The sequence below is a fragment of the Lissotriton vulgaris genome, unplaced genomic scaffold (genome assembly GCF_964263255.1).
Source record: "Lissotriton vulgaris unplaced genomic scaffold, aLisVul1.2 SCAFFOLD_1180, whole genome shotgun sequence".
Lineage (NCBI taxonomy): Eukaryota > Metazoa > Chordata > Amphibia > Caudata > Salamandridae > Lissotriton > Lissotriton vulgaris.
The window spans coordinates 434,496-506,584 of NW_028246207.1; the positions used below are offsets into that span (position 1 = coordinate 434,496).

At 46.5% G+C, this 72,089-nt stretch overlaps 1 pseudogene; it reads right to left on the reverse strand.

Moving 5' to 3' along the window:
• Window positions 1-15,616: 15,616 nt before the first annotated feature.
• On the reverse strand, window positions 15,617-54,440 carry LOC147666048 (uncharacterized; annotated as a pseudogene).
• Window positions 54,441-72,089: the final 17,649 nt, after the last annotated feature.

A 72,089-nucleotide genomic window follows, 5' to 3' on the forward strand; every position in this document is an offset into this window, starting at 1 on the left:
AGGTACAGTTATCATGTTATGAGACCGGGCACGTAGCAGTGTGATAGATGATGAAGTGTGGGAGACAGATGCACAGTTGTATGGGTTTCAGTATGCTAGTAACTTTGTATAATTCTGCAGTACTTTATATTATATAGTCTGCTTTGCTGCCTATTTTACTGGGTTGATCGGTCTAAGATTGTGTGCATAGTTTTGGTTCTGAGCTCACATGGTTGGGGGGGAGACAGAAGTGGAGAGGTCTATTAGGATGACCGTTTTTATCATCCCATATCTGAGTCTTTGTGAATTGTAAAGAAGTGATCATATTATATAGATATTTGGGACCTGCAGTGATGGACTATGTTAAAGTCCTTCAAATTGTCCAGCAGTGTGTGATAGATCTCTTTAGTTATTCCATTCCTGTTCATTTGGCGATTTCTGTGCTGGCTGTACAGGGCTGATGATGGGCCGATCCTTTGGAAAGTAGGATCTGCTTTCATGGTTTCCCCACCTTTTGCTGGTGTTAGAATGTTTTTTTGACTAGTCTGACTGGGATCCTGCTCATCAGGACCACAGTTACTGTGATTCCTCCCTAAATTTGACTTGGTAAGTTCTTCTGTACTTCCACGTTTGGCTACTGGTGCACCTCTGTAAGTCCCTAGCATATGGTACTAAGGTACCCAGGGCTTAGGTACACCAGGGGTTTTCCATGGGTTGCAACATGTATTGTTCCACCCATGAGAGACCACTCAAACTGTGAATACTGGCCTGCTATTGTAGCCTGTGTAACCTCGTTTTCTTATATCTGAGGTCACTACACTTAAAATGTATAAGTCAACATTGCCCTAAGGCAGGCTTTTCAATCCTGAAGGCAGGGTGCTGGGTTATAAGTGTGAGGGTGCCCCTGCATGAGCAGGGCACCCCCTACAAAGTCGATTCTTAAGGCTTTGGAAGTGCAGTCAGCCATTTTGATACATATGTGTCACTACATGATGGTTAACTTTATAGGGGCTGTGCCGAACCTGGGTATGTTTGGTAGCAAAAATGTTGGAATCATACCTCAACAACATTACTAGTGTTCGAGGTATGATTCCATGTAATGGGGGGCTTCTCCAGGAAGCCCCCAGTATTCCCGGTAACAGCCTTCCAGGGTCTTCCAACAAGCTAGTGCTACTGCCGACTCCAGACACGATTTTGCCTTCCTGCTGCTGCATTGAGCTCTAGCAGGGAAAGGTTGAACAACAGGTTTCCTGTCACAGGGAGGTGTAACCACCTCTCAGACAGGACTTAGTGCATTGGGTTGAGGTGAGGGTGCTTGCCTGTGCCACCAGACTGCTTTGAAGGGCACATTTGGTGTGGTCCTTCCATACTCCAGTTGGAACCAGTTCTGGAAGCCCTTGGCTTCCACTTTAGCACAAAACTGTACAAAGGACAAAGGAATATTCTCCCCACTGTCCAGCCCCTCCTCAGGGAGGAACCCCTGAGGCGTCCTAACCCCTTTCTTAGGATATAAAAGGGCTTTCCTGTGGATGGATCCTCAGATTAGTCATGGGACAAGACTCAAGCCTGAAACAATGTCAATCTTCGACCGTCTGGACACTTGGAGCTCGCTAGAATTCGTCTAAAACCTAGACTATGGGACCTAACGGGGTTCAGGTCGAGTTTCTGAAGGCGACAGCCTCTTTAACCATACTACATCTGAAAGCTATGTATGAAGAGAGCTTAGAATGGGGCCAGCTGCCCATTGACCAACGCCTGGCTACCATAGTGGTTATCTATAAACAAGGAAAACCGAGTGACGATTGTAGCTCATATTAGCTGATCTCATTGATAAACGTTGAGACAAAGGTATTAGCGAAAGTCCTGGCAAATAGATTAGCGACGGTCATCACTTCTTTAGTCCTTCCAGGCCAGTCTGGCTTTATGCCGGGGCATAACACTCTCAATTTATACAAGGGTATACAACTTCATGGCTAGACGGCCACACATAGAGGAAGACGCGGCAATACTATCCCTTGATGCCTCTATGGCGTTTGACTCCATAGAATGGCCATATTCATTCGAGGTGTTGCAAAGGGTTTTACTTCCCGGACATTCGAGCTTCGTAGAGGCACGAGGCAGGGATGCCGGCTGTACCCGCTGATCTTTTCCCTTATACTGGAGCCGCCCACAGATTGGATACATAGAGATGTGATGGTGCGTGGCCTGTGCTGGGCGGATGAAGTGGAAGACCGTATTTCGCTTTATGCGGATGATATCCTTCTGTACTTGGCATACCCGTACAGGTAGATCAGCCTTGTCCTTGATATATTAACAAACTTTGGTAGATACTCAGGGTTTGCTATAAACTGCCGTAAATCGGTCCTTTTTATGCTGAGAGGAGAGGTACCACTTCTCGCAACAGACTGTGCGATAACGATAGCCACTGACGGTTTTTGATATTTAGGGGTCTTTGTAACCTCAGATCCCACCTGCTCTTATGACTCAAATTTGGCTCCGCCTCTGGCCAGATTACATGCAGATGTTAAACACTGGAGGACCCTACCTTTGATGCTTGTAGGGAGAGCAGCGCTTTTTAAGATGCTGGCACTTCCTCGCTTCCTTTACGTTCTACACAACTGCCCTTATAAAGTTCCAGACTCCTATTTTAAGGCGGTTGAGGGTAAGATCACCACGCTGTTATGGGATGGGAAAGCCCCTAGGATTGCTAGACAGAAACTGACAAAAAGTTGGTATGATGGGGAATAACCCTCCCAGACCTACATCGCTACTACTGGGCGGCGCATTTGGTGACTGTCAATTACTGGCTATACTACACCCCGGATGACCCAGCATATGCTCTAGATAGGTACCAGACCTTCCGCTCCGTTTTTTTGGGCGCCTTGTATACCACAGATAAGAAAAACAAAAGGAAGTTCTTCGGGCCGATTAAGCATACGCTTGACATTTGGCGCATAGTCTTGTCACAACTGGGATGGGCGGACACCTTATCGCTGGCCATGCCACTTTGGTTCGTTCAGAAGTTGGGGAGACTGGGATATCAGCCCGGGTTTGATAAATGGGACCTCATTGGACTGTCCACAGTAGGGGATTTGGTTAAAAGGGGGGGATTTTGACTTTTGCGGAGCTCCAAGACAAATACCAGTTGGCTCAGGGAGAGTTTTACCGATATCTCCAAATTAGACATGCGTTACAGACAGCCTTTCCAACATTTAATAATATACCGGAATCCTCCCCACTTGAGGACCGCCTGCTTGACGGACATCTTAGTTGGAAGGCGATTTCCTTAACCTATTAAAAATTAAGTAACAACCTTCCAGACGCCTTCTTAAAGCTTAGGGAGCACTGGTAGGATGATGTAGGCCCTATAGAAGACGATGAATGGCAGTCAGCCCTGATGTCCCCCCCGTGAGGCGGCCATCACTCAGAGATTCCACCTGATCCAACTGAGAATAATTCACGGCTCATACATAACCAGGAAAGTATTGGCAAAAATAGGCGCTAAACCGGATGACAGGTGTGGAAGGGGGTGTGGCCAGCAAGCCACGTTTTACCACACACTATGGACGTGCCCAAAAGTACGCCCTCTATGGGAGGGAGCCACAACACATATGCCCAATGTAATAGGGAAGGAAGTAACTCTCACCCCATGAAAAGGACTACTAAATATCTGGAAGGCCACTGATCTAACGGAAATCGAATAACAGTTCACTACACTGGGTTACACAATGGTGAAGAGAGAGGTGGCTAGGGGTTGGGGAGATAGAGCCCCGCCTCGTGTTACCCTATGGGGCAAGGAAATGGACCGGTGCATGCTAGCGGAGCCAGAGGTCTTTATGGCAAAGGGGTGCCCTAAGAAATGGGACAGGAAGCGGTCCCACTGGAACAGACATACGGGAGATATATGTGTGTCACCCACAGTAGAAATGGAAATGCCCAGGCAGGAAAGCTTGGTGAGAGATATACCCTGAAAGCTACTGTCTGAAGGTGAATTGTAATTTGCTGATGTTATCTGCAATGTGTCGTTCAATCATGTACTGTATTAATGTGATTTTCTTAATAACCAATAAAAAATAATAAAAATATATAATAAAACCTAGACTGCATCACGGAAGACTCCTGATGCTGCTGGTCTTGCGGTTCTGCAAGTTTTTTTTCGTCGTCTGTATCTGTGCTTCTTCCAGGATCTTCAGCAGACCTATGGGCATCAAGGACACCTGAAGTAATCTACCTTGGAGCGAAGAAGTCACTCCTGTGCATCTGCAGGCACTGCAATGAAGCGGACGGTCTGCTTCTCCTGACATCCAACTGACTTCAAAAGACTTATCAATGCAGGTGGTAGTTCTGCAACTCCCTTGAAGCCTGACCTGTCGTTTCTGCAATTTGGAGGACAGAATCCCTTGTCAGAACCGCTGGGACCAAACCCTGATGCACCGCATAGACTTGCTGTTGCCAAAGCATGTTGGCTGTGCACTCCAGAGATCTTCGGGCTACAAGGAGCTCCAGCCTCCAGAAGTTGTTCAAGCCAAGTTCAGCTTACTCACCACATTTGCTGCACCAAAGGCCTTCATTTTTGGTGAGCTGCTCGAGGCCCTCTTGCAACTCCTGTGTCTTCTGTCTGTGGGTCCTCTTGATGGTCCTCTCCTGCTTGGGTCTTGCTCTGACTCCCCTGCATTTGGTTAGTTCCTTGGACCTTGCTGGTCCCAACGTTGCTCCTTCATCGTTTTCCATGTCTGTTGCTGCTGCCAAGGCTTGTTGGTGCTCTGGCCAGACACTGACACCCTGGTTTTCGACTTCTGACGTGCAACAGCTCGTGAATGTCTTCCTCGGCATCGCCTGGTCCTCACAACTGCAGATACAAGGTCACCGTCATCACTCCTGCATCTTCCATCATCGGTGGGCATTGCTTTTCCGTGTCTCCTGGTAACCTACGAGTGTCATAGACTCTGTCCCCTCTGCTTGGAGTTTTTTTTCTTCAAGAATCCACCCTTGGGTTCCACTGGAATCTTGCACAGCCTTCGCCAGCAGCATCTTTACTAAAATCCTCCATTGTGATCTACAGCGGTTTTCTGGGCCACTTCGCACCTTTGCACCCGGCTGCCCTGGTATAAGTATCCTGGTTCCTGGGGTATCCACGGGTGGGATGACTCTCCAACATTTCGTCTTCCACTGGGTTTTTTCAGGGTCCACTGGCAAGGGACTAAACAAGGAAGGAAAGCAGCCAGGGAATTCAAAGCAGCACTGCCTAATGTAGTCACAACAATAGACAGAAACCAGGCAATGCTCACCTCAATGATCAGCTGCACATTCCACTGGGAAGGGTCCTTCTTCAAAACTGCAGCCGCAACCTTCCTGTTGACTTCTATTGAATACGCAGCTCGGTTTCCACTCTGCACACAGCCTCCCTGGGGTTCCTATGTACTTACCTTGGGTGGTTCCTTGTATCCCCAGCTCTTCTTTGTCTCCTGGTCCAAGTCCTACCTTCGGTCACAACACACTTTCCACTTTCTTAGTAAATGGTTTGGTCTTCCCCTGGAGACTACTGTGTATTGTGCTTACTTACCTCTTGCAATTTAAGTATTCTTGTGTATTTGTGTTGATATCTCAGGGTAGGAGATATACCAATGTGATAGTGAGTGTTGTGTAATAAATAGACATTTTTATAACTACACTTTGCGTTTTTGTTTCCTTTAAACGATACTACATAATTAGATCTGGAAAAAAAAGCTGCTTAACACTCCTTCTGGACTAAGCCTGGTGGTTGCTCTCCACAGCCACCACTTAGAGAGCTTTCTAATGTTGCTTAAGACCTCTTAAATCACCATAAGGGTTGTCTGGATTAGTGCACGGTGCTTCTCTTAAATAAATGTGCATCATTTGCTAGGCCAGCCTCCTACACACCCTGACAGCAGATATCTCTTATTTGGATTTAAGTGATATGAGTTACAACTTGTTGCTAGCCTCGGTGTATTATAATTTTGGAATTATTGTGGGCCATAATTGTTATATATGGTAGTAAATAACTACAAAGCCACAGTGAAGCATAGATTAGCCCCCTTCTTAGCTTGCCTGCATATAAAAAACAGATTGCTGGCTGAGTTGTTGACACTTTGTGGGTTGCAAGCTAAGAATTGTGCTTGAGGGTGCAACTGTTATCTGGGCTCTCTTGCCTGGATGTGGCTGGTACAGGTATCTAGCAAATAGCCATGTTTTCTACTGTCTTCGAAGTGTGTATGCTCACAGTGCTTCTAATGCTGGTGGTAGTGAGTTCCAGAGCTTCTCAGTTTGTACTGAGCATGCAGTGTCTCTTACAGATTGCTTATGGTAAGGTGGTGTGATGACAAGTGGTGCAAGCCTGGAGAGCAGTGTACTGTTTAATTTATATTGCCTGAGGTCACCGTCATCACTCCTGCATCTTCCAATGGAGGTATAGTAGTAATTTTCCTTGGGAGGCTCCGTGGACAATAAAGAGTGCCTTGAACAATGGCCTTCTAGCTATAAATATCCAGAGGTGCGACTGCAGGACTAAAGTCATTCGTTCTCTTTGGTGACGACGGTGTAGAAGCCTTTTGGCAGCATTTTGGGAGAGTTGTATTCTGTGTATAATGAGTCTGAGTGCACCAAAGGTTAGGCCCTTGGCATAGTCAGGCTTGGAGATTGCTAGTGTGAGGATGGCTTGCAGGTATGGGAAGATGTGACATAGTGGTTTCATTGCATAGAAGGTACTCAGCAAGACGTTAGCATGCGGTATCAGGGATAGGTCTGACTCCATTGTAACTCTTAGATTTCTAACTTCTCTTGATGTTGTTAGAGGAGCTTCAAGTTCCTTATGCCAAATGGCAGGAGGCTGATAATTTTGCCATTGTCCTCATGTTAATCTCTGTCTTTGTGGTATTAAGCTTTGAATGGTTATTCATCAACCATCTGTTTATAGCCCAAACGCAGTCACTGAGCTGTGAATTGTAAAGGTCTTTGTACGTATGTGTTCATGAGAGCAGGACACATCATATTTTCCCTGGGTGTTGTCTTGAGGCTAAATGGAAGTGACTTGAACTGGTATGGTGGTCTGTCTACCATGAAGAAATATTTGATGCTTTCAATGGATCAGCAGATGCAAATATGCATTCTCTGGAACATGGGTCTCCAACATTTCCTATAATAAAAGCTACTCCTGATCAACGAAAATGATCCAGAGCTACTAATGCAGTCTTAATCCAATCAGACACAACCATAATAGGGGGCATGCATTGCAGAATTATAGTTTGAAATATATTGAGATAAATAGATGTGGAGAAAAGAATGTAAATAAAATGTATACTTAACTATCTATACTTACCGTAATGATGTTGTGGTTGCCAACATACTGGGTATAATATTTTGAGACAAGGATATTTAACAATTAAAATTGTGCTAGAACACTGACCACCCCAATGCTTAAGATGGGACTGCCAATATCAATGTTGCATAGCTGCCAAGGTTTCAGATTGCCATGAGTGACATTTTAAAAATTTTAGTGAAATTATGAGTGACATTTTGAGGGGCGTGGCTTGGGCGCCGATGGCGATGGTCGCCTGAGAGCTCGGCTCCGGGACTGAGCCCGTGATTATCCTGTAAATCGGAGGCTGCGGGGCACCCCGCCCCCAGCATTTTGCTGATCGGCCCGACAGAGACCTGCCGGGGCCCTTGGCGGAGTCCGAACGAGCGGTGACCCGGCGAAAATCGGAGTTTGTGGAACTGCGGAGCGCGACCCAACATGGCGCCCGGACTTCATTGTCCCCTCGGCCGGGTCCATTAGACTGATGGAACATCACTAGCAGCGACGTGACCCCTACTCTGCCATCTCCCAGAGTTGTGAGGGACTGGACATCGGTCAGTTCGGCCCTTTCAACGAGGATCGCACTCGGACGGGCAAATGCCCCTGCTATAGTGGGTCACGCACGAGGGTGCCTGGAGATCCCGACGGGGACCCCACTCCCTATACCGCACTTGGCTACTTTTTCCTGGCCGACCCACTTCCATGGGAGGCGCAACCCTCTGGCGCCGCAGATCATCCGGAGGAGCCGGTGACCTTCACTCCGGGACTTTATCGGCCGCACGGGCCTGCCCGACTTGGCGACGATTGTCTCAGCCTACTCCTCGGTGTCCTCAGACGGCGCGGTGGTGGCACGAACCGAAGCCGAGGAGACCCAGCAGGCCCTGGAGACGGGGTTTCCCAGCACTCGACCTGAGGACCAGCGACCGGGAAAGTCATAGCCGGCGCTTGCACTCGGAGAAGTCTACTCCTGGACCCGCACGGAGTGCTCCCGGCGACATGGGGAAACCTAGGGGAGCCAAGGGGGCTACCCCAGCCGCCTCAGACTCAGAGTCCCAGGACAAGGAGGAACGTGGCAACCCGGAGAGTTCTGGCGGTGCACAGATGCAGCAGCAATTTGACCGCGTCTTGGAGGCGATTGCGACCACGCGCTCGGCCCTCCAGCAGGACATTGCCCAGGTGGCGACAAGCCTCGGCCTCCTTAGAGCGGATCATGGCAAAATCTCGGACAAGGTCAAGGAAGTGGAGAGCTCGGTGAAAACCTTGGAGCCGGCGCAGCGAACCTTGGCTGCGACTATGAAGGATGCCCTGTCCCGGATTACGGCCCTGGAGCAGAGAGCGGAGGATGCGGAAGGCCGCAACAGGAGGAATAACATTCGGGTGGTGGGCCTGCCGGAAAAGATTGAGGATGGCGACATGGTGGCATACTTGGAAGCCTGGCTCCGAGACACGGTGGCCCCAGAGGGTCTCTCCCCTTTCTACACCCTGGAACGCGCCCACAGAGTCCCAGCGAGGCCACCACAACAGGGTCGGGCCCCGCGACCGGTGGTGGCAAGGTTGTTGCATTTTCGGGACAGAGACCTCATCCTCAATGCCGCCAGACACAATGGTCCATTCAAAGTGGGGAACAGCCAGGTGAACATCTTCCCGGACTACACTTATGACACTCAACGTAGACGGTTTTCCTTTCTGGCGGTCAAGCGCGAGCTCAGGAGCGAGGGCATTCAGTACTCGCTCCTATTTCCTGCGAGGCTCCGCATAATTGTTGATGACAAGACTCAATTCTTTGATACCCCGGAGGATGTCTGCAACTGGCTCGAACTCTACAGAGCGGGGAAAGATGGCTTCGGCTCCTCATCACAGCAGGCGGCAGAGCCGGAGCAGAGACGACGGTCCAAAAGAATCCGGAGTCGCCGTGGCCGCTCAGGCGGACCCTCGACTTCAGAGACATCAACGGAGCGGAAGGGAGTGCTAGAGGTGTTGTCTGCGCTGTCCGGCTCACACGACGATGCCATTGAGGAGGAAGCGGACCCTGGCGACGAGGGGGTGCCAACGGACTCCGAGGAATCGGTGACTGATAGCGTCCATACGCCGGTGATCACACCGAAATCGGTGGAGGACCTTCTAGATGGACAGGGGTAACGGGGTGAGCTACTTCCTTTTGGGAGGGGGCCCGGCACGGGGGTGGTGGGTGCCGACACTTGATGCTGATTCCCGGGGGAGTGGGGGTGGGGTGCCTTGTTTTTGCCCCGAGCATGTTTGGCACTGTTTTGGGCACGTCTTAGTCCTGGTGGCCTGAGCGTCGAGGGCCCACTGCCTCCGCCCGGCCCGCACCTGGCCCTTAAGGCCTTCCTACGGTGGCGACCGCAGGATTAGTAGGGGATAGTGGGTTTTTGGAGGGTACAGTTTGGATGGGAACTAGATGGTGCTATTTGGGTCCTGTTCTGGGGGGGGCGGATGGGGGTTTGGTTCATGGTTGGGTTGTTAAGTTCTGGTTGGGGAAAATGGCCGCCATCAGTGCTGGATTGATCGATGTCCTTTCGTTGTTGGGACCCAGGTGGGGAGACTTTGCGAGAACGATCTGGGACAATGGTTAATGTTGCTAATCTCAAATGTGTTACTTGGAACGTGCGGGGGCTTCATACCATGTCTAGGCGGCACAAAGTCCACGCTTATTTAGTGCGTAGGGGGGTACAAATGGCGCTGCTGCAGGAAACACATCTGAACAAGGCGGAAGGGGCGGCGCTACAGCGTAGATGGAGAGGGCAGGTCTTTTGCACATCGTACTCCGCGTATGCCAGAGGGGCGCTGATTTGGGTTAGAGCTGGGGTCCCCTTCCAGGTCACGAAAACAGTGATTGATCCAGAAAGGCGATATGTGGCCATTTCGGGCACTCTGGGAGGGAGGGACCTAAACGTTTGCTGTTTGTACGCTCCTAATGTGGACCAGACTGCCTTCCTTTCCAGGTTATCGGGCTCGTTGGCCCACTTCTTCTCTGGGCCCCTTCTGCTCGGTGGAGATTTCAACTCGGTAGTAGATGTAGACACTGACCGATCGCATCCACCCCTCCCTGATTCTCCGGTTCGCCGCGTGGCTAAGGGTCGTAGGGACTGGCAGACTCATTGGGGTTTAACGGATATCTGGAGGGCGCAGCACCCCACAACTAGGGACTATTCCTACTTCTCGAGCCTCCATGAGCTGCATGTTAGACTGGACGGGTTTCTTGGCTCGCCAGAACTAGTTTCGGCAGCGGTCCGGTCTGAATATTTGACCAGGACCATATCAGATCATAACCCCCTCCTGCTGGACCTTCGTTGGTTCCCCGGGGTGCCTGCGGTGCCCACCTGGAAGTTAAGGCCCGAGATCCTTGAGGACAGTGTTTTCAGGGCGGACTTGGGCGATAGGATCTCGGAGTACTTTGCGTCCAACGGTGGCACTGCGAGCTCGAGAGCGCTAGAGTGGGACGCTTTTAAGGTGGTGGTGAGGGGATACTGTATTTCTAAAAAGGTCGGCATGAGGCGAATTATCCTCGCCGACCTAGATGCAGCGGACCGGAAACTCCGTGAGCTGGAACTCCGCCGCCCCGGACACCCTGAATTGCAGATACGCGCAGCGGAGGCGAAGGAGGCGGTGGCGGCGGAGGTCGAACGGCTTCGCTGTTTTGACTACAAGGCCTATACGGTTCGTTCCATCGCGGAGGGAGATAGGTCGAGCGCACTGCTGGCATGGCTGGCCAACCCTACGCGCCAGTCCTCACTGACGACGTCCATGCGCAAAGCAGACGGGACTGTGGTGTGCACTCAGCCTGAGATTCTGAGTTGCTACCGGCAATATTACGAAAGTCTATACCGCAGTCGCTCTACCCGAGACCCTGATGCGCTTAATCATTATCTGCAGCCTCTGGAGCTCCGAACAGTGGAGCAGGACGTGGCGAAAGCCCTGGGGTCCGACATAGAATTGGGAGAGATCCGTAGCGCCATTAAACAAATGGCGAGGAACAAGACCCCGGGCCCAGACGGCCTTCCGGTGGAGTTCTACGCAGCTTATGCTGATCTCCTAGCCCCCAGGTTATTGATAGTCTACAGAGAGGCGAAGAGGCTTGGGCGACTCCCGGGCTCGATGTGCGAGGCCTTAATGGTTCCCCTCCTCAAGCCCGGAAGGGACTCATCCGATCCGGGGTCTTACCGTCCCTTATCAATGCTGACGGTTGACTATAAAATACTGAGCAGCATCTTGGCCTCGAGACTGCTGGGACACATGAGTTCCTTGGTACATGAGGACCAGGCTGGATTCATCCCCAGACGTAACACGACCATGAACATCCGCAGGTTGTTCCGCTTGCTGGGAGAGCCGCTTGTGGACGCCCCGTGCCCGGTTGTCTTATCGGTGGACTTAGAGAAGGCTTTTGACAGCCTGGAATGGGACTACCTTGGTGCGGTGCTACGGAGGTTCGGCCTCGGCGAGGGCTTCATCAGATGGACCAAGGTTCTGTATGCCTCTGCATCGGCCAGGGTTCGAGCGGGACCGCTCATTTCCTCACAGTATCGGGTGGAGAGGGGCACGAGGCAGGGATGTTCATTATCCCCGCTTCTCTTTGCGCTGGCGATGGAGCCACTCGCACTGCACATCCGGTCGGGAGCCCATTATACGGGCCTGTGGACTTCTTCGGGCCCGCACTATATTTCCCTGTATGCAGACGACCTACTGCTCTTTCTCGAAGACCCGTTTGTTGCCTTACACGGAGCTGCGACGGCGCTCACGGAGTTTGGGGAGGTTTCGGGCCTCCGGGTGAACTGGACAAAGACCTGTCTTTTCCCGGTTCGCAAGGGCACCCCTAGCCCTGCTCTCAGCAGGGAGATTAGGTGAGAACCTGACTGCTTTAAATACCTAGGGGTGTACGTCTATCATGAACCATCTGACCTACTGGATGGGAACATTGCCCGCGGCACTCGAGCGCTTCGAGGCAGCATGGATTTCTGGTCCACGCTACCGCTTTCGGTGGCAGGGCGGATCGCATTGCTCAAAATGGTGGCGCTGCCCCGGTTGTTATATTATTTCCGGACGCTGCCAATCTGGGTCCCACCGGCCACGTTTCCACTATTACGATCTATGATGGTCGGATTCCTCTGGGGCTCGGGCCGCCGGCGTATGGCCCTCAAGACCCTGATGAGGCCGAAGGATGAGGGTGGGCTTGCAGTGCCGGACTTTGAGAAGTATTATTTGGCGGCGCAGCTCCAGACCTTCACCCAGGAGATCGCCCGGGAATTCCGGGGCCCAGAGGACAAAAGGGGTACGGGTATGGCCAGGCATGTCCTCTCCTTCATAGCGCTGCGACAACGTTTGGCCTTACAGGACTTGTCGCTTGAGGAGCGGACCGTTCGCCTGTGTTGGAACCGAGCTCACGCCCGGGGCCACCTGAGAATACCGTATGCGCCCGAAATACCTTTGGGGATGCTGACTGCTCTGCCCCATGGCGGCGATTGGTCACGGTTGGCGAACTGGGAGGACGCAGGCTTACAGCTGATAGGTGACCTATACGAGGACGGGGCGCTCTTGCCCTTTCAGGAGCTCATCGATCGCTTCGAGATTCCTCGCGGCGACTTCCTGTTGCACTCGGCCCTTATCCGAGCGATTCAGGCGCACTGGAAACATGGACAGGAAGAACCCCCTTTATCTCCGGTGTGCCAATACGTGATGATGTCTGCGAGCACGGTGAAGGCGGTCACTTGCCTTTATGGCAGGCTGATCAATGAGGGGCTGGCTCCCCTCACTACTCTGAGAGCCCGTTGGGAGGAGGACATTGGCAAGGAGATCCCGGAGACGACCTGGTCCCAGCTGGTGCGGCGAGCCTGGAAGGGCACACGCCACGCCCGCTTTCAATTGGTCCACTACTATGTGCTCCACAGAGCTTATTTGACCCCGGTGAAAATCAGGCGATATTTTGCCACGAATTCAGCGGACTGCCCCAGGTGCCCGGCCCAGGAGGCGGACCTTCTCCACATGTTGTGGACCTGCCTGGGATTATCATCATATTGGGTAGAAGTGGGGAAGACCCTGGAGGAGGTGACGGGGAGATCCTTATCGATGGATGCGGCGGTGGGACTCCTACACTGGTTCCCTCACACCCCAAAGAACAAAATGTCCAGCAAGTTCATCGATCTGGGGCTACTCCTTGCTAAGCGGGAGGTGACCAGGAACTGGAAGGCACGAGCTGGTCCGACGGGAAGCAGGTGGCACAGCGAACTTTTGAAGTGGGCGGCGGGGGAGAGCACGCTGAGATATCAGCTAGCTTGGAGGCAGCGTAATGAGAAGGCACAAGAAGCAGCGCTAGAGTGGGAAACGTTAGTACAGGCCCTAAGGGATTATTGCGCCCCCAGTGACTCTGACAGTGAGGATGCAGCTCACCCCATGTCCCATTAGATGATTGAACTTTTCAGCTCTGTTGCTTTCCCCACGGGTCCTTCAACAGATCCTGTTGCGGTAGTTACCGTGCGCTGATGGCGGGGTTGGGTAGGGGTTTCTTTGTTTTTTTTTTTAGTGTTTTGAGGGTGGGTTTTTCTTTCTGGGTTTATAGGCTTGTTTGGAAAAGCAGATGACAGACTGTGGATCATCCGGACCAGCTTTGACACCCTGCTGAGCCCCCATCGACTTTCGCCGCCCGACCCCAGGGTTGTGGGCTGACTGGCTGTGTACGAGAAATGCGGCGGGGGGGCGGAGGGTTGTGTCTCATTGATATTGCTCGTTTTATAATGCTGGTCGATTATGTAACGATTTACTGATTCCTGCAATAAAAATATATTTAAAAAAAAAAAAAAAAATGAGTGACATTTTGATTTCAAAAGATTTTATTAGAAGAACTTTATATATACAGTACAGATATAGTGAAGGCAATACTGGTTTCGTTATACGCCCATGGGGTTACAGTAGGCAGATCGTTGACATGATTGGTCACGTGTACATTAGAAAGGCAATCACGAACTTGGCGTATGGTTCCATTGGTGGTCTTATATATTACCCTCGAAGGGAGGAAACGAAAGTGGGAAAAGAGAGAACGAATAGAGGACAGGATGGGTAGCGCGGTAGTTAACTGCCATACTTCCTGAGTTTGCGGTGTGAGGAGGCTGGGTGTGAGGGTACCGCGCCTTGTGCCCAGTTTATGGAGGTTTGTGCGAGCCCAGGTAGTTGTCCAAGGAGTGCCACATCTCGCCCTTTTGGGTGGGGGTTGGGTGAGTGTTTTGATGTTATGTTGTCCGCCCCCCTTAGGAAGGTGATCCAATTGAACCAACTTTTGAAGTATGCCTTCCCTGTGTCTTTCCAGGTAGCTAGGATAGTTTTAACAGCCGCTATGAGCAGAAGGTCGATCAGATCGCTATAGTTTTTGGACTGAATTTCTGGAGTCATGAAGGCGGCGACTACCCCTAGGAAGTTTGGTTGAAGTGAGTACCCCATTATGCTATTTACGAATTCTCTTATTTTACTCCAGAATGTCTTGTCCTTGGGGCAGTAAAAGATAAGGTGTGCTAGGTCTCCTTTTTGTTTATGGCAATTCCAGCATAGGTCACTATCACGGATCCCGACAGCCGCCAGGCGAGCTGGGGTCCAGTACGCTTTATGGAGGAGCCAGTATTTGGTTTGTGCTAAGGTTGGGGTGACTTTATTTGAGGCTGCTGAGGTCCAAATGCAAATCTTTTCCTTCTCACTGAAGTGCCTAGTGTGTGAGTGACATTTCAATGATTATGAGTGACACTTTCTTGCAAGCAAAACTCATGCAATGAAGACAAGGGACACTTCTAAATATCAGAAATTACAGCCATTTGAGCAAAAAGAAACTCCATGAACTTCTTGAAACTGCTGCAGAGCACCAGAAATGGAAGGACACTAACACTATTGTTCCCTCCTGTAACCGGACTGTACTATAAAATTAAATGCATAATCATGATATTACACACGTTTTTCAGCAGCAGTACTTTATTAAAGTTCTGTGTACATATGCTGGCACATGCACAGTTAAATACAAAAATATTTACTGGATGCAACAGATTGCATTTGCATGAAATAAATAATATTCTTAAAAGTCCATATGTACATAATATCTAGACCAAGCACACAAGCACAACACCTGCCCAACTTGACAAACCTAATTAAGAGAAAACACTAAGACCAGCACAAACAGTCCAGTCAGATAATTCCCAGTGTCAAGTTTCAGAGGCTGACAGTAACCCGTTACTCACACTAACCTGGATCACCAGGGTTATGGGCACTTATATCTAAAACCAATATAACATACAGGTTGATATTTTATCATGAGCTTCCATGCAACTTGTTTTACTCCCATGTCCTCATGTTTGCCTTCTTTTTCACGTTTTCAGATGGAGAATATTTGTAACATGTTTCACCTTGAGGCCTGTTCCTTTGAAACATTATTATAGAAGACAATGTTCTATCAAGTGATAAACTGGGGCAGAATTTGGTTTTATTCTTGGTTACCCTTGAGAACACCCTTTCTTCATCAGGATTGCTGTGGGGCAACATAAAGAGAAGTTGGGCTACTTTAGATAGAAGGGAATACTTGCTCCTCCGAGTGTCAACAATAGTAAATTCTGTGACAAGGGAATGACAAATGATATCCATCCTGTAAGCTACACCCTCACCAGTACCACAGTTTACTTTAACAGCAGCCCTTTCTCTTGCATTTGTTGATAGGTCCTGAAAGGAAAGTCAGTGACATGGTATTTTGCAAATTCTTGCACTAAGCAAACTAGGTCCTGCTCTGCAAACTTGAGGCAGGTTAAAAACCGTTCTACTAATAACAGCACATTATCAAAACCGTGTTTGTGTTTCTCAAAAAAGTTAAAGACCCGTGCATGCTTAAGCACCTTGTCATTAAGTGGAAGGACTTTTAAAGCATACTTTACATCTTTCTGGTGAAAGCTGCGTACTGCTTCATAGAAAGGTTTCTGGGTTCCTGGCTCAATGTCCCCACTTTATAGCATATTTCTCAACTTTCCCCGCACAATGATGCCAACATACAGACTTGTATCTGGAATCTGGCATTTTTCTGATGTTAAATCAGGCAAACTGGCATCTGGGCTCCCCTTGAACGACTGAATGACATCTACATGAAACACTCTACTCAACAACAATTAATTCATCATGGCATCATACAGGAGGTGAATGACTGGGTCTTCCCTTTGAAGCAAAAGGTTGAAATTAACAAAAGCAGGTAAAACAGCCTGAGGAAATAGACAGTAGACCTCAGTCATAGGTTTCTCAAAACTGTGCACAAGTCTCCTTAGCCTGACTTTACTATTTCTGTCACTGTCTGGTGTTAAAAAGGAAGTATGAACACAGAGCAGCAAACTGAAGAATCAGTCTATACAAACTTGTAGACATTCCTAAACACCTCACAGAAATAAATGTCAGCATCCAGCGGTGATCAGAATCAACAAATTGGCAGGATTCAGCATACACATTCTTACATTTTGAAGAATAGTCAAACCAGAAGTAGACATCTACAAGCAATTCCTCTATATCAAAATGTTTCAAGCTAGAACAGAAGGCAGAAGCAGCAGGGGATTCAGCATTGTGAGTCATGTGGCACGGACAGGCCATGAAATACACATTAGAATTCAAAGAGAGCACTCTGGTTTTAACAGAGTTATGCCTTCCTACATTCATTGAGGCACTATCTACACCAAAGCTAATACAATTTTTCCAAGGAATGGAATGCTTTGTCATAACATTAGATACTGCAGTAAATATACCTTCCGCTGTACTTTCTTTGCTTAAACACGTCAAGAAATTTGCAGCATACCAAACCCTGCTTCGTATCAAAAATTTGTACAGTTACGTGGTTAATTTTTTCAATGCCTTGATCATTGCTTCCATCAACACACAGACTATAAGCTGAGGATGTCATATCAGCCACTAAGTCAGTCAACAACTCTGGTGCAATGGCATCATTTAATACACAGGTTGCTTTTGTTCTCGCACAAGCATAACCCTGCGCAATTTTAGAGTCTGGGAAATATGTCCTTATGAGATGGCCCAAATGATCAGCAGCAGCAAAGGGTACATTATGCTCTGCCATAAATCCCGTGAATTTTATTTCCGCCTCTCTGGCAAGAAGGTCTTCGCTGGAACTCTTCACTGACATGTAGCCAGAGATGGGCTTCATTTTAATCTTTGTGCCTTGAAGAGATGTATGAACTTTAACGATAACATGGTGTTTCAGATCAAACTCTCCTTGATGCCCATAGAAGACAATCTTCTCCCAAATCAAGCAGCGGAATGAATACAGATCGATCTTAACAGGAACAATGATCCCTGCAGTTAAAAAGAATTTCAAAAATGATGATTGTCCCCTACAAGTTTTAACCTATGAGAATTTTAAAATCAAAATACTAGTGCATACAGTGGCTAGGCTGCTGCTCACAAGCACCTACTGACCCCGCATTACGCTGGCTGCTGTAGTACAACACAAAAAGTCTATGCTATGCATTATGACCTATGTTGAGGGCTGACTAGACACTGTTTAGGAAAGGACACCAAGCAATGAATTGAGCATACCGGGACCTCCATTCCACTGACCTAAAATAGAGAAGTCCAGTTCATCATAGTCTAGCACCCATGAATGAAAGGTCAACTGTGCAGAAAGAGAAACTGAAATGCCCAGGAACACACAATGTGTGAGAGCCTTTACTAAAATGTTTGTCTCCCAATACCTGATTCACATAGTAGAAAATATACACTTTTCATACAATAAAAGGAAAATAAACATATAAAAACAGTTGGCCTTGTAGTCTTCTCAAAACGGATAACACAAAACCTAGGTTGCAGCATGGTGTAGCAAAAATAACATACAAGGAAATAGATATGCCATTGTAAACACACTTTAAAGTATATAACCTTATTGGACTACCTTTGTATTGCTCTGCTTGCATCCAGGACAGGTCAAATTTAGTTCTATAGTACCGTGCCCCAAATTTCTTCTCGCTAGATTTCCTCTAGCTAGAAGCAGCCTTTCCCTTTTTGGAAGTTATAGCTGAAGTGCAGGGCTCAATGTCATCTTTATCAGACATTATTCTGCCAAGACAGGGAAAGGAAAGAAACTCAAATATGTCCAACATGATTCTACATGTATGACCAACGGGGATAAAGCATGGTTTTGCCTATCCAGAATGCGGTCACAGTGAAGCTGCGGTCCAGCAGGTGCTGCCTCACAAATGAATCCCTGATGCTCCTGAGCTCCCTGTTTTTATTCCACATAATGACACCATTTGACTGTTCACAACTATCTGGCATAATTAAAAATCTTTTTTTTCATACAAGTCAGCCAGCCACTACTATGTTCAGACCTTCTGAAATACTAAATGATGCCCTTTCGCCAATAATGTGTCTATACCTGAGATACACAACCAAAGACCAAAGTTAAGAGTTTAGTACTCACAGTCCGCTGGTGTGTCACTGACTGTTCTGCTTTGCAGTGGCTGATCCTGTTCAGTGTAGTCGGTCCTACAAAGATTTCTTGGGTCACTCAAGCACTGATACTGCCAAGATGGTGGACTTTGAATATCTATAAAAGTACACACACAAAAAACAAATTGAATTTACTGGTCCAGATTTATAATGAAGTTTTTAGCCATAAGTAAATGATTCCAGATTGTACTCAATGCAGTATTATAACCCAGAATGCACTATAGCAACACAAACCAACATTTCAATATATTGTCTGTCACCAAATTGAATTCAATCACGCACAACTTAGATCCTTGGAGACATCATGGAAGAAACACTAGATTGAAGTCTGAGCTATATTAAGCCTGTGCATTGTTCCCAGCTACTGATCCTCCAATTCTTAGCTCCCACTGTGCCACAGCTCAAAGGCAAAGAGAGAAAAACACCAGTTAATATGACCACACACCAAATAACACCACCATACCAAGTCAGCTAGCCAGAGAGTATCAACGTTAATCTGAGCATCACTGTGATGGCAGGCTTACAATCATGGAATACTCGGCTTGTATTATTTAGCCAACACACTGCATTATTGGGACTTGTGGTTTTTGTTCACCATATAAAAACAGGCAATATTAAACTTTACCAAAACCAGCCATGCTTAGGGGTAGGCAAGCAGGTACACTCAAACTATTGAAAAATCTGCGTTAACATAAGAGTACTGGAGTTCTGGACTTTTTGGTTCCGTCCAGAGGTGTCAGGGAACAACACCCAAAGACCCCGGAGTTCCACCTGCCTTGGTGCGCAAATGAACAGAAACACGGGCTTCTCGATGGTGGCGTCAAAGACCAAAGGTTTATTACTGCAGGGACACAGAAGTCACAGAAACTACGCATGGGCAGTAACTAGGAGCCTGTTCGAATTGTACAAAGAGGGTTGCTCCTTATATACTAAATTTTGGCCTTCAGGCGAATTCTTCACATGTTGGTACATTCCCAAAACCTTTGTGTCATAAACAATAAATATTTGGCGTACACAGGAACCGTTGATAAAATCTGATACAAAACATCTACGAAGAGGGGTTCCCACTAGTTCATCACAATCCCTTGTCAATATTGCATTCAAGAGCCGGACCGCCTCATCGTAAATTTTGTTACCTCCCCCTAATAAAGATTCAGAAAGAAAGGAACGGAGCCAGGTGTGGAAGATAGAAAAGCGGGATAAGAGATGTTTGTGGGTTGTAAATGGGCAAGGCTACCGGCTTCGGCCGCCTAATCATGATCGGGACAATGGACACGAGAACCAGTTCAGTTGGGCTGGCCTCGGGCAGAGGAGGCAGTCTTTGTCGAGTCATGTAGCTACAGCGTGATCTGGTTTAAGGTGCACGTGTCATGAAAGAGGTGAATCTCCGGCTAAGGCTACGTGTCCTTAATGGAAATGAAGTGATCAGGGGTTATTGCGTATGTGAGGGCAAGAAACACAAAATGGCTGCCATGATCTAAAATGGATGCCGTGGGTAGATCAGAAATGTGTTCATAACAGGAGTGCTCTTCCTCGTATCGTAGCGAAAACACCAGGATATGCTAAATGGATCATTTGCGGTTCGCTGATACCAATATTATGTATTTCCGACAATATTGAAAACACGGGTTCAAATCGTCACGGAACCTCAGACCCTCCTTTTGCCCTTACATAGGCAATTACTCAGTCTATGTCAGAATCTAATTCTATGCTCATCAGGTCAGTGACATGTTGTTGTATCATCATCCTTTCTCGTGCCTTTTCTCCAAAAGCAGGTGGTTTCCTAAAACAGTTTGCAGCACAAAGACTACACAGAGCAGGACCACACTGGATAATCAAGCAACATGAGAATAGGAATACTAAGATGACACCAATGACCATTAGAACCTTCCATCCCCACGCTGAGATCAGAGTCCAAAACCACTCCATGAAGGACCAGTTTCCCTTGTCTACGTGTATAGAGTCGGAAATCTTGTGTAGCTTAGAGATCGCCTCATAGACTGTTGGAGCATTATTAGGAATAAAGACACAGCAGCTCGATTGGATCATTCTGCATACCCCACCTCGATCTGCAAGTATAACGTCTAGAATCATACGGTTCTGCAACGTCATGAGTCTATCCGCCTGAAGCTCAGCTGTCAAATTGCTAAGGGCACCAGCAGTTTCGGTAATAGTAGATTCAACTACCCGTGTTAGCTGACGTATGTTTCTACTATTGGCCATAGGCCCCCAGAATGGAAGGAAGCCTTTGAAAAAGTCTCCAGCTTCCTGACCAGCGGTATCTTCTTTGCTGAAGACACCTCTCGCTACTCTGGTTCTGTGGTAGTCAGATGAAGCAGTGTATGTTGGAGGCAACAATCGAGCAATATAACATGAACCTGAAAAGTCGGCAGGCAACCATGTATATGCTCTGTCTCGACAGATGAAGTAGGTACCCCTAGCAGTAAGGAAGGCAGGGGAAGAGTTAGCCGGAAACACATAAGTCTCAACGCACTCACTCCTCCCTAGCTGAGCTCTTGGATTTCTCCCATTACCTTGCAAACAGACCTGACCTCGGTGAGGTACGACCCAGACTGGAGTTGAGCTTTTACGCTTGCTTTCTCCCAAACTAAGGCGATACTCTGAAGAATTCCAACTTAAATATACTCGCAATTCGTCTCTAGGGTATGATGGAGTATTATTGACGTCCTTGATCATGTCAATAATTCCCTGGACTAAGGCTTTGTTGGCAGAGTTATATTTAGATGAACGTGGTGGGCGCGGAGGATAGGTTTCAAGGGCATAAGCAAAGATGGTTTGAAGGGCCTGAAATGATGCATTGTAGCTGAAAGGCAAAACCAGATAGGGAATGCCTTTATCCATAGTGTGGGGTATCAAGCCACACACCCAGCAGTCTGTAGTGTTAACTACTAGTTGGTGTTGGTGCAAGAGCTGTACAAAAGTGTTGTTAATGAATTCTGAGCGTCGGGCTTGCTCATGTTCAGGAAACGAATGAAAAGAGTGTATAGAGGAAACAGTAGAAGGAACAGGATTAAGGGGAGGTACTGTAGTTACTGGTACATAAATCAAACTTATACCAAAAACGATTCCACCCACCAATGTTATCAAAACAATTAGAAATGTAATGGCACATTGCGTCAAAAAGCATTTGCTATGAAGAATTCTATAAAGTCTGTTTCTGCGAACATAAATCACATTTTCTCGTTGCAGCGCAGGAAGCTCCATCTTCTACAATCCGCTCGCGACCACTGATGATGTGTACGTAGATGAAAATGCCTCTATCAGCCCTGGGAGTTCCCAGAACTAACAGAAAGATCGACCTTGTGTCAGACCCCCGCAGATTCAACTAGGCACACAGCCACGACCCTACGGCTACCCAGACGGCAAGGCAATTTCAAAAACAATAAAACAATAGCAAACTTCCTGGCTGAAGGCAAAAGTTCAATATATCAAAATATCACAATATGCAGTTGCCTGCTTTATTTGTCAATTTTACGGTTTCGTAAATTATATCTTTGCTTCGCAGGTACTGTTTGATCGGCAAATAGCGTATCACTGGTAGCTGTTGCAGTGTTCAAGTTCACAGATGGCAGAGTTTCTTCTGATGCAGGAGACAAATGTTCAGAGTTTAATGGAGTCTTTTCAGGAGGAGAGTCAGATTTCGGAGTGTCAGTGATCAATTCGGCATCGCTGAAAGGGATGAACTTTGGCGTGCGTTCAGACTCGGAGGCACCACTTCCCTTCTTCACCCAGTCGTCGTAAGGGAGTGGCAAAGGGACACGCTTAACATGGGACGCGTGCACCCAGTGCTTGCGTCCAGCTACACGAACTGCTGTCCTCGTTGCAAGCAGGACTTGGAAGGGACCGACGTATCTGGGCTGAAGATTCTTCGTCCTCGCGAAGTTCCTGATGACTACTTGATCTCCGGGTTTCAGCTGATGCCCTGGACTCTCCGGAGGCTTTGGTAAAGCATCGAAAACCTGTTGGTGAATAAGACTCAATTTAGCAGTCAAGTCGTAAAGGTAGTCTATTAACATAGGGTATTCTAGAGAACAAAACTTCTTGGGCCTTGGCACACCCCAAATATTTGCCGGGCGGCCAAACACTATCTCATAAGGGCTAAGCCCTACTCTAGAATGTACAGTTGCTCTCGTTGATAACAAAGCCAAAGGAAGTGCGTCTGGCCAGGCTAAACCTGTGGATGCTTGTATCTTAGCTAATTTCAGTTTGAGGGTGCCATTGTAACCCTCCACTAAACCAGCAGACTGGGGATGGTTCGCACTGTGGAACTTTTGTTTCAGACCTAGGCCGGCACACACACTCTGCATAACTTTCCCTATAAACTCACTTCCGTTATCTGACCATACAATCCGTGGCATTCCAAACCTAGGGAAATATTCTTTGAGAAGAATTTTGGCAGTTGATAGGGCAGTATTGTCCTTTAGTGGGTATGCTTCGATCCATCTGGAAAAAGCACAGACTACCACCAGGACATATTTCAAATTATTACAGCGATCCATGTGAATGAAGTCTAACTGGATCACTTCAAAGGGGCAGGAAGGAGGAGCGAAGTGACCAGCAGGAGTTGGAGTTCCCTTGCCAGGATTATGCATCAGGCATACCATACAATTTTTCACCACTCTCTCTGCACACTTACTGATCCCATCATTCTTCCAGACCGGAGCCAACATCTTACAGATTCCTTTAGAACTTATATGCGCTACTCCATGCGCCATTGTCACCACTGCAAGCACATACGCATCAGGCAACATCCAACACTGCAGTTCTGTCAAATCAATCCAACACCCATTCGAATCCAACTTGCCCGTACTCTCTCTCCATACACGTTTCTCTTCCTCAGTTGCTTCTTTCTGAATCTCTTTCACACTTTCCATTGTATCCTCACACATTCCAGATTCAGCAATCCACCTTGCAGACGTAGCAACATACATTCTGCTCATTATGTCTCTAGCTGTCTGTTTAGCGATTTCATCAGCAAAAGCATTTCCGCGACCAACATCATCCATGATTGCTTTATGAGCACTGCACTTCACAATCGCAACTTCAGTTGGCAAGGTTAGAGATTCCAACAAGTCGTTAACTAGCTGACCATGTTGAATCTTCGTCCCATGGGACGTAATGAAACCTCTTTCTCTCCACAAACGGCCAAAACTATGGGCCACGCCAAATGCGTACTGACTGTCTGTAAAAACATTCACTCTCTTTCCCTTAGCTAAAACACACGCTCTGGTTAAAGCGATTAATTCTGCAGCTTGGGCAGAGTTCTGACTCACTCTTGCAGTCTCCACAATCGTCTTTAAGGTTGTTACTGCGTAAGCAGCAGTCACATCACCATTCTCCAGTTTAAAACATGACCCATCCACATACAATGTGCCATCTGGATCTGATAATGGAGTATCCTTTAAGTCAATACGTCCTTTTGTCTCTTCCTCCGTTCTAAAGCAACAATCATGTGGTTCAGAATCACTCGACTCTTGATTAGCCGGCAACAACGTTGCTGGATTCAATACATTACATCTTTTGATCTGAATATGACTCGCTAGTAATGTCAGCTCGTAACCAGATAGTCTCGCACTAGTAAGGTGTTGTGTCTTCGTTCGATTCATGAGTGTATCCACCGCATGAGGAACCATGACCACTAGCATGTTGTTCATGACCAAACCAGCAGATTGTCGAATGGAAGCCGCAGCTGCCGCTGTAGCTCTCAAACAACTAGGTAACGCTCTAGCTACCGGATCCAATGTTGATGAAAAATACGCACAGGGGCGTTGTTTATCACCAAACTTCTGTGTCAGAACACTCAACGCGCAACCTTCTCTCTCGTGAACGTAGAGCGTGAATGACTTACTGTAATCGGGTGTACCCAATACAGGAGCTGAACACAGTGCTTTTCGTAACTCAATAAAACTCTCTTGACATTCATCAGACCATGGCACCGGACTCGGAACATTTTTCCCAGTCAAAGCTACCAACGGTTTCGCTAAAAGAGAAAAATTTGGGATCCACTGCCTACAGTAAGAGGTAATACCTAAAAAGGCACGTACTTCTCTCTGTGTGCGCGGAACACTCATTTGCGTAATTGCTTTTATTCTTTCTGGGGTCAACTTCCTTCCCTCCTTTGACAAGAGATGACCTAGGTAGGTCACTTCTTGGCAGCAGTATTGCATTTTTGAAGGTGATACCTTGTGATTCAAAGTAGACAAGTGATGCAATAACGAAACCGTAGCTGCTTTGCAAGTTTCCTTGTCATCGGCAGCCACTAGAAGATCATCTACATACTGCACTAGAGCAGAACCTGGAGGAAGGACAAAGGAGTCTAACTGACTTTTTAATGCTTGACTGTAAATAGATGGGCTCTCACAGTAGCCCTGTGGAGCGCGTTTAAATCTGAAACTGCGACCTCCTAGACAGAAGCCGAAAATATCTCTGCTTTCCTTGGCTATCGGAATGCTGAAAAAAGCATTTTTCAAGTCGATAACTGAAAACCAAGTGGCTGTAGCAGGAATCAATGTTAACAAGGCAGTAATGTCTGGAACCACAGGAAACTGCGGGACCACGATCTTATTGACTTCTCTGAGGTCGATGACAAACCTATACACTGGAGGCTTTGTAGGGTCGGTTCGTTTCAAAATCGGTAATACAGGACTATTACAAACATTTCCTCTAGTTTCTTCAACTACACCTTTCTTAATCAAATCTTGCACAATTAATAAAAGTGCACGCTCACCTTCACTAGATATTTTGTATTGCGGAATTCTTGGAAACTTTACATTTGCTTTCAAAGTTACTACATATGGTGGTATTTCTAAAAGGCCTACATCATTAGGACCAGTCGCCCAAAGAGAATCAGGGAGTGAACGCAGCTCTGGTGGGAGTGCATCCATTGACAAGTACATCGGAGAGGTGATTCTTTTACCCAATGTAAGCTGTACTCCTTCCGGAGAACAGTACAATGTCGCATATAGTCGTTTTAACAAGTCTAAACCAAGCAGATTTTCATTACAACCCGTCGTCAAAATCAAGGGTGCTTTCAATTGACACGGTCCAACAGAAATAGACAAAGGGCCAGATATGGGGTTGTAAACAGGGGCGCCTGAAAAACCTACAGAAACATTTGTTGAGCCGGACAAAGGTGCGCCAGGGAGTTTCGCATGAATGATAGAACTTTTTGCGGCACCAGTATCCAACAGAAACGGTTCGACTACACCTGATGTTGCTACTGCGACATAAGGCCCACTCTGATCCACTGGAACTGATACTACTCCCTCTCTCTGTCCATGGCTGTCCTAGTACCCATTTTGCTGAAATCCCTCATCCGCTTCACAATAGTCCTCAACAAGATATTGTTGAGATCTATTTTGCTGAGTAGACTGTCCATTTCGCTGATCAAAGTGATTGGAAGGACGATCATTCGTCTGTGGAGGCATAGCACCTTGCCCTCGTCCTCTAGAATTCTGCACAAAACCACCACGACCTCTCTGAGCTGCTGCTGCATTATTTTGCGCTAAGATCGGACATTCATTCTTGTAGTGACCCTCTTTCTTACAATACGCACACTGGTTCCATTGATATTGAGGCCTCGTTGAACTATAATCTGTCCTTTGATACGAATTCTGTTGCATATTAGTCTGATTTGTGCGAGGCGGATACGCCTGTTGCAGAAGAACTTTAGTCTTTAAATCTTTCGTTTTCTTATCTGATTTCTCTTTTTCCTCTTTATCCCTATTTTCGTAATATTGTGCAGTTGCAAGTATTTGCGCAGTTGTAGAAACAGCCCACGCACTCTCTGAATCCTTTAATTTATTGCATAACTCGGGTAACAAATTATGCACAAATTTATCAACAAACAGTCTCTGTCCTCCTTCAGTGCTCATATCTTGACCACTATGGTCTACAAAAGTCTCTTCGAACCTCGTGAAAAAGTCGGAGACACTTTCGTCTTTCTTTTGCCTGCATGCGGACAACTTGTCCCAGTTAACACGTAATGCGGGCATCAGAGTCTTCATTAAGTCGATTATCCTACCCGGAAGATTAGCAATTAGGGGCTCAGGTTTTGCACCACCCGTTTGCTGACCATCTGCTGCAGTGATAGCTGCCCAATCACCACCTAAGGCAACTTGATGATCCTCCCTACGAATTTTAGCCCACACTGGTTGCGGAACTACATTTCCAAATAACATATCAATGTCTGCTAAGTTCATTATACAAGCCTCAACTGTCTGCGTTAATTCCTTGTAATATCCAGCAGGATTCTTACGCGGGTCTGGTAAGGCCTGTTTCACTGCTAGCACTTCGGCTCGCTTCCATGGAATATGTATCCATACTCTCTGGAATTGCGCCGGAGCGGCTACAATACCATTAGGAGCATCAGCTTGCACAGCTTCGCGCCAAATCGGAGGAACCTCCCTCATTGGATATTGGCGACTCAGCTTCGTCTTACCTTTCTCCAAATCTCTCGGTGAACGAAGAGATGGATCATTCCTAAAACTTAAGATCAGTTCCATCGCTTCTTCTATATTTTCACCTACTATCATACCAGCAGCAAACTCTTTCTGAACCTTAATTAAATCTTCTAAATCCGATTCAACATCATCTTCCTCTATCTCCTCACGTAGCAGCGAGCACATCTCGTCAAAGACGTACCGTTGCGTTGGTTCCTTCCACTGCATAAATGTATCTAGCACATCTTTCGTACTATATCTCCTACTCTTCGATATCCATCTGAGAGCCGTGGAATCTAAAATTCCCCGTTCCTCAGTGCTTGGATGCTGACTACGTCTTTGAACAGAGTCGGAAGTAGGAGTCTTAATTAAAGTTTTATAGAAAGGAGACAGCATATTAGACACAGAATCAGTGATTCTTCGACGAACAGAAAGTGGAGTCAACACACTCGCAGACGTAGAAAACACAGTGGAAGTAGGAACAGATAGCGGGACAGTAGGAGTATCGATAAAAATAGTTTGTGAAGCAGTAGGTGTAAGCGAGACAGATACAGGTATAGAAGTCGGCAATCCAGGAAGAGGAGGAGCCGTAGGAACATTCACATTAACTACAGGAGGTACAGGAGCTTGATTCTGAGGGGCAGGAGCAGGAATACCAGGTTGTCCAGCAACTGGCAATTGAACATTTGGTACAAGTGGAGCCGTAGCACCTTGTGCATACGGTGGAGGTGACCGTAACAGATAAGACAACAGAGGATCGTTTTCGGGGTCCTCTAGTATCTTAGCTGTTTTCGATGGCAAGGCAGGATAGCACTTGTCGATCGCTAAATTATGCTCTCTAATGGCCACCTCTATGGCCTTTTCACACTCGTTATCTTGCAACTGTTTAGTTGCTTGCTCTAGAGTCAACTCTTCTTTCTCTTTCTGTTCTTTCTTTAATCTCTTCATTTCTCTCTGTTTGGATTCCTTTCGCCAGTAACGGAAAGAATCAAACATTGCCGGCCGGGCTTTCTTCCTAAACAATTTCGCTTCTAAATTGTCAAGAATTTCGGGTTCAAAACTACCATGCAGTGGCCAACTAAGGACACCGTCTTTCTCAGTGTAGCGGACCCATACCTCATTATAGGATATAGGACCCACACCATGTTTACAATATAAGTCATATAGGGGAGTCCCAATCGGAGGAACCAGACATGAGTCCTCCAATCGTGAGTCACTGGTGCAACCAAAACAAGACAACATACAATTTCTCCGACTTACCATTTTTCAGTCCGGAACACAAAACAAACAAAACACAAAACAGATATGTGCACTTGAACCAAGAACTTTAAGGCCTACCAAAACGAACTGATGTATCGATACCCAAACTAAACCAAATAGATTATCGTAATCAGAACAACCAATGATAATCTTACGAAACCGAACCAAACCAAAAACCAAAAAGGATTATAACAACCCTTTCAAAGTAACTAACTAGCAACCACTAAATACTTAACTGAGGCACTGAAGACGTCACCAAGGAGAAACCCGTCACGTTTCGCTGTACTAAGGACTGCACCTCGGGTCCAAGACAGGGCGACGGTCAAGGCAACGGCCCACTGCAGCCGTCTGAACGGGAACCCTCGTGGAAGAGAACTTCGGGCCACTTTTGCGATATGCCGGGATCGATGAAGTGGGGCGCCTCCCTCAGGAATCTTCACACGAAGCTTCTCGAACTCTTCAGGCTTTTGGACCGGTACCGAATGACGTCGCCCCAGTTGGGCGCCAATTGGAGTTCTGGACTTTTTGGTTCCGTCCAGAGGTGTCAGGGAACAACACCCAAAGACCCCGGAGTTCCACCTGCCTTGGTGCGCAAATGAACAGAAACACGGGCTTCTCGATGGTGGCGTCAAAGACCAAAGATTTATTACTGCAGGGACACAGAAGTCACAGAAACTACGCATGGGCAGTAACTAGGAGCCTGTTCGAATTGTACAAAGAGGGTTGCTCCTTATATACTAAATTTTGGCCTTCAGGCGAATTCTTCACATGTTGGTACATTCCCAAAACCTTTGTGTCATAAACAATAAATATTTGGCGTACACAGGAACCGTTGATAAAATCTGATACAAAACATCTACGAAGAGGGGTTCCCACTAGTTCATCACAATCCCTTGTCAATATTGCATTCAAGAGCCGGACCGCCTCATCGTAAATTTCGTTACCTCCCCCTAATAAAGATTCAGAAAGAAAGGAACGGAGCCAGGTGTGGAAGATAGAAAAGCGGGATAAGAGATGTTTGTGGGTTGTAAATGGGCAAGGCTACCGGCTTCGGCCACCTAATCATGATCGGGACAATGGACACGAGAACCAGTTCAGTTGGGCTGGCCTCGGGCCTCGGAGGCAGTCTTTGTCGAGTCATGTAGCTACAGCGTGATCTGGTTTAAGGTGCACGTGTCATGAAAGAGGTGAATCTCCGGCTAAGGCTACGTGTCCTTAATGGAAATGAAGTGATCAGGGGTTATTGCGTATGTGAGGGCAAGAAACACAAAATGGCTGCCATGATCTAAAATGGATGCCGTGGGTAGATCAGAAATGTGTTCATAACAGGAGTGCTCTTGCTCGTATCGTAGCGAAAACACCAGGATATGCTAAATGGATCATTTGCGGTTCGCTGATACCAATATTATGTATTTCCGACAATATTGAAAACACTGGTTCAAATCGTCACGGAACCTCAGTACAATGTACGTCTGTAGGCACTCTCTTCTCACAATTAGGCATTTATAGAAAAATCCTTCTGTAACTTATCAAAGAAGACGTTATACACAAGTTTCAGCATAAAAACGTTGTCTCTGCAGAACTTTAACAAGGGCAAGTATAGGTTGCAATGGAGGGTAGCCTGTAACATGATTAACCACAGCCTTAGGACACAGTTGATGAACCAGAGAGTTGCTTCTTTTTACAAGTTTGCAGAATAGCAGGCCTTAGGACACTTATAGAAACCATGTGACCTCCACCTCTTTAGCTCAGGTGCCATGCACAGAAATTCCACAAATAAGGAAAGGATTTTTCAGTGTGAAATGCAGTAAGTCACAGCTAACCTCAAAATACACAGTTCTGATAAAAACATGTGGTTCATGATCTTTTGTGAAAACGGTCAGTAGACCAAACATTCATGTTGCTGCATGACTCCCTTATTCAACAGTTATCTTGACATTTGTTCTTGCATGAAAAATCCTGGGTACACAAATTCAGCCCCAACAATAACACCTTTTCAACAAAGCGCCGTCAAGGGGAGCGCCAGGAGAAGAAGTTCCAAACACAAGTAAACAAAACAGGCCTCATGATCTGGTTGTGAAAAGCAGTAACACAGCTAAACTCAAAATACACAATTCTGGTAAAACATGTGGTTCATGATCTTTTGTGAAAACTGTCACTAGACAAAACACTCATCTTGCTGCAGCATTATTCAACAGCTATCGTGAAATTTGTTAATGCATGAAAACTCCTGGGTATACAAATTCAGCCACAACATCATTTAAACACAGCAGCATCCTCAAGGTGAGCGCAAGGACGGAACTTTCAAACACAGGTAAACAAAACAGATTTCATGATCTGGTTGTGAAAATCAATAACACAGCTAACCTCAAAATACACAGTTCTGAGAAAACCTGTGGTTTATAATATTTTGTGAAAACTGACACTAGACAAACCAATCTCATATTGCTGCAGCATTATTCACCAGTTATCTTGTCATTTTTGTTGTTGCATGAAAACTTCTGGTTACACAAAGACTTCAGATCCCTCAACAGCTAAAGAAAGCACCCTCAAGTTCAGCATCAGGAACAACCAGGACATAAGTTCCACGAGTAAACAAAACAGGTCTCATGATCTGGTTGCGAAAAGCAAGAACACAGCTAACCTCAAAATACACAGCTCTGAGAAAACATGTGGTGTGGTTTATAATCTTTTGTGAAAACTGACACTAGACAAACCAATCTCATATTGCTGCAGCATTATTCACCAGTTATCTTGTCATTTTTGTTGTTGCATGAAAACTTCTGGGTGCGCAGACTTCAGATCCCCCAACAGCTAAAGAAAGCACCCTCAAGTTCAGCACCAGGAACAGCCAGGACATAAGTTCCACAAGTAAACAAAACAGGTCTCATGATCTGGTTGCGAAAAGCTGAAACTCACAGCTAACATAAAAAAGAACAGTAGTGCTAAAACATGTTGTTCAGGTTTTCAGCAGGGATTTAATCTCTGTGTCGCCTGCATAAAACTGCTACTAAACAAAACACTGATCTTGCAAGAAACATTCATGTTCACACTGAATTACCTTGACATTACCTCAACGAACTTGCTGAGTGAACCAGGTAACCCACCCTGTGACATAAGTTAGTTGCACAAATAACTTACAAGCACAAAAGAAGGGTTGTAACTTGTGAGAATTAAAGCTATCCAGCCCTCCTCAAACAGTTTTGGGAATTTGCAACAATACTTGTGATCTTAATAAAACTGTCTTTCTGCACTTAAAACATGCTGCGCTAACACTTCCAGTAGCGGACCTTTAATTAACAGTTACTGTTAATTTAATAAAGAGACTTACCACTGTCTCTCAGTCACAATGCTAACTGCTGCACCTAGGGAATTGAGGTAAACATATTAAAATAAGGCAGCTGCTGATGCACTTGCCTGATGAGAGTATTTACTAACTTGTCTGCTAGTCACATCAATCTCTGCCACTTACTGGCTCAGATGGCTGCACTCTCAGCTGCTGCTGTAGTGGCAATACAATTAAAGATGACAAGACTCAGAGGCTGGTCAGTAGAGAGGAGCGGACGCTGGTACGGTGTTGCAGAAGAGACTCTGGTGGCACTGTGATGGAGCACACAGGCAAAAGCATCACCCGTTCAACTCTCTCAGAGAACGTGCTCTTAGAGACACGTGTTCAGAGGAAGCTCTGCTGCCCTGACGACAGCAACAATTCTATGGAGGGGGCAGGCCAGGCTGGGGCACCATGAGGCAGGTAACAACAGGATGTGAGAGAGGCCAGGCAGGCTGAATCAAAAGCAAAACTGGGCTGGACATCTGTGTGTGCTGGTGGGGGGCAGGTGGGGCCTCTCCTCCTCCCTTCTAGATGCAGCTGGAGCGAGCGTCATCAAAGGGCCTCTCTATCATGTGGATCATGTGAGGCGTAGGCTGAACCGAAAGCAACCCGGCTGGCCACCTGTTGTGGCTGTGCTGGTGGGGGCTGCAGTTGATGTCACTGGGGCTCATCTGCCTCTCCTCCCCTTGCCTAGTAAAATTATCATGAGGCAATGGAGTCTGAGTCATGTGGCAGGTCTCTCAGACTGTCCAGGCCCTAACAGGATGTGTGAGCAGAGGAGCCACTAAAGTCAACAACACAGGTCTCTGTCTGTGTGATGTCAGTGTGTTGCTGGGCAGGCCGGCACAAATCAGAAACAAAACACCAATGTGAAGAACACTGCAGAGAGTGTTAATGGTCACGCACTGACCCGACTTGATGATAATACCCAACTACTGACAGGGGTGCCCTAGATGAGACTCAGACAGAGCAGCTGCTACTGTGATAAATCATGCGACTGCAGAGGTTAAACTAAACCAGGACTCAGGCTCACTGACTCCGGAAGGATGATCAGACAGAGCAGCCCTGCAGATCGATGCTTTTAATAATGTGAAATTATTTTTTTTCAGATCATGACTCATGTAGTTAGTAATAGGTCACGGTGCTACGGGCCAGTGGATGTGAATACCTAACGCAGTGCTTTGTAGGACTAAGGGGAAGGATGGGCTGTAATATTGCAGAAGAGTTCCTCAGTTCTTACCTCTCTGCGTAGGTGCTGTCTCACCTTCTGGCTGGCCTACCGGTACCCTGAGCCGGCTCAGCTGCCTGCAGTGTTTTGTGCGGTGCGCCTGCCGTCCGCCTCAATGCGATCAATCATGCCTTCCTGCGCGGCGGGAGGCCATGAGAGAAAGACTTGAGTCTCGTGTACTGACTCAGATGAGTCCCCTGCCGCTTCTGCCTACTTCCTCTTCACCGGATGTGACGAGTCTACCAGCACATACGGATTAATAATCCTGGCCCCCATGGTGTGCCACAGTGACGGACAGCAGTATTGACTGCTGAGAGGGCAGGCCCCCCCCCTTAAGCAGTGTGGGTGTGAGTCACTGTGTAAGCCGCGCGCCTCACCGACGTCGCAGCCAGAATATTGCCACATTGTTGCCAGGCGACACAGCAAGCAGCTGGGCAGAGTGAGATTTGATACATTGTAGCGCTACCGCACTGAAATGCGTGAGCGTCACACCTGATACATGATACTTGGCAGGACTGGATCATGCCTTCTTGCGCGGTGGCGGCCATGAGCGAGAGAGAGAGAGAGAGAGACTCGGGTCTCGTGCACTGACCCAGATAAGTTCCCTGCCACTTCTGCCTACTTCCTCTTCCTCCGGACGTGACGAGTCTACTGGCACATCCGGATTATTAATCCTGGCCCCCATGGTGTGCCACAGCGACTGAAAGCAGTATCAGCAGCTGAGAGGGCAGCCCCCTCCCCCCCCCTAATTGGAAGCAGTGTGAGTGTGAGTCACTGTGTAAGCAGCGCGCCGCTCAGGCGTTGCAGCCAGAATATTGCTGCATTGTTGCCAGGCGTCACAGCAGGCAGCTGGGCCGAGTGAGTTTGATACATTGTAGCGCTCTCAGCCACTCCATAGAGCTGAGAGCGGATAGTTTAACTATTTAGGAAATAGGCCCAGCAAGCAGCACGTCTCTCGGAGCAGCAGAGACCCGGTGCACAGATGCCACTGGTGGGGCACGCTGGCAGGTGGCAAAATGCGTGACAAAGCATTTCAGTGCAGTGATGCGGAACACCGCACTGAAATGCGTGAGCGTCACACCGGATGCGTGATACTTGGCAGGACTGCTGTTGGGAAAAGCTATATTAATCTAAAATGCCTTCCCCTGAGTAATGGAATAACAGCATAGCAACCAGTGTCCGCTGGCTCAAAGGAAATAATGCCAACTATAAAACTCCAAACACCATGAATTCTCAATCAGAACAGCTTAGAATTTGTTTTGAATTTGTAATCACATTTTTTCCAAACATCAGCAGACACTTTCTCAGATACACATTTTTCTTTCATGTATGCCCATTTTACTTTGAGTAATAATAACACTTCAAGAACATCTTGGGGCTTATTTACACGCCCATTGTGCCGCCAGTGAATCACTTTTTTGGACGCACTGGTGGCGCAGTGTGCCTGCCCATATTTACAAGGCCATTTAAAGCCATCCTGTGAGGCTTTTTGTGGGCCTTGTAAATATGGCTCCCTTTCACGCATCACTCTGCGTGAAAGGGGCGTTCCATGTGTGTTGCTGTGGGTGGTCCTATGCAACATCCATGGAACCTGACACATTCCCAGATTTATAAGGTTTTGTAAACCTGGGAATGCGTTAGATTCATACCCCTACCCAAGGGAGGCGTGTGGGCCAGCACAGTGAGGAGAAATACCTTTATTTCTCCTCATATTTCTACGTAATCTGCAGTGGAAAACACCTATTGTGATTATTTTGTGCAGGAAGGTGTCCCTTCATGCACAAAAACAATCACCCCTACAACTCAGACACCCTTGCACCATGGCGCAACAGTGCCTGCTTTGACGTATGGCAGTCCACTGTGCGCCAGCGCAGGGGAAAAGGACAGGAATGCGTCATATATTGTACCAACCTTTCTACCTTTTTCCTTTGATGCACAGCGGAAGGCTTGCTGCGCTGTGGTGTGTCGAGGTCCCTTGTCATTTTAACACACATTGTATGGCTGTTAAGAGTGGGTCTTGAAAAATGACAAACCAGCATGTGACTTTGCTAAATTGACAGCGGAGACAAGTGGTCTTGTGGCAAGACCCTCAGTCTGTCACAGTATGTATTGGTGTAAAAATGTGACCCTGATATTGGTTTGGCTGGCTGCCACTCTAAGGGTCTGGAGGTGTGTAGTTCTGCCTTCTTCAATGTGGCTAGACCCTCTAAATAACATACTGCCCTGGACTGCAGTCCAAGGAGCTACTTTCAGGGTACTGCCGAGTTACCAGTAGCTCTTAAGTTACCCGTTGGAAAACCCTTGTTCAGGAACATGTTGTAAGCCTTTAGAATTTAACAGAAGCACTTGCTATACTTTTTATTTAAACACAACCATTCCTGAATTTCAGCATGTGCACCACGCCTGCGCACACCTACAAAATGACGCACTCATTTTTTCAGTTATCAATCTGAGTTGGAGCTATAACTAAATAGAAAAAAAAACATGCAAAAGCATGATTTTTTAAAGTGGGTGGGGAAAGCAACACAGGGGAAGCAACCTGGGGGTAGGTGGAGGGTGGAAGTGAAATTAGGTGGGTGGGGTTCCGTTTATAAAGCGGGCGGGAAGCAAAATTGGGCATAAGCAACACAGGAGTGCCGTGGGGGAGGCAGAAGCTACATGGGAGAAGATGGGCGGAAGCAACACTAGGGTGCAGGTGGGACAACGCAATTCGGGGCACTGGTGGGGGGCTCACATGGGCAAAAGAAAGCAACAGAGATGGTTGATAGAAACACACAGGCAAGCAAGAGAAACAAGGAGTGCAGAGGAGGGGAGAGAGAAGCCCATGAGGGTGACAGTGGAAAAGCTCATGCACTCTTTTTGAGTACTCAAACAAAAAGAAGAAATAGTACCCGAGCAGTGGAAGGAGATAGTAATGCATCCATGCGCAGGTCAAACACAAAAAGAGGCAGGAAAGTCCACATAGTTAATGAACAGCAGGCAAGCAAATGAGACTTACATTGAAACCAACCAATGGTAAGCAATGGGCAGGCTCTAAGCATTCGTTGAGATAACAATACGTCTTTGAACAGACAGAGCATGCACTGTCTTAGACAAGACCTAAACAGGCTTGAAGAGCAGAGACACAGGACGAAGAGCCGACTGCGGTGAGGGTTTTGATCTTATGATGGGAGTATTGCCCATTATAAATATATATATACATCTGTTGCACCTATGTTAACTAGCAGATCTAAACACTTTTTGTCTATGGGTTGGTTGCTGGGTAAAGCAGTGGCATAACAAAATTTGAGGGGACCCCCTATAAAGTGCATGGAGGGGGTCCATGCAGTCAGGAGCTCTCATGCTCGCCCGTGCACAGTGCAAGAATGCCCCCCCCCCAGAGCTTGGCCCCCTCCCCCGCACCACTGGGGCTATTGTTACACCACTGGGATAAAATGGACAGCTGCAGTCATTATTGCCTATGGAATGTTAACAGGGGAAAGCTCATCATTAAGACTCTTACCATCCCATACATTAGTCTCTATGACTGTGTGGGCCAATGTATTTAGGGGCAGATTTATGATAACTGGCGCATCCCCAGGGATACGCCAGTTATTTTGCGCCGCTGCTCCACCACCCATGGTGCTCCGCATTTACAATGCGGCGCACCATGGGGATAAAACGGCAAAGATGCGTGACGCATCTGTGCCGTAAAGGTGGCGCATTGCTGGAGTTGCGTCGCAAGCGCGACGCAGCTCCAGCAAGGCTCGGGGGTGCCCTATCTGTCCAATGCTGCGTCAAGCCTTACGCCTGCTTCAAGCAGGCGCAGGGTTTTGACGCAGCATTGGCCTAAAAGTGACTGAGTGAAATCTTATAGATTTCACTCAGCCACTTTTGTGAAGCGCATCTGCCCCGGAACGCCCACCCTGCGCCGCCACTCCCACAAGTGGGGCAGGGCTTTACAATGTGACGCATCTGCCTAGATGCGTCACGTTGTAAATGGGTCGTAGGGATGCGCCACGTTTACGCTGCAGTTGCGTGACGCAAACGTGGAGCATTACCAACATAAATCTACCCCTAACTATTTACTGTGGTTTTGCTGGAGATGGTTATTTTAATATTCCCTATGCTGCTGTACCTGTGGAACGTATCAATATAGTTATTTACTCTTCTCTAGGTAACAAATCATGATGTAAATCTTGTGAATAAACCCTTGTACAAAAAACGTGTGATATTATTTCCAGTGATATTGTAATGCCATTTGGCATTTTTGAAACCTAAAAAACACCCTATCTCTTGTAGGTCACAGAATATTGCCTTTTATGAAGAGGAAGACATGTCGAGTGTTTAATTATATCATTTATGGAACTGCAGGTACTTTGGATATGGCTGCTATTAGCTGTAAGGGCAGCCATTAATGCCAAAGAACGATCACTTTCAATTCTGCACATAGAACATTTGGTTACTCAATGAAAACTATAGGCTCTCCCTTTAAGCACATGCGAATGATTATCTACTTTTAAATAAATAGGGTACCATTATAAGTGCCCCAAATTTGGTTGTGATAACTCCACATCCCCATAGTCACTGATACCGTGGACAGTAACCCTGCAAATGCGGTGCTACTGAGGGTTACAGGTGCATACCTGCCGAGTTTTCCAGGTCCATCCGTGACGCGCTGCTCCAATCCAGATTTTTTTCCTTTCAATACTCGGACTTGTAATTCTGTTTTATAATTGAATAAACAAGGCCATTAGTCCCAGGATTGAAATAAAAAACCTGGACTGGAGTACCACATGGGTTTGGGGCACTTGGAAGGGCTGAAGGCGGAAATCAGCAATTCCACGTTTGTTTCCTGCATAATTTCTTTTAACCCAGAGTTACAACCTGAGATTCCTTACATAACAAAATGATGAAAGTTTATGTAGATTAGTACGTTTGGTGAGAGAGTAAATTTGAAACTGAATTATGAAACAATTTCATATAAACTGGAAAATTATGTTATTTTTTATCCTGATTTAAATAAAGTCTGTACTTGCAGAGCGTGCATGCAGAATGTTCTTAAAGTTGCGGTGAGGACTTCGTTATTTGCTACATTGTAAAGTTAAACAAAGCTCTCAGTTCAGAACCGTGCCCGAGTGAGCTAAGGGTTAACATTAGCTGTTTGAATGCCGCGAGAAATAGAATGGAGCCCGGTGTCTGCCCTCCTGTGCTTTACCACCCCTCCCCCAACTGTCCCGGGAAGCTGAGTGAAAACACCTGCAAGGATGCTTACAAGCAGAGGGCGAGCAGTTGCAACATTTAAAGGCGAAGGCACAAACGTACCATGGCTTGTGCGTAGGTCTGCTGCTAATCGATTAAAGGCGGCTGCTAATCGATTAAAGACAGGGTGTATCAGAAAGATATTAGAAAGAAGTGTAATGGATACGGTCCTGAAATTCCTTCCCGGTCTGGACATTTCCAACCTGCTCGCATGAAAACGTTACACCACCCTATGCAGCACCATTTTCCATACACAAACGTACGCACACACGTACTTCTATATACTTCGTAAAACACACTTTTTAAATGCTGCTAGCATAGATGCCCTTTCCCATGTCCCAGAACATTTTTTTTAATTTGTATTCTGGGATTTGTAGTCCGGTTTTTAAGAATGGTCTAAACAAGTCTTAGAATAGAAAGAAAAGCCCTGGTCTGGGGTAGCTAGACAGGGAAACCTAAAATAACTGTACTATTGCCCTCCTTTTGAACTCAATGACCACAGAAGACTAGTGAGGCGATTTGCCCACAACATTATGCAGTAAGAACGTTACTTCACCGAGCTATCTTGCCGTATTCGCTCGTTAAGTATCTCATCTAGCACGGTGGGTTCGATTTTGTTGCGATTTCCATGTATTCTGAAAATTATTGTACAATACTTGAAGGGTCAGTGCAGTTCATGTAGCGCACAAAGTGTATACTGCTGGTTTTGTGTTTAAATCCTGGTAAGATACCTCACTTGGTTATGCACGTATTGTAATGTTCTTCCTGTAACCTACAGAATATATGTTTGCATTCCTGCAGGGTTAACTTAAGCTTTCCTTCATCTGAGGATACCAAAACAAGTGCCATCCAGTTCAGTACTATTTAACATTTTATATTAAGCACCCAAAACTATTTTTTGTTTTTTTTCTGTGCTATATGAGCACCTATTAGTTTCAGTTGTCAACCTAACCCCGTGTTTGTACGCTGTGCATGAATGCCTACAGGTTAGATAGGTAGGCAGCAAATATATTGTCTTTCCCACAGGAAGACATAACCAATAAAAAATATATGTATTCATTGTAATTTCAGGAAGTTTGGCACTGCCGGATGGGTTAGATTGATGGAGCAAGTGGAGTGGGTCGGCTCCTCGACATGGAAGGAGGAGCGTCACCCCACTGCTTTCTCGCAGTGCGAGAAGCAGAACCAGAAAATTGTATAAATGCCATTTTATGTTTCTGCTTCTCGCACTGCAAGAAAGCAGAAGAAGGGTTTGGTTGGGGGCAGATGGTCGGAAAGGAGTGGCTGGCCCAATGTTGTTGGCGCTAACTGTTTGGTCGGCCCCAGGGCCGACTAAACCACTCAAGCACACTCTCCCGTTTTCTCCATGTAGGCTGTATGCAGCATGCATGGAGAAAACGGCTTCCCCATAGATGCCCGTGCGGTCAGCGTCCCAGCCAATAATAATAATACTGCCATTGCAGCGTTATGATTGGCTTAGGGGAAGAGAGGAAAGCTGCCTGCTTCTGCTTCCTGTGAGCAGAGAGAGGAGATGTGATGCGGGACCGGAGGCAAATGTAAGTTTTAATAAAAATTAAAATAAAGTTTTTATTAAATTAACCCCCTCCCTGAGCGACTGCCACCCTCCCTCCCGCGAGTCATGCCGCAGGCGACTGCAAGTGGATGGGATATTTTCTAGTCCTGTCATGGCCAACTGAACTAACCCCGTTGGTGCTGCACGGGAGAATTAATAAATGGGCAGGATTCGGACGCCCCCGGCCGCCCTTAGCACACGTGCATCGTGACGTCTGACGGCTGTGGGCCGCCCTGAGCACCGAAGAGGCTAAACAATCATCGGCAAAGCCAATAGGTCGTGCCCATGGGCGAGCTTTTGACTTTGGCAAGCGGGTGGGAGTGGCGGGAGGGAGAAACAAAGACAAGGGGGGGAGAAGAAACCGGGAGGGCAGGGGGAGGAGAAACAAGGACTCGAGGGCAGATAGCGGGGAAGAGGAACAACGATCATACACAGACATCCAAAATCACAGAAAGCACACATGCATTTTTCTCTTATTATTATATTTGAAATAAACTATTGCTCTGAACTCAACCCCAAATCTTGTTTTATATGCCTTTAAAGTGCTCCTATATGGCATGTTGACAGTGCCAACATTATACAAAGCCAATGTTTTCTAGAACTTGGACCGAACTGAGGTGAATGAGGAATACAGTTCACGTTATGCACAGGTCTTGTAAATAAAGGTCTATCCAGGAGAGGAACTTTGTGCCCCCCATGACAATTGTCTATGCCATAGACCATGGGTACTCACAAACTTTCTCTCGGGGCGAATTTACAGTGTGGTTTGTGGCCGAGGGCTGCACCGGTGGAGGCGGGGTCAAGGGAGGAGGTGGGAGGGGCTAGAGAGAAAAAAACTTGACCATGAGGTTGAACACAGGCCCCTGCAGCGGACGCCTTCGTCCACTGAGCCAACAGACCCGGCATACACACATATTGCTCTCTGTCACTGTCTCTCTCTCTCTCTCTCTCCTCTTTTTCTCTTTCTCTGTCTCTCTTTCTCTCTCTGACTCCCCCTCTCCCTGTCTCCCCCTCTCTCTGTCTCCCTCTCTCTCTCTCACCCTCCCTCTCTTTCTCCCTCTGTCTGTCACCCTCTCTCTCCCTCCCTCTGTCTCCCTCTCTGTCTCCCTCTGTCTGTCTCACCCTCTCTCTCTATCCCCCTCCATCCCTCTATTTCCCTCCCTCTCTCTCCGTCCCTCTCTCTGTCGCCCTCTCTCTCTCCGTCTCTCTCTCACTCCCTCTCTGTCTGTCTCCCTCCCTCTGTCTCCCTTCCTCTGTCTGTCTCCCTCTCTCTCTTTCTCTCTCCCTCCCTCTATCTCCCTCCCTCCCTCTATCTCCCTCCCTCCCTCTGTCTGTCTCCCTCCCTCTGTCTGTCTCCCTCTATTTTCCTCTGTCTCTCCCGGACTCGCTCCCTCTGCCTCCCTCCAACTCCCTCTCCTTCCCTCCCTCCCTCTGTTTCTCTCATTCTGTCTCCCTCCCTCTCTCTCCCTCCCGCTGTCTGACTTTCTCCCTCCCTCTGTCTGTCTCCCTCTCCCCCTCTCCCTCTCTCCCTGTCTCTCCCTGACTCGCTCCCTCTGCCTTCCTCCCACTCCCTCTCTGTCCCTCTCCGTCTGTCTCCCTCTCTCTCCCTCTGTCTCCCTCTCCCTCCCTGTCTCCCTCTGTCTCCCTCTCCGTCTGTCTCCCTCTCCCTCTGTCTCCCTCTCCTGTAGTCTTCCTCTCTCTTTGTCTCCCTCTCTCTCTGTCTCCCTCTGTCTCCCTCTCTCTCTGTCTGCCTCTCTCTGTCTCCCTCTCTTTCCCTCCCTCCTTCTGTCTCCCTTTCCCTCCCTCTCCCTCCTTCTCTCTCCCTCTGTCTGTTTCCCTCTCTCTGTCTCCCTCCCTGCTGCCCTCTGTCACCTCACCGGGCTCTCACTCCCTGCTGCCCTCTGTCACCTCACCGGGCTCTCACTCCCTGCTGCCCTCCCACCTCACTGGGCTCTCACTCCCTGCTGCCCTCCCATCTCACCCAGGCTCTCACTCCCTGCTGCCCTCCCACCTCACCCGGGCTCTCACTCCCTGCTGCCCTCCCACCTCACCGGGATCTCACTCCCTGCTGTCCTCTTGTCACCACACCCGCTGCCCCCCCCCCCCCCTGTGTGTGTCAGCCCGACACAGCTTCCCGGGCACACACACAGCCGTACCCCAGTACTTCACAGGTCTTTAAAAGACCATTTACATGTTATTGAGGCTTTGTTCACCTCTTTTTAGCGCCCCTGCGGCTCCACTCGGACTGTGGCTGGAATCGCCCGCCCCCACAGAGCAGTACCGGCGGTATTTGCTGACACTTAAAAAAAATAAAGAACACAGGTACGATGTCTGTAAGGTCCGCAGACTGCCAATGAAGGCTTGCCAGGCAGCTGGCGGCCCTAGGGCTGTACTTTGAGTACCCTTGCCATAGACTATACAGCATATGTCCCGTTAATATATTGTTATACATGGGCTGTACTTTATCGGAATAGATGTGTTTCGAAAGCCCTGCTAGAGATTGAACAGCAAGGTGAATGGGTTAAAAAATACAAGGCCCTCTGCGGTAGCGTTGTATGGCTCCTGCAGCGCTCAGGCTGGCACTAGCCAGGCTGCCTCTGTAAACTGACCCTGAATGCATTAATCATTAATCAGCTGTTATTGGTGACCAGCTTCTCTGGCGGGCTTGCTCGTGTGACGGCCACAAAACGATAAACAGGAACGGAGCGACCAAAAACACAAGCGCTTGTGTTACATCCAGAAACCAAAAAAAAAAAAAGAGTCAGCCGAAAGTAACATCAATGGACAGGAGTGAAATGAGACATGTAACAGGGACATTGTCCATGGGAGGGAGCAACACAGAAAAAGAATGGGCAAATGGCAACGATTCAGCACTGGAAAGCAAGGAATTTCGAAAGGCACATGAAGAGACAGCGCATGCGTTACCTAGGCTCGACATAAATAACAAGCTGACCTACCTGGCAGTGTTAGACTGCCTGAAATTTTACTCTAACACTGATTTTGCAAGTCCTTCTCTTACTCTATTTTGCTGTTTCAGAGCGCTTGGTTAAATGGATTTCTTTGAGATCTCTGTGTCATACATGAGCTGATGCTTGTCTTGTTCTCTCACGGAAACTATTCCATGCATTTACCCTAGTATCTTTTGAGGTGGATTACAATTTGTGTCAGTTAGGTGTGATCATTAATGGGGGTATGTTCATGCAGACGATTGGTAGGATGAGCATATAAAATGGAGTAGATTAAATATTGCTAGGTTGCAGGGTATGCTTTTCTAATGAGAGGTTGTGATCTTTGAGATGAGGTGTCGGCAATTTGCACAAAAACAATAATAAAGATTAAGGCATATGACTGAATTCAGAGAGGAGGCAAACAGAAGATAGAGAGTAAGCAGAGGGCCGTTCATAGAAAAAAAGGAGAGTAGATAATCTGGAGTTTCAAGGTCAAAATATTCATGCAGGGTTTGGGGACATAGAGCAGACTTTTCAGAAAGCATGTACTTCCAGGATGCAAAACCATAGAAAGATATGTCAATATTTATATGTAAGATAAAGCTATATTAGGCACTTTTGATAGGCCACAGAATCAGATGAACAGTCAGTCGTCTGCTAGGCTATTGTTTGAGCACTGCTTCTGCATATTTCGAATATGCAGCTGATGGCTTGGAAGCGTAAAGTAATGGCAGGATGCATATATAGGAAAGTGTCAGGATCATTATTTGTAGGATGACGCAAAAAACTCTTGATCAATCCAAGAGAATATACAGGGTAAATAATGCAAACATGTAATGCCAACGCTGAAATTAAACTCGGCAAATGAGCCATGTCTTCTGATGTTTACCCTTATAATGTGCCTTACAGATGCTTTGCCTAAGTACCAAAGTAAAGCATTTGGATGCATTGGTTTGATCAAGAGTTTTTTTGCGTCATCCTACAAATAATGATCCTGACACTTTCCTATATATGCATCCTGCCATTACTTTACGCTTCCAAGCCATCAGCCGCATATTCGAAATATGCTGAAGCAGTGCTCAAACAATAGCCTAGCAGCAGACTGACTGTTCATCTGATTCTGTGGCCTATTAAAAGTGCCTAATATAGCTTTATCTTACATATAAATATTGACATATCATTTGGATGTCTTAGTATAGCATTGCACAGTATGGAGGTGATTATAGCTTACCAGGCAATATATGTGTATTGCCTGCTGTTCTGAAGCTGAGGGGGAGGGAGGGGAGAGCTAGACACACAAGCAAGGCGATAGAGACCAAGCTACTTTAAAAATTCCAATTACAACTTCGTTTTTTTTAAGGCGTCATCAAGATTTACAAATAGTGTAACCATCACAACTCATGGCTGTGTTTAAAAAAAAAAAAAGGTGCAGCTGTGCCAACTCTCCCAGGTGTCCGAAGATAGCGACCATGAGTCCGGGTGAGGTCATGATGGTACATTAACAGGATAATCAAGTTTGTCCATACAAGATGTTCTCTTCAAGCTCAATCACTGTCTCCCTGGACCACCCCTCAAGGAGGTCTTCCGTTTTGCAATTCACCATATAGTAGCTATGGGTAGGCCCCCAGACTGCCCTGTTCCGACTCTCCTAGTTCCAGACCCTTCCATAGCAGTACCCCCTTCTGCTCTATTCCCGATTCACCAATTTGAGCTGCCCTCTCCTCTCACCAGCGGCTGTGTCTCCCACTCCAGTGACACCACATTCAATGTCCCACTCTGTGCAGCCCCTCCTATAACTTTCGTTTAACAAGGAGTTGCATATTCGTCTACCTGAGCACTGCCATCTGGTGTATGACAGGGAGAAGGGGTGCGGCTGCAGTTTGTTTTTGAAGGACAGGATGTTTCGGCATAAGGTCTGTCATTTGTCTGTCCTGGATTGTTGATTCAGGAAAGATGACTTAAGCCGAGTGCTGAGATCTCACACTGCTTTCTGCCAATGTTGGGGGTTCTCCAGCTTGAAGAGAACCCTAGAGCTTCCTGTTGTGAGGAACATCATTTTGAGCAAGGGTTTTTCTTGAGGGGAGCCAGAGAAAGATAGCTGAAGTCCCAATCTAGCACGTGGCTCGAGTAGCAAAGGCGTTCTGTTTTACCAACCCTTCTGTGAAGTACTTTCTTATGTTACTTATGAATAGTAGTCTCATCTGATTATATGGCTTCTTCTTTGGGGAGAACACTTACAGTAGTTGATCAACAGTGCCAATAGAGTGAGGCCGCTGGCATTGTGCACTTTGCACTTCTGTAAACTCTGCTTTAGAAGTCACCAGTGTCTTTAAATCGAACCTCGGGAAACATGGAAAACAGGAAGGATGAAACTTAGAACTTGGCCTGATAGTTCAAAGGTGGCTGTAGCCACTGCACTTCAAGGGCCAGATATGTTTACTGCTGTGTTAACCCAGAAGATAGCCCCACAAGTTAACACTTCCTGTAGACTACTGCCAAGGTCTTAATAATGACATATTTTATGATTATTGTAAACTATTAGACATATACAAGAACCTGACAAACTCTAGACTCCATTTGAGGAAGTTGTATGTTCTGAGTCGATGATGTGGAGTAAAAGACGAAGCATGTGTGTGTGTGTATGTGAGAGAGAGAGAAGGGTGTACATGCTTAAAATATGGTGGGTACTTACTGTGCACCATCTTCCTCTGACAAGCCTTACAAGTTGGATAAATCTTTGTTTCAGTCGAACACCTGTCCTGCTGCGGCCTATAGGACGTTATGGTCTAGGGAAGAAGTACATTTATCATTTCTGGTCCGGCTTCCTTAAAAGGTGGCACCCCAACATAGGTATGAACTATTGTGCATCAATATAGCCTGTGTTCATGCGTACTTGTCCTTTCAGGCCCCTCCTCCCACCAATGTTGCCTCTATTTTTTATAGCATTATAAAGGGCTATGGAACATTTCACATCAGCACTAATTACATTACACAAAGTAGGATTCATTTTGTTAGTCACTGGGATATTAAGTGATTTGCCCAGAAACAGAGGATGTTTACCTGATACTGAGACTCGAACCAGGTTCCCTAATTCCAAATGTAAAAGCTCAAGCCGAAACATCACATATGTTCCCTGTGTGTTGTAGTTAATAGTCTTTGTGCCACACACACCAAGAGAAAGCTTCCTTTTGCTCTACTGATTTAAAAAGATCAGGAAATCTTTCACTTAATTTGCTCTTCATCAGAGGCCATAAGTGTGTGCGCTTGCTTGTAGCATCTCAACCTGCAGGAAACCTAGATTCCAGTATACTTTTTTGACCAAAAATCGCTGCATTCAAACAATACCTGTTTGAATTATAGATATTTGTGTAGTAAATTCCAACAAATTAAGCAGCATTTAAAATGTTAAGTTAAAAAGCCAGGACTGTGTGAAGGAATCACACACGATGTGTGGCTACTTGCCAACCATGTACGTTAAAAGTTTTGTTGTGACTACAATTATTTCTCAGGATTTGAAAGAGCTCATTGAATACCTCCCACAAGAACACGTCTTAATACAAACAAGTTCAATGGTTTGCAGATTCAAGTGTTTAAAAGTGGCTCCATACAAATTGCCGGAGCCTAAACACAGCACTGCACTGGTTGGTCTTCATCTGAAGTTACTGATCTCGGTACAACAATTTTTATACCAGTATTGAGAAACAAAAAAAGATGGTCCCAAAAAAGCTGGAGCCATCTTAAAGGAACTTGAAGGGAAACAATTGCTTCAATGTAGCTTTTAATCACTCTTGAGTGTCGATAGTTGTAAGGAAATGGGATGTATTATATGGAATGGTGGTGAGACCTCTCCATGTAATAGACTTACCAAGCCCATTATGTTCCATAGGTTTGGTCTGTGAATCCCTCGGCTCAGCCCTTGGTAGGTGTGGCATTAAGCAGCAACGTCTACACAGAGGAACAAGCAAAGAGCAGTTAAACAGCACCAAAACAATTGAAGAATAAACTGACACAACACTTAAGAAATCTGACCGCAATTTTTAATACAAACTGTGTTTTATAAGAATATAGACAGTAGAACGAAAAAGATCTACTGGAGGGTTCCAGAGATATAGATTTTACAAGCAATGATAAATGCAATTTTACTCAACCATGAACAAGGCTTGAAACTTGTTCAAGGAGAAAATAGGTGTCAGTTGGAAGTACTTGGGCGACCAACTCCGATAGGGAGCTAGTCAGGGGAACCAGAAAGGTTCTCAACAACAGTTACCTTCACAGAGAAGCAGTCCTTCAGCAGTTCCAGGTTCTTTATCCGTGTTGCAATGGATTCCTATGGATTGGTCCTGATGGAAGGGATAAAGGATGCTGAAGATGCTGTGGATGTGACATGGTCGCCGTGGGTCTTCCTTCAGGTATTCCTCAGTTCACGAAGATGGTGAGGGGTCCTGTATGCAGGATCCACCTCCCACTAAGTCCTCTCTTGTCTGGCCAAATTCCAGTCCCCGTTATTGCAGTAACAGGCTAATCCTTCCTAGGTAGATAAGACACCTTCAGGGGGTCCCAGGAACTATCCAACAGCACTACCAGGTTCAGCCAATATGGGTACAACTCTGTATGCTGGGATCTTGGTGCTGTAAGAGGTGGTGGTAGCGACTTGAAGACTTTGGGATAGCAACTTCCCCAGCAGGCTTTTCCAGCTGTTGTGTCCCTCTGTTGTGAACAGGCCACCAGTCAGCTGGCCCCCGGAGTTCTCTCGGCTTGACTGGGCTCTGGAGACAGTCTCTCCTTGAGCAAGACATGGCAAGCAAAGTCCCTCTCTTTGCTAGCCATGTGCACCAAATTCAGTCCTCGTCAGGGCATCCTCTCTTTGCTTGTGCCTTCTTCACTCATTCTTCCAAGTTGGTCGAGATTTGAGTTCTGTGTGCAAAAGGTGCCCTATTTATCTTCAGAAAATGCCCTCAGGGTAGGATGCGGTTGTTAGCCAATGGTCAACCGGGTTCCCTCCCTCTTGGTGACCTCTCCCTGGGAAGAGTGGCATCTGTCCATCCCAGAATGCACCATTCTGCCCACACCTAACATGGCAAGACCCCTCTCTCTATACATTCATAACTCCTTATTCCACCCCTGGAAAAAATAGTTTGACAACTGGCTTTTCCTTCCCTGTCCCCGGTGCCAGCCTGTCTGCCAAAACAATAGAGCACCCCTCTCCTAATTGTTACCCATTTGTCCATAAAAGGCAACTTCTCCTTTGAAGGTCAGCTTTTGGGCTAAAACTGGTGTGGCTTTCTACAGGAAGGAGGTATCACCTTTCTCCCATGCAGGCCCCTATTGTCTCTTTTCCAAGAAGTCAGTAGCACATATCCCCAGGAGGGCAGAATGCTGTCTGCAGGACAAGCCCCATGTACATCAGTAAACAGGAAATGGAAACTTTTGCCAGCTAAACTGGCAACTTCAAAAGTTGCACTTTGTCCACCAATGACATTACATTTGATTTAACCACTAAATCTGATTTAACGCACTGGTTCTCTTGATACCAAACATTACCAACTCTAGTAACCCCATTGAGAAGTAACTCTGTCCTTGCTAATGGGGATTCCTAGCCTTTCCACAGTAGATACGACAATATAGGATTTTTACTGTTGGAACATGTAAAAGAACAGGTTTCACTTTTTAACACAAAGCACCCTTCCTTAGGGCTAGTTAGGCCTTCCTTACATATATAGGGAGGTTTGGGCTTTGCCAATATTTTCAATAGTAAAGTCAAGTTAGCAGTTTTAAACTGCCCTTCCAGTCTGCATTGGCCGACTGGGCGCCATGTTGTACCTTGTCGTACTAGTGAGGGCACAATTTGTGTCGCAATCCACAACCAACACCTCAACCTACAGACCCTAGGTACCTCGGATACCATATATAAGTCCGGGTCAGCCATTGGGGACAAGCCAATTAAACCTACACCAATTTAAGGGTTAGAGCACATTCACTGAGGCCTGTGAAACAGGACTCAGAGCATTTCAAAGCCATTATGCCAGTATCTAGTAGTCAAGACAGGGGCACAAAGTAGGGGGTAAACCTGCAAAAAGCCTCTTTCTTGTTTGCAACTGCTTTTTCTGCTGTGCAAGCCAATTTGGGACTGATTCAGGTGATAGGTACATCAGCATTGCTCACTCTAACCACCTGGGGTACTACTCAGAGCTATCTTTGCTTCCCTGCCTACGAACAACACTCATTCATATCAGACGTACTCGTGGAGGACACCCCTCCCCACCCCCCAATGGCCTCACATAGCTCACGTGCTGCCTCCAACTAATTGAATTCAGTGTGACGCATAGGTATTGGGTGATGTGATCCCGGCACACCAATCCTAGGTCACATTGCAATTAGCAGTACCTCCTACTTAGAGACGGCACACAGAATTTGTTTAACTAGTGGTATGGCTGTTAAGCTTCCTGGAAGTGCTTTCATTAGACAAATGGCACCCTTTAAGTGAGCAAAAAGGAATGACAAACGTTATGCTGAATTCAGTGATTGTAGTGTAAATAACTGACAAGTGGTCACCTTATTCCTTGCTCCCTCTAATTCTTCTCCCAAGTCCTTCCATTTCTCCTTGCACTCTCCCTGCTTTGCCTGGCTATTATTTTCAGTAGCTGTTCTGCACACCCATTTAAGCCCTCTGATTCTCCTTTCCTTCCCCTTCTAATTCTCCAATTTTTACCCCTCCTGATCCTTGAGAGTGGTTCTCACAAAGATGGTTATACTCACACGTCTTCTTTACTTTTTTACTAATCTGCAGCTGAACCTCACCCATCCTTTTTCCACCCATTCGAACGCATGATTAGAGATCTCATATGGAATAAACCTCGCTGCAGGGTGGCGCTTTCAAAATTGTATCTGCAGTTGACGCAGGAAGGATTAGCAGTACCTAACCTAGAACAATGTTACCTGTCGTCTCTGATGCGATGGATTGCCCGTTGGATGGCGGGACTGTATCTCTAGAACACAACAGCAGGTGGTCCTCCCTACCGATTGGACGTTCTCCTACTGTTGTTTCCTCCCTGCTCAAAGGCATCTTGGCCTCAACCTCTTCTACTACAGGTGACCTACCGCAGCCAAACATACCAAACATATTATACCCAACGCCTGCAACTTCATTATTAGGTATGCCTTGGGGCAACAGGATAACATCACTGACTGAGCTATTGCTGCGACATACAGCGGGCCTACAAACACTAGGGGACTTGCATCAGGACGGTGCACTCGTACCATACGAAACACTGAGGCAGGAGGGGCTACCCCCGAGCCATTTCATTAGTAATGCCTCCTGGATTGGCACATTTCAGAGGCACTGGGGGGGATATCACACAGGAACCACCAAAGCACCTCACACTTCAATATGTACATGTCATGGGAGAGGGAAGGCACCTCACCCGGTGGCTGATGAACGCACTCCGGACACAAACTTCCACAACATCGTCCTCACTGAAGCATTGATGGGAGACGGACATGTCCCGTCCATGCACTGATAAGGAATGGGGCATGGTTTTAGTAGGCGCCACATATATACCTCACAATGCCCAGTTTAGGCTGATACAACTTTATATTATACACAGGGTATATCTTACCCCCGAGAAGATCAATTGTTATTTTCTTAGACTGTATGTGGCCTGTCCCCGTTACAGCCACCCTGACACAGATATATTACACATGTTATGGTCATGTTCCTTGTTGTGGCGTTACTGGTAAGATGTCATATGACAGCATTTGACATGTACCAACCAACAGTTTGAGTGTAAATGTAAATTGATACTTGTATAGCGCACTACTCACCCGCAAGGGTCTCAAGGCGCTTTCCCTGTGAGGCGGCCACTCCAGGGCACCCCCAAGGTGGAGGCCAGGCATCCTTAGCATTGTGGGGGCCGTTGTAGAGATTAAGCAAGCTATTGCCCAGAGTTGCAGAGTGGGACTCCATGCTTGGAATAGGCACCGAGGCGAGAATTATCAGGTGTGATAAATGTTCGGTACTTCAAACCAATATATATATATTGGTTTGAAGTACCGAATATATATATATATATATATATATATATATATATATATATATATATATATATATATTACCTACTGGCGATCGCCAGTAGGTATATATAGTTAGGATTTTTTCCCTATGGGATTTTTGAAAATTCTATGTCTAATAACTTTGGCGTTTGTGGACGGAATTGGCTGAAATTTTCAGGAAAATGGCACATTTTGTTTCTGAGCAGCCCCTGAAAATTGGGGGGGGTCGTCAAGGGGGGGCCGAGAAAAAAAGGGGGTCCCAAAACGCGTTTTTCCCATGTTAATTTCCATAGGGCGGTTGGCCTCACTTTTAGCCCGAACGGCTGAATGGATTTGCACGAAACTTGGCAAAATTGTAGGGACTGTTAGCCCGATGTGCCTTTGCTAGGTCTCAATATATGTGCTCCAGTGGATTTTGAGAAATTAACGTTCAAAAAAAGATATATATCTGTAACAGCGCTCCGGTTCGCGTACTTTTCGCGTATCGGAACTTTGCGAAGCGAAGCGGATTGGCTTTCCGGTGTCTGTCAACATTCTAAACAGTCCGGAGCGGCCGCCATCTTGTCTCTCGGTAGGATCGAGAGACAAGAGGAGGCCAAAACAAAGGGGGAAATGACCATAAGGAGGGATAGTAGATCCTCCCTGACCCCCTAGGTTTTATGTGGAGGTTTTAAAAGGGCCCCGCAGGGCAAAAAAAAAAAAATATATATTTTTTTTTTTGCGCGGGGAGCGCACGGTTCGCGAACCGGGAAGCGGCCCGGGGAGTGTACTATAAGGAAAAAAGAATGATAGAGTTTTCAAATACTGTATGCTAATTGATTGTTGGTTTTGTTGATTTTTTTTTTTTTATTTTTTTTTATTTTTGTGGTGGAGGTGGTGGGGAAGAACCAGCTGAAGCTACTAATGAAGCCATTGCTCACTGTTAACAAAGGGTCTTTCTTTCACAAAGATGAAAGTCAGAGTGAGGAAAGAAGGAGGGGTTTTCATCATTTGGGAAAAGCAATAGTTCTAAACCAATGAAAAGTGTTAATTTTAGATCACATGACCTAGTCTTAAATCATTAGGAAACCAAAAGTGAAATGAACCAATGAAAAGTGTTATTACCAAGTCACATGACCTGATGTGTTTACGTTACGCGCTTTGAGCCGCGTCCCGGTTCGCTTCCGGGAACGCGAACTTTGCGCGTCATATGACGTATTACGCGGCAACGCGATACGTCATGCTGACGCGACGCGTCACGATGTTGTTTTCTAACGCGATAGTTACGCAAACGGTACGTTTACCGGTTCGGGGACCATGTCGCGGCTCCAAATTGAGCTAACGGGAAGCTAACCGGTTCGCGGACCGGGAGCGAAACAATTAAAAAAAAAAAAAAATGTAATAAAAACATGTAAAATATATTTAAAAATTTGAAAAAGAATACATTTTACAGCTACAGATATTAGCTTTTAAAAAACCAATGAAATTCAATGAAAAAACCATAGGTTATAGACCATATATAGTTAGCATTTACAAAACCTTATTTTACTCACACAAAACCATTGAAATTTCATATATAGTTAGTTGCACTAACTATATATCGCGCACCCGCAATCCACTGCTGATCATGTCACATATTACATCATTCATGACCTGGTCAGTGACAATTTCAATGGTTTTGTGTGAGTAAAATAAGGTTTTGTAAATGCTAATTCCTAACTATATATGGTGTATAACCTATGGTTTTTTCAGTGAATTTTTAAGGTTTTGTAAATGCTAATCCCTAACTATATATGGTCTATAACCCATGGTTTTTTCATTCAATATATATATATATATATATATATATATATATATATATATATATATATATATATATATGTTTGAAGTACCGAACATTTATCACAGCCCATTAGAGCTATACTTACAGATAGCCCTGATATCATTTACCAATAATCAGTCAGTTGGCAGTGCAGAAGGTCCATCGTTTATTATTTCAAACAAACTCTGCCAGAGGAGCTTCTCACGACCTAACCCCTCGCATATACACTGTTACATTTCGAAACCGTTACCTACGAAGGAAAAATACTAGTTGGTACAGGTTGGTGCAAAGGAAAGACCATATATGGCACACAAAGCTCAGCGTAGCAAGGTAGAGGAGGGTGACTCCCTTCTGCCAGCTTTAGGAGAGTCCGCACAGCGCCTTCTGGAATGTGCTTATCCAGCCTACCCCCAACTACAACCTTGACAGGCCCGACGTGTTAATCCCAACGACGTTACATATGTGAGCTTATTAATACTCGAACACCTACATTAGTCTAATAGGTACATCACGCTAATTTCTAACCGTAATTATGTGTTTTATCAGGCCTAATTTCGATTTTGGCTCCTCAAACCATCCTTTTAGTGTGATGTAGCTAACTAAGAGAAATACTAATCTTGGAAAACTTCCTCATCAGTGGCCATTAACTCCCTAATCTCCTGTCGGAGCATCTGAGGCTTAGAAAGGGTAGGAGAGGGGACAAGCATGGCCGTCAGTTTGGTGGCACAGTAGGAGCAACGGGCTGGACCATACTGCATACAAAGGCAGCACGTGAAGAGAATACCTGCGGCTCCAGCAACTATCATCAATAATTTCCAACTCCAAGTAGATAGAAGCCCCCAAAACCAACTAGAGAGTGACCAGGATCCATTCTCAGTGTGCATTTCCGCAGCAATGCGATGCAATTTCTGAATAGCCAAATGAACCGTGGGGGCGGAGTCTGGAATGTAAACGCAGCAGGAGCTGCCGATCACCTACATGCTCCTCCCCGATCAGCCAAGATAACGTCAAGAACCATTCCGTTCTGAAGAGAAGAGTCTCGTATCCTGAAGTTCTACTGTAATATTTGTCATAATCTCAGTAGTGATATTTATAACATTCTCCACTATCCTGGATAACCGTCTTATTTCTCTACTATTGAATATCGGTCCCCAGAAAGAGACCAATCCCTTTGTAAAATCCGTTAACTGTTGCAAAGAAGTATCGGTTTGATTAACCTCAGTCATTCCAAGCTGCCTTCGTTGTCTATTGGAAACTATTTTCGTGTGATGAAGTTGATGAGTTTTGTGATAATCTGATGGTGCTATGTATACGGGAGGGTACAAGAAAGATAGGTAACATTGCCCAGGGGAGCTGCTGTTGCTGTCTACACCGAGAGGAGCCCGTACTACTGGAGAACGCTGCTTGAACCTACCTGGGCTTGCTGGTCCGACGCTGCATCTCGCCGCACTCGCTTCGCGAGTGCCGCATCGCGCCATTGGACCTTGGGGGGTGCTTTGCTGGCCGTGAGGAGAGGGAGCAGGCTGTTCCGACGCCGCAGGGACTCAGTTGTCCAGGAGTCCCTGCGAGACCCATCACACCTGGTCTGCATCCATTGTCCGGCACCGCCCACCGGCCGCCACGCGCTGAAAACCTGCCTTCCTGTAACCCGACCTTGGGAGCTGCTGTTGCTGTCTACACCGAGAGGAGCCCGTACTACTGGAGAACGCTGCTTGAACCTACCTGGGCTTGCTGGTCCGACGCTGCATCTCGCCGCACTCGCTTCGCGAGTGCCGCATCGCGCCATTGGACCTTGGGGGGTGCTTTGCTGGCCGTGAGGAAAGGGAGCAGGCTGTTCCGACGCCGCAGGGACTCAGTTGTCCAGGAGTCCCTGCGAGACCCATCACACCTGGTCTGCGTCCACTGTCCGGCACCGCCCACCAGCCGCCACGTGGCCTATTTAGTCCACTTGCTCACACTGCGCGGGAGCGCGCCGGGCTAAGCCCGGGCCAAGGGCGGGCCCATTTTAGCCCGTTCTAGAATGTGCAAGACTGGACTGGACCACCCCTCTTGGCCCCTGCGCCCGATTGTGGTAAGGCGATATATACCTTTTTGTGCTCCACATAAGTCTGTTCACTACTCCTGACACTAAAGTCCTACTTCCATTTAGCTGCTGTATTGTATTAGGTTTGAGTGGCCTCTACATGTCGAGACTGAAAACCCCCGTCACCCCTGCCAACACCATGGACAATTATCTAGTCCAGGTGGTGTCAAAAATTAATAGCGAACGGAGGTCTTCGTTGGGACTCATTGACTCTCCACCTTGTGCACAAATTGAAAAACTAGGTGCAACCCAATCGGACTTTGATGACACAAATGCTATTGATTTACACACTGATGAAACTAATTATTGTTCTGTGACAAATGTTTCTACGGCATCCATCGCTCCACAATCAGATATTAATGCCGATTTATTAATTGTGGAAGAGATAAACATATCTTGTAACGATTTAGAACCAGACAATGAGAGTATTTCCCCACCTACCCCTGTTCCCGCACCAAGAGCATTAAGAGGGACCACTAAGGTTCCTCCTAAAAGAGAAGGACTGCGGTCTAGTAAGAATGAACCAGCAACCCCCCCAAAAGTAAACATAGAAGGGCCATAGAAGGAATAAGGGAGGAAGGGAATGACAGTATAGGATGGGATGATATGATATCAAACAAGCTCATGGGTATGTTGGAATCTAAGATATCCCGGTTAATCAAACCTCTCATATCCAAAATAGACCATCTTACTGATAAAGTTAATAAATTAGAGACTCTCCTAAAAAAAAACAAATGATAGTGTGGGGGAAATTCCAAACTTAATAATAAACAAACTTGAGGAAAAGCAAGACACGGGAAACATACCAGGGGGGAACACGCTTGGAGGAGCAGAAGATATACCAGTCCCAATCCAGCTAATTAGTTCCAGACCTGGTGATAATCTTAACAACCCCACAGCCACAGAACTTTCGCAAATTCAAGGGAATGCTACAATCTCTGATTTCAATACAGAAATAAGACCTGTTGAATTAATTGTAGAAGCCTCACCCTTGATCCTAGTGCTTGCTAATGTTCCACCTCTGAAATTAGGTCAGATTGAGTCTCCAGATTCTCTATTAAACAAGGCATTGCAGTGGTTGAGCAATAACATGCATATATCTCCCTGGGGCAAAGAAAAGCTGTCAGAAGACTTGCTAACAGCGAGACGGGTAAAGTGGATAGGGACTAAAACCAAGAAATTCCCAGGTGATTGTGTGGTTTTAAATTTCAAGGGTCCTGATGTATTACCAGATGTCTTGCGCAATATTTTTCCTCCACAACGCAGAACAGCGGAAATTATTCCACTAACGTTGGATTTCTTTTATAGTAGAAGAGGACTTGTAGCAAAACCAAGTATATTAAGAACTAAGTGGACAGTAGTGGAAAATAGAAGGGCTAGGGATGGCCCCATCTGTGATTGGGGGCTAAACTTGGAAAACCATTACTCTGCTCTATCCGACTTGAACGAATGCGACTGACTCGCAAGTTGTGAACCTTCCTCTCCTAAAAGGCAGTTGTCCCAAAAGAACGGAAGGGCAGGAAACTGGCAAGCAGATAACAGGTTTTAAGGGAATCTCAAATTCCTGTTTCTGGAGAACCAAAGAAAGACATAGAGGGCCCAAATAGAGCCAGAGAGGCGAAAGAGAGTAAATCAAAATTGACGGATGGAGAAATAGTATCTGTTGAATGTGAAGTATTTGTAAATGAAGTTGAGAAGGGTCAGATACTACACCAACAAGAGACATCAATACTGTCCCTTGTCTCTTGGAACATAGCAGGCATAGCAAACAAGATAAATACACCAGAATGGGTTGATTTCATTGATCAATATGACATTATTATGTTGCAAGAAACCTGGTCACTGATCCCAACCTTTCGACAGGGGTATTTGAATTTTTATATGCCTGCAACTAGAAATCGTGTGGGACGTCCCTCTGGAGGCTTGTTAATTTGGATACGCCAGACACTGAATTGTACAATAAAACAAAGATCCATACCATCTAATGACATTATAGCACTTAATATCAGTTGGGAAAATGGCCAACAACTTGTCCTGTTTAATGTTTATGCCAGGGGAGTGAGTGGTGGTAAATCCTCAGAGGTTGTAACAACCCTAGAGCAGAACATTGAAATGTTATCAGCAACACCTCACGTAATAGTGGGCGGGGATTTTAATGCCACCTTCGAACCCTTGGGTGAAGAGGATAGGATCTTGGCCGAAGAGGAGGATGCTAAATTGGGAATACCTCAACTGGAGGTGCCTGTTATTAAGAAATGGAGCACAGTGGCAATCCAGCTAAAGAGTCTCTGTCTAGCAAGAGGGCTGAGAGCAGTAAACGGGCGCTCACCCTCTGACTTAATAGGGAAAAATACATTTGATAATGGTCGAGCCGCTAGCAGAGTTGACTACCTATTATTGGATGTAAGGGCTTGGAGTAAAATGGTAGATATGGTAGTGAAAGAGAAATTAGAAAGTGATCACAACCCCCTATGCCTGACCCTTTACTCCTACCAAGAAGCTATGGAGCACTCCAACAAAAATGAAATAGTGACGCAAGATGTTGAATGCTCAAATAATCATCGCCATTTGAAGTGGAGAATGCTATTAGAAGATGTATCTAAACTGGAGGTCCTTAAGCAATTAGTAGTTGATGAAGTAAATAATATTAAGTCCCACTGTGGAAAGTCTAACTTCAAAGACTACATGATGGAGGCCCATGAAAACCTCTTCTGTAAAATCCAAAGCTTCTTCATCAAAACAGCAGTCCCCATCAAAACGAAAAAAGATCAATATAGACAAGGATGGTATGACAAGGGCTGTAGGTTAGCACGACTAAACTTAAGTACGGAATTGAGAACTGGCAATGCAATAGCAGTTAGGAGGGCCAGAAACCATTATAGACAGACCCAAAAACAGGCCAGGAAACGCTGGGACGAGGAATGCTGGTATGAACTAAAGGAGGCCTGTGCTGCCAAGGATTCTAAACGATTTTGGGCCTCAGTAAAATGGGAGAAGGGAGGGATAGCTGCTCAGCCTCAGAACTATGTTGCTAAAAATAATTGGATAGAGTTTTTCCAACCACAGTATGCCCGAAATCCAGCCTTCAACCATGACCAACCCCCTCCACCTGTCTTTTTCAAAAATCCAATATTTGATGAAAAGGATGTTAGTAAAGTATTGGACTGTGTAGCGGGGGGAAAAGCGCCGGGCATGGACGGAATCCCGGCTGATATATTTTTATCGGACCGGAATTCCTGGTGCAGTTACTTTAAAATGTTGGCCAATGCTGTGGCGATGGGTGGGGAAGTACCTGCTTCATGGAAGGGAGCTGAAATTATCCCCATATTTAAAAAAGGCGACAAAACTCTGGCTAAAAATTACAGACCCATCAGTCTTATTGACACAGCCCAAAAACTGATGGGGCGCTTAGTCCAGAATAAACTGCAACAATGGATTGACGAAAAGAATATACTGTCACCCTACCAGGCAGGGTTTCGCCCCTTAACTAGTAGTGTAGACCAAGTTCTTCACTTCTTAACCATCTATTGGAGAAACGTCACACTAAAGAAGGGGACATTGTATGGAGTTTTTGTGGACTTAAAAGCAGCTTTCGACCTGGTTCCCAGAGAAAAACTGTGGCAGACCCTGGCTGATGCAGGCTTAAGTCAGGAACTCCTTACTCTCCTAGTTCGTCTCCACGAAAACAATTTTGCTAAAATCAGGTGGGGCAAGCAAGGAGAAGTAACAGATCCCTTTCCAGTAGATTGTGGGGTGAGGCAAGGGTGTGTCCTAGCACCAACACTATTTTCAATTCATATAAATGGTATTGTTGAACACCTACAGAAATCCCCAAGTGACGCCCCAATCATAGCAGGCTCCCACGTCCCCGTCTTGATGTTTGCGGACGACACGCTTTTACTTTCACGCACCCCGAGCGGTCTCCAAAAAGTGGTTGATGCCTTTGGTGAATTTTGTGATGCCAAGGGCCTTGAATTGAATACTACCAAAACCAAATTCATGTGTCTAAACCACCAGTCCACTTTCAAAGGTGTAATAAAATATAAAGGTACCCCCTTAGAAAAAGTGGACGCTTTTTCCTATTTAGGCATCATCCTGCAGGAAAACATGAAGTGGAAATCGCATATTAATACAACAGTATTGAAGTTTAGTCAGCTTGCAGGCGCAGTTGCCTTAAAACATCGAGCCTCGCTAACTAAGCTGGTAAATTGTGAATTTGAAATCTATAATATGAAAGTATTGGGTGCCTGTTTATATGGATCCGAACTATGGGGGTTTTCAAACTTGGGAGAGCTGGGACGTGCAGAAAACAGATTTTTGCGAGGGCTTGTAATGGTCCCTCAAAGCACACCCATAACTCCTCTAAAATTGGATCTTGGCAGGAAAAATATAGAGGACATAGCTAGGCTACGGCCTCTTTTATATTGGAGACTTCTGATGGTGACCCCTGAATTAAGCCATTATGCTGCAGCCCTGACAGATGTTGTTAAGTTCGATCGTTTTCATTGTATTCCATGGCTAAAAGAACTACGGGGACTTCTTGTAAAGCTGAAATTGGAACATCTATGGGGTACTAATGATGTGGCTAGTTTTCCCTCGAAAGCAAAGCTGAAAGAACTATATTGGGAAATGGTGTATCTAACAATGTTTTGTAATGGATCCCAATCAAAACTGTCAACTCGATTTTTGGATATAAAAATGTACCCGTCATGCGAACTATTTTGGGACGTAATTGAACGACCGCATGATAGGAAACTATACTTCCAATTCCGTATAGGAACATTACCAGTGAATGCTTTTAAAAAACACTGGTCTCCATCATGGGATGAACATTGTTACTATTGCAAGGATCAAATAGAGCACATTTCCCATTTGTTGTTCTGTTGCCCACTGTATACTAGCCCTAGGCGCAAATGGCTAAAGCCAGTGTGCCTAAACATGGGCACCCGTAGCCAATCGGTAGCCCTCAGGATATTAGAATCCGATTGTTCCACACCGTTTGTGGTTGCTGTAGCAAAATTCCTTGCATGGGCAATCCGTACTCGCTCGCTAATGTCAAATACAGCAAAATGAATTATGTTTATTACTATTCCTCCATTCCGTCACATGAATTGCTATTTTAAAAAATAATAATTTTTATGAATTGTGAAAATTTTTTGTATTTTAATATGTATAGTATTCGACTGTCAATGTTTAATATGTGTTTTAGAAAGTATTTTTATTTGTAGTATTTATTGTATTAGGGTTAGGAGAATGCTTTTATGACAAATGTCGAATAAAGCTTTGAAACTTGTAACATTGCCCAGCCCATCCCCGTGGTAACCAGGTGTAAGCATTTTCCCCACATACAAAATACACATTCGGTGGTGTCAACAGTGGAGGACTGCTAGGAATTTTCATTCTATATGTGTAATTACAAATACTATTCCCAACTTGCACATTCCCAATTCCCTGTACACAGAAAGCAGAAGAAGTATTCAAGATAGGGACGGGTATAATGCGTTCACTTGTAACGTTCTTGGTGACAAACTGCTGGAAATACTGAGAATTATTAAAATTAGCAAAATCATAAAGTTCATCTTTCAACCAAGTACTGTTTTCATTAGTAGTATACAAATTCATACAAGCATCTGGGTCTAGTGATCCCTCTCCCCCATTTCCTGCTGGATCGAACCCCTGGTGTGTTTCAATGTAAGGCAGAATCATGTTATAATCTTTTTCTGAGTACTGTTTGGGGTTTTCCACATAATGATTATACATGGCGGAGAACATTTGAAACCATGCCTCACAGCTACCTAAGTAGAAGAAGGGCAGAGAGAGGAATAAGTCATGTTTATGCATAACTGATGGCAGGAGTCCACAAACCCAACAATCGGTCATATTAGTAGTATTATGGGTTTGGTGGAGCATTTTTACGAATACATTCTTAGCATAAGTCTGGCGATGTCTCTCCTTATGTGGTGCTAAAGTGAGCATCAAGTGCTCAGGCGGGGCAATGGTAGACGGTATCATGGCTTGCATTGGATATCTATACTCTAAATATACGAATATACTCATAAAAATGGCTAATATAACAGCTATCACTAACACAAAAGCTATTTTTACACGCATGGTCCAAGCAGAAAACATTGGCTCATAAAATGGCAAATATCGTGGTGCAAAAGGACGTTCTTCTTCAGGTATAATGCGACCAAAAGGGTATATTCCTAACTAAAAGTCCAAAACTAAACTCAGGCACAGCAGTCTGTCCTGACAGAGGGGTTCTTCTCCCTGTGTCCGTCTAGAAGTGTTGGTTTTGAAAACAGATAAATAAATGGCACTGTCATTTACAATGCCAATAGCTTAATCTTTCGCAAATGCCACACACAAACACACAGACCCACACACATACATACCTACAGAGCCACGCACAGAGCCACACACACACACACACACACAGCCCCCGTCGGGACGCACCCTCCAGGGTGGAGTCGGTGATGCAGGTCTTACACAAGTTGGACCAGAAGGTGGCCGTGGTGATGACCGTGCCGTCGATGCTCAATACCTTCTATTAGTCGGTGGGCAGCGTGGAGCAGACCAGCACCCAGCCCGACTGGGCCAGCAGGAAGGCCACGATCTCCCCCGCCATGCTGGACATGGTCACTGGCAAGGGTCACAGGGCACAGGTGCCAGAGCTGAGGGCTCGGGTGAGGGCAGAGGGCACAGTGGTAAGAGCTGAGGGCAGAGGGGTGAGAGCTGAGGGCAGAGGGGTAAGAGCTGAGGGCACAGGTAAGAGCTGAGGGCACAGGAGTCAGAAGCGAGGGCCTAGGAAGAGCTGAGGGCACAGGGCAGGGTAAGAGCAGGGTAAGAGCTGAGGGCAGAGGGGTGAGAGCTGAGGGCAGAGGGGTAAGAGCTGAGGGCACAGGTAAGAGCTGAGGGCACAGGAGTCAGAAGCGAGGGCCTAGGAAGAGCTGAGGGCACAGGGCAGGGTAAGAGCAGGGTAAGAGCTGAGGGCACAGGTAAGAGCTGAGGGCACAGGAGTCAGAAGCGAGGGCCTAGGAAGAGCTGAGGGCACAGGGCAGGGTAAGAGCTGAGGGCACAGGGGTAAGAGCTGAGGGCACAGGGGTTAGAGCTGAGGGCACAGGTGTAAGAGCTGAGAGCACATGTGTAAGAGCTGAGGGCACAGGTAAGAGCTGAGAGTACAGGGGTAAGAAGTGAGTGAGGGCCTGGGGTGAGATCAGATGGCAGAGGATTTAGAGCGGAGGGCACCTGCGAGGTCGGAGAGCAACACGGTAAAGCACCTTTACCTGCGCTCATATTTACTAAATTATCTAATCTGAATACTTTATAACTCATATTGCAAAGGTGGAATTTGCTCGTCCTTCACAGTATGCTTAGCAGGGGTGAAGGTAAATGGTTCCGGTGCTGGGTAATTGTGCACAGACATTAGTAGCGACCAGCGAGTATATTCACACTGACCTTCCGGTGCAAAAAATACACTCATGACGTTCCAGGTTGAGGAATGCGACCAGCAAGTGAGATCAGGCGAGGCCACCCTTCAAATACAGTGAAGCAAGCCAGACCGACCACGACCTGCGCCACAAGAGATTAATCATTGTCTGAGAATGGGGAAGCTGATCTGGATCTGCTCCCCCTTACGATCCGGGGCAACAAGTAAGTGCCTTCTTATGAAAATCCTGGGCCTGCTGAGGAGTGGTAAAGACATAATGTTTTCCCCGGTGTGTGACCCGCAGATTGGCCGGATATAGCAAGACATAAGGAATACTGGTCTGCTGCAACTTTTGTTTTACAGGTTACGAACGTCTTGCGTAAAATCTGGGAAAATGGAAATGTAGTGACCGTCTTAGTTTAGATCTCGCTTTTCCTGTGTCATTCGGAGGATAGCATCACTGTCATTGTATTTCAAGAGAGGAGCACTTATGGGTCTAGGGGTAGAGCCCGGAGGGGACTAGCAGTGAGCGAGCAGTGGGCTCGCTACACTATCAGGACTTTACAGGCATGATGGCGTCAGTGTGAGTGGTTCCTGAAGGAATAGCTCCGTGGACTCCAAACCCGTGTGATGAACTGCGCCTAGCCCAGCCAGCTTCTGCATCGTATAGAGAGAACGCTGTGGAAGATGAGGGGGGCTGACAACCTATAGCCTATAGATTTAACCTACAACTACAAACCGATGACCTACGATCGGCCAGGCAGCGCCGAGGTGAGGTAAGGTGAGGTACACAGCGAGGTACGTGAAGGGGTGCAGTCTCCAATCCTCTATCACCATCTGAACTCGCTTTCACCTTCTAAACCCACCGCTGCTATTGCTGCTATTTTTTGCTTCTGTTGCTGCTGCGGGAGAAGACATGAAGGCATGAAAGAATGAAAGACTCACCGGACAGAGCGGCCTGCAGAATTGGCACTGTGGCGGGATGAAGTGCATGATGAGTGCGGCAGTTGACTAATGGGTGCGAAAAGACCGTAAAAGCCCGTAAAAGTACTGACTAAGCTCATGCAAAGTTATTTAAGGCTATTTGGCGCCCTCAAGTGGAAACAAACATTTACGGGACTTGCCCTAGTTGTGACTTAAGGTTACCTCTGCTCCGTTCAAGAAACCGATATAGATGGTTTCTGATGGTCGTAGCGCAAGTCTTGTGGCCGTGGCTGGATCAGTGGGGTCGATGAGTCGATGAGTCATCCTGAGTGTAACATCGGCTCAGCTTGCAAACAGTAACATTGTAGCGCTGTAATAATTTCAATTACCGCAACATCGTGAGGGGGGTGTATTCGGAAAATGATAAATTACAACAAACACAAACATAAACACTTACTCAGCTACTGGAAAAAGCTCTGCCCTCCCCTGCTCTGCTCGCCAGCACTGTACGACAGCCATTTTCTCTTCTTCTACCTCCGAGGCATCGATCACAATCAATCAATCACTCGCTCTACAACTCTGCTGATCTATTAAACCCCTGCCGCTCGGCTGGTCTGTCTTCGGGCCCAAGTCTGACGATCTGCCAACGCTACTCGACTTTCGGCAGGGAGTCCAAACTACTCGGATGTCAGAGGAGGCTGTTGCGGGAAACATTGAGTAGCCAGCAGCGTGCAGGGTGCGAGAGGTTTGGCATAGTCAAAAAAAAAAAAACAAGCATTTACAAGTGGGTCCAGAGACACAGACAGCGGGAGGGGGCGGGAACGGGCACACGGACAGCGGGAGGGGGGGCGGGAACGGGCACATGGACAGCGGGAGGGGAGGGGAGCACTCACCTGGACTTCTTCCGGCGGCGGTCGGCCAGGAGAAATGACCCAAAAAAACCTTCGAAGAAAAAAATAAAAATAAACCACCTCCCACCGCCGCAATGACGTTCTTAAAGGGGCGGAGAGCGATAAAACCGCCGGAACGCCCACGAATCTGCTCCGACTATGACGGACAGATCTCTCTTCCAATGGCTAGCCAATAGAAGAGAGAGGCGGGACAAAGCCCCGTACTGTTCTAACATAAGATTTCGCCTGCGCAAACACTGCTGTGCAGTGGACGCCAGGCGAAACCTAAAAACATCGTCATCAAGGAAATCCGATGTACAACCTGGCCGTTCACAGGTGACAGTCTTTCTTTCTGAACAGAGCGCAACACCAAAGTTCCAGCTCTCAACTAGTTGAGTCCACTGTCTCGCTCAGTACCTCAGACTTGAAATCTAGCAAACCCTCCTTATTCAAGTCTTTCCTTATCTGCTAACCGTGGCATCTGAGGTACCGTGATGTTTTCTTGGCCGCAGGTTGTAACATACATGACCCAGAACCTCCTGATCAGAGAACAGCACCAAAGGTACGTTTCCTTCATCAGAGCCCCTGCTTACTGGAATATCGGTGACAGGTTGAAGGGCAATTGCGGATTCATTGGGGACCGTTCCGCCCGATCCCGTCACTCCTTCTTCTTGCCTTTGCTCTATTTCACAGGCGTCGCAAAAAGGAACAAATGCAGTGGCTCTTTCACTTTCCTCGGTCAAAACTCCAGTTGGATGCTGCTAATCATAAGGGAGCGGGAGTGGTAATCGTTTGAGATGAGAAACGTGGATACAGTGTTTCTTCCCCTCCACCTTTACAGCCGTTCGCGTGGCAAGAAGGATTTGATACGGCTTAGACCACCTCGGAGCCAGGCTGGTATCTCGCTCGTACTTCTTGACCAGTACCCATTGGCCAGGTTCCAAACGATGTCCAGGACCCTCTGGGAGGGGCTGCAGTACAGATGCTACCTGCTGATGAATAGAACGGAGGTCTTTAGTCAAAGTGTACAGATAATCAATTAACATAGGATATTCAACATCGGTAAAGGACCGTGGTCTGGGCACTCCCCATACATTGGCAGGTCGCCCAAAAATTACTTCGTAGGGAGAGAGACCAGAACGTGAATGAGGGGTAACTCGTAATGACATGAGGGCCAGTGGCAAGGTATCGGTCCATTTCAAACCAGTACTTTCCTGAATCTTAGCCATTTTTAGTTTCAGAATCCCATTATACTTTTCCACTAAACCTGCCGACTGAGGGTGTCCAGCTGCATGGAACTTCTGTCGTATCTGCAGTCCATCACAGATATGTCTAACAAGATTCCCATGGAAATGTCCCCCGTTATCTGACCAAATCAAACGGGGCAGCCCGTATCTTGGGATAAAGTCTTTGATAAGAGCTTTTGCTGTAGCCAAAGCAGTGTTCTCCTTAGTTGGGTAGGCCTCAACCCATTTACTAAAGGCACAAACCACTACCAGAACATATTTTAAGTTGTTGACGCGCTCCATATGGATGTAATCCATCTGGAGTACTACAAAGGGCAAAACAGGAGGTGCAAAATTCCCACTCAGAACATTTTCTCCCTTTCCCGGATTATGTTGTAGACAGACCATACAATATTGGACCAAATGGACAGCCGTCCTTTGAATGTCAAATGGACAGCCGTCCTTTGAATGTTGGGATTATTCCATACTGGGTCCAACAAAGCACAAATACCTTTAGCTCCAATATGAGCGGGACCGTGAGCCATAGTTACGACAGCTTGAACCAAAGCATTGGGTAACAGCCATCTTTGTTTTTCCGTCAAATCAGCCCAACAGTTATTTTCATCCAACCTTCCCACTTCCTGCTCCCATTGTGCCAATTCAACTGGGGTGGCTTCCTTCTGTATTTCTTTTACACTCTCTATGGTATTACAAGGGGTTACAAACATAGCCGATAATGTGGACTGAGCCGTCTGCTTAGCAACCTGGTCAGCAAAGGCATTCCCCTCCCCCACTTCATTTACCACCGCCTTATGGGCACTGCATTTGATTATGGCTAATTTCTTGGGTAAGGTTAGGGCAGCAAGTAATCGTAACACCAAGGGGCCATTCTGTATTTTCTGACCGTGAGAGGTGAGGAAGCCCCGTTCACTCCACAGCCACCCCAAAGCTATGGGCCACGCCGAAGGCGTATTGGCTGTCTGTATAAATGTTAACCTCAAGTCCCTCACTCAATTCACAGGCTCGTAATAATGCCACTAATTCAGCAGCTTGGGCTGATCGATAGGGAACTAGAGAAGTCTCAACTACCGTTTTTAGTTTGGTGATTGCATATGCAGCTGTTGTTGTGCCATCTGCTAACTTGAAACAAGACCCGTCCACATATAATTCCCCTTGGGGGTCACATAGAGGAATGTCAGTGAGGTCAATCCTCCCCTTCGTTTCTTCCTCAGTTCGGAATATGCAATCATGTACATCATTTGCAGTTTCACTCGAAAGGAGAGGTAACAACGTAGCAGGGTTTAACGTGGCACATCGCATGATTGTAATATGTGTAGCAAATAGTGTCAATTCATATCCAGTGAGGCGAGCGCTTGTAAGATGCTGTGTTTTGGTTTTATTTAGCAATGCATCCACAGCGTGTGGCACCATCACTGTCAGGCTAGAATTTAGAACGAGTCCCCCCGACTGTCGAATGGCCAACGAAACAGCTGCAGTGGCCCTCAGACAGCTAGGAAGCGCTCTGGCAACATTATCCAATGTGGACGAAAAGTAAGCCCAGGGCCTTTGCTTACCACCATATCCCTGCGTTAACACTGAAAGCAAGCAACCGTCGACCTCGTGCCCGTATAGTACAAAGGGTTTACGGTAATCAGGAGTACCCAAGACGGGTGCAGAACAAAGAGCAGATTTTAAAGCATCAAAAGAATGCTGACATTCATCAGTCCAAGGAAGAGGTTCATGCACATCTTTAGTGGTTAAATGTAACAAAGGTTTAGCAAGGAGAGAAAAATTAGGTATCCATTGGCAACAGTAGGAAGTGATGCCAAGAAAAGCACGAACTTCACGTTGGGTGCAAGGGACAGACATGTTAGAAATAGTAGTAATTTGCTCAGGAGTCAAACTCCTACCCTCCTTCGACAGTAGATGACCCAAGTAGGTCACCTCCTGTCGACAGTATTGAAACTTAGACAGGGACACTGTATTACCTTTCGCTGCCAGGTAGTGCAATAATTGAACAGTGGCCTCCTTACAGCCCTCCTCAGTGTCGGACGCTATCAACAGGTCATCCACATATTGCAAGAGCACATTGACTGAGGGTAACACTAAATCGTCCAACAGGGCCTTAAGGGCCTGAATATAGAATCTCGAGCTTTCAGTATAGCCTTGAGGTGCACGACAATATCTAAAGCTTCGGCCAGATAACGAGAAGCCGAAGATCTGTCGGCTGTCTGGGTGAATCGGGATACTGAAGAAAGCATTCTTCAGATCAATGACTGAGAAATATTGGGCAGTTGGTGGGATCATTGTCAGTATAGTGGTGATATCAGTTACTACAGGGTACTGTGGTACTACAATCTTATTAACCTCCCGCAGGTCTATCACAAAATGATATGCATCAATATTCCCAGAATCAGAGCATTTCTTCAAAATCGGGAGAATAGGACTGTTACAAATATTAGCAGCTGTTTCCTCAACCACCCCTTTATCAATCAAGTCCTGAATAATTGAGAGTAATGCTCGTTCGCCAGCCGGCAACATTTTATACTGGGGTATACGTGGCAATTTCGCACCAGGTTTCAATGTGATATGGACGGGAGGGATGTCTAATTTACCGACAACGCATCCCCAGTCGCCCATAACGTAGTAGGGATGGCATCAAACTCAGGGGGAAGAGGTTCATTCTTGGCAAAGCACTGTTTCATATTATCAGTGTGGGGCTGTATCGTTAAGTAAACACCATCTGGGGAACAGTAAATTTTCGCATTCAACTTCTTTAACATATCTAAACCTAACAAGTTCTCACCACAATGCGAGGTCAACAGAAAGAGGGAATCGATAGTTGCAGGACCAATAGTGAATGGGAGGGGTTTAGAGATGAGGCTTACCACCGGAACTCCTGAAAATCCCACTGATACATTATTTTGCCCGGCTAGAGCCGCCCCTGGGACCAATGATCGACCAACAGAACTATTCATTGCTCCTGTGTCAATCAGAAAATTCTCGGAAGTCCCCATCAATTCCCCTTTCACATAAGGTCCTTGTTGATTGACTGGGATCGACACTTGGCCCCTACTCTGTCCCTGGCTGTACTATGGATGATCATACCCATCCTGTTCTCCAAATGCGTAATTCTCATTATAGTATTGCCTACCTTGAGGGTTATCAAAGTGGTTTTGTTCAGGCTTGCCTTGAGCAACTTCTTCCCTAGGCATATTGCTCCGGTCTGGGCCGCCTCGCCCACGTCACCGTCCCCGGACAGCTCCGTTCTGGGCATGCAGTAACATACACTGAGCTCTCCAATGTCCTTCCTGTTTACAATAAGCACACTGATTTATCCCTAACGGCGTGGCCGCACCAGCACTTCTTCCTGTCCCCACCCCTCGAGATACTGGCCCTCGGACTCCTCTCCCTCCTCCTTGTCCTCGAATGACTTGCTGCAGCAATACTCGGGTCTTAAGATCCTTCGCCTTTTTCTCCACTTTATCCTTACTCTCATTTTCCCTATGCTCATAGTATTGGGCCATACTTAATATCACGGAAGGAGTAGAGGTAGTCCAAGTACTCTCAACGGCTTGCAGCCGAGCATAGATTTCGGGTATCAAGTTGGTCACAAAACGGTTTACAAACAACCGGACCCCACCTTCCGTGGCTAGGTCCTGCCCGCTAAATTCAATGAAAGTACCCTCAAATCGAGTGAAGAAATCGGAAACACTTTCGTCTTTCTTCTGTTTACAAGCGGTCAATTTATCCGAATCAACTTTACGTGGGGGTATCAGGGTGTGCATGTAAGCAATTATTTTTGCGGGGAGGGTAGTAATTTAATTTCTGGGCTTGTCCCCAGGTTTGCGGTCTCGGTCCCAGTCTTTCAACTGAGTCCAAGTCCCTCCTAGTTCCGCTGAGTGATCAGTGTCATTAACCTGTCGCCATATGTCTGCAGGAACCAGCAATCCGAAAAACAGTTCGACATCTGCTAGGGTCATCACAGCCGATTCTGCAGCTTCCGTTAGTTCTTTATAGTACGCAGTGGGGTTCTTACGAGGGTCAGGCACTTGCGATTTTAAAGCAAGGACCTCGCTTCGTTTCCATGGTGTATATACCCATTGTTTCTGAAACTGTGCATCTACTCAGGCTCCTTGTAACTTGGTTGTTATCATCGCGTGCTTTGAGCACTTCAGGATGGAAAATAGGGTGCACTTCCCTCATTGGGTGTTGAAAATCCCAGTTGTGACATTTCACAAACATTCTACCTCGGTATTTCACCAAGGTTTCTACATTTTTGTACACTTCAACCGGGCTCAGATCAAACTTATGAGCTCTGTCCAGGATGTCATACAGTATTTGAGGGGCTAATCCCTCCTGAAAGCATTGTTCCCATGCGTCAATAAGATACCGGTACATTTGATGCAAAGCATGGTGCTGCATAACCGGTTCGAGGTCCTTTATGGTACTCCATAAATCGGCTACTGTATATACATCCTTCCGCATCCATTTGACTGCCTGTTCTGCTATAGCCTCCTTCTCACTATAGCCCAAAGAGGCGCTCGTAAACAGTCGCCTAGCGTTCATTCCACCTGGATCCTCCAATGGAGTGCGCTCCCTCTCCTCAGGGTTCGCACTAGCTGATTGAGCGGTCCATATGGGACTCGGGGTTGCCAGAATTATACTGGAAGTTCCTGGGGGTTGCTGTGTGTCACGGATAAGGGTAGCTGTGTCTCTCAATGAGGTAGTGGTGGCACAAGTAGTACCTAGGGGGGTGAGAGGCACGGCTGCCTCCGGGGCGGAGGCTAAAGAGGCAATAGCTGGATGAAGAGGCACAGCGGGGTATATGCGCTGAGGCGCATACAGTGGCGGAGGCCGAATATTCAATAAATCCTCTATCTCATCTTCCGCCTCATTTCGATTCACATAACTCTTGCCTACCTGTAACCTGAACTGTCTATCTAAACATTCGATATTTTGCTCGGTCTGATTTTTATCATGAGCAATGGCTTTCTGAGTCACTGTTTGTCCTTGCTTTATCTTTATCAATTTCTCTGCCCTGATACATCTCTGCTTTGCCTCTTTTTGCCATTTATTGAGAGTATCGAACATGGCCTGTCTGCTGCGTTTAGCAAACAGACAGTCTTGCAAATACTGGATCGTTTTCTCATCAAAAGATCCTGTCCGCGGCCACTGTAGTTCCACATTATCTTTGGTGTACTTATTCCATAAAGTATTAAATAGGAGTGGGCCAATCCCATGTTTACCTTACATATCATGACTGGGACTTCCCTCCGGGGGGGTAGGTTGGCTTTCGTCCAGTCTTGTACCTCCCCGGCAAATACAGCCCAAGCATAACTTACTAAAACACGGCATTGACCCTCCTCTAGAATCTAACAACGTCTAGCTGAAAAAGAAGAGAAGGTTAATTTACAATGCTCTCACACACATGGCCATGTTCCACTCAAATTCAATTTACACACAAATAGATCGACCACAATCTTCACATTGACATAAAAGACAAACAAACTTATATCAAACAGAAAGTGGAGCCCGCCGACTCCCACCTATGGAGAACTCTTTCCAATATTTGCAAAACGAAAAGACCCAAAATCAAGCATCAAAGACAAACAGTCTTGTCCTTAGACTGTCTAGAGATAAGCACACAGGTTTCTTCAAACCACAGACCGACCTACGGACCATCCGGCAACCTTCATGGTTCACCTCCCGGACTATTCTGGCTGAGCCCGCTTTTTCAAGCGCCGCTCCAGATCTGTCCGAGGGCTACCCAGTCTCAGCTGTCAGCCTTTCCGAGAGCAGTCCGGCCGGGTGTACACTTCGCAAGTTACACCAAGGCGTCTGGTTCCAATCTCTATTACTTCTCCCAAGACAGGAGCGTCTGCCCGCGCAGCCTCAATACTGCCCCGTCAGACCCCCTTCTGAGTTCTCCGTGGCCTGAAACCACCAAATACCAAATTCAAATCCAAAGGATATCCAACACAAAACAAAACAAGTCACTCACCTGGTGCACTCAGGTTTGATTATGCGTTCTTCACTGCCAACTCCTGTAGACCAACGTGGTCTGTTCCCGGGTTACACCCGTAGGACTCCGGCGTGAGGTCACTAGAAGCTGGGGCTCTCTCGATCGGGAGAGCGGAGCAACCCCCAAACCTTTCAGTCGATCCTTCCCCCCCCCCCGATCAAGATCTCCCTTCCCAATGTCCCGTTCCTTTCTGATTACAGAGGGACGACCCCAACGCCGAGTCCCGGCAGAGTCGCCAACTGAAGTACCGAAAATGTATCACAACCCAATAGAGCTATACTTACAAATAGCCCTGATATCATTTACCAATAATCAGTCAGTTGGCAGTGCAGAAGGTCCAATCGTTTATTATACAAACAAAATCTGCCAGAGGAGCTTCTCGCGACCTAACCCCTCGAGGTCCGCCGAGAAGACTGCTGGCACATTATCAACAGATCACATATATACTGTTAGATTTCGAAACTGTTACCTAAAAAGGAAAAATACTAGTTGGTACAGGTTGGTGCAAAGGAAAGACCATATATGGCACACAAAGCTCAGCTCGTTATAGCAAGGTAGAGGAGGGTGACTCCCTTCTGCCAGCTCTAGGAGAGTCCGCACAGCGCCTCCTGGAAGGTGCTTATCCAGCCTACCCCCACCTACAACCTTGACAGGCCTGACGCGCAGGAGCAGCAGCTTGTTACATTTGCCAGACTATTTCTCAGGAGACCGGCTATTACTAAGTGTAATGGTAGGTTTTCACTAATACTGCAAGCGGACTAGGCCCCAAGATGGTGCCCGTCGGATCAAACTATATTGCTAATAAGAAGAGGAAAAGCTAAATAACGTGTGTGTTAATCCCAACGACGTT